The sequence below is a fragment of the Helobdella robusta genome (genome assembly GCF_000326865.2).
Source record: "Helobdella robusta unplaced genomic scaffold HELROscaffold_1, whole genome shotgun sequence".
NCBI classification, from domain to species: Eukaryota; Metazoa; Annelida; class Clitellata; order Rhynchobdellida; family Glossiphoniidae; genus Helobdella; species Helobdella robusta.
In genome coordinates this window covers 6,531,725-6,603,813 of record NW_008703570.1, presented here as the reverse complement: position 1 = coordinate 6,603,813, position 72,089 = coordinate 6,531,725, and the positions used below count along the sequence as shown (strand labels likewise).

At 32.2% G+C, this 72,089-nt stretch overlaps 6 protein-coding genes across 6 annotated transcripts; 3 read left to right on the top strand and 3 right to left on the bottom strand.

Moving 5' to 3' along the window:
- Window positions 1-15,935: 15,935 nt before the first annotated feature.
- Window positions 15,936-16,142, top strand: HELRODRAFT_62181 (hypothetical protein; the record flags this gene model as incomplete). Its single annotated transcript, XM_009011004.1, has 1 exon — window positions 15,936-16,142. A coding segment is annotated over one exon (207 nt), but the record flags the coding sequence as incomplete, so codon positions are not given.
- Window positions 16,143-27,020: 10,878 nt separating this feature from the next.
- Window positions 27,021-27,815, bottom strand: HELRODRAFT_159087 (hypothetical protein; the record flags this gene model as incomplete). The annotated part of the gene is made up of 1 exon (XM_009011003.1): window positions 27,021-27,815. One exon carries the CDS (start codon window positions 27,813-27,815, stop codon window positions 27,021-27,023), a length of 795 nt encoding a protein of 264 aa, XP_009009251.1.
- Window positions 27,816-31,828: 4,013 nt separating this feature from the next.
- HELRODRAFT_159086 (hypothetical protein) lies at window positions 31,829-33,102 on the top strand (the record flags this gene model as incomplete). Its single annotated transcript, XM_009011002.1, has 2 exons — window positions 31,829-32,070; window positions 33,018-33,102. The coding sequence occupies 2 exons, from the start codon at window positions 31,829-31,831 to the stop codon at window positions 33,100-33,102; spliced, it is 327 nt and encodes a 108-aa protein (XP_009009250.1).
- A 28,898-nt stretch (window positions 33,103-62,000) lies between these two features.
- On the top strand, window positions 62,001-66,088 carry HELRODRAFT_159085 (hypothetical protein; the record flags this gene model as incomplete). The annotated part of the gene is made up of 7 exons (XM_009011001.1): window positions 62,001-62,117; window positions 62,400-62,513; window positions 63,077-63,190; window positions 63,490-63,572; window positions 64,032-64,223; window positions 65,195-65,336; window positions 65,996-66,088. 7 exons carry the CDS (start codon window positions 62,001-62,003, stop codon window positions 66,086-66,088), a joined length of 855 nt encoding a protein of 284 aa, XP_009009249.1.
- A 693-nt stretch (window positions 66,089-66,781) lies between these two features.
- On the bottom strand, window positions 66,782-70,122 carry HELRODRAFT_159084 (hypothetical protein; the record flags this gene model as incomplete). Its single annotated transcript, XM_009011000.1, has 7 exons — window positions 66,782-66,862; window positions 67,074-67,156; window positions 67,597-67,776; window positions 67,828-68,016; window positions 68,423-68,574; window positions 68,785-68,832; window positions 69,638-70,122. The coding sequence occupies 7 exons, from the start codon at window positions 70,120-70,122 to the stop codon at window positions 66,782-66,784; spliced, it is 1,218 nt and encodes a 405-aa protein (XP_009009248.1).
- Window positions 70,123-71,535: 1,413 nt separating this feature from the next.
- HELRODRAFT_159083 (hypothetical protein) lies at window positions 71,536-71,967 on the bottom strand (the record flags this gene model as incomplete). Its single annotated transcript, XM_009010999.1, has 1 exon — window positions 71,536-71,967. The coding sequence occupies one exon, from the start codon at window positions 71,965-71,967 to the stop codon at window positions 71,536-71,538; it is 432 nt and encodes a 143-aa protein (XP_009009247.1).
- Window positions 71,968-72,089: the final 122 nt, after the last annotated feature.

Here is a 72,089-nt window from a genome sequence, read left to right as displayed (position 1 = left end):
TAACTCTAACGCTACATATATGTTGTTGGTGCATACGTAACTCTAACGCTACATACATATGTTGTTGGTGCATACGTAACTCTAACGCTACATACATATATGTTGTTGGTGCATACGTAACTCTAACGCTACATGCATATGTTGTCAGTGCATACGTAACTCTAACGCTACATATATGTTGTTGGTGCATACGTAACTCTAACGCTACATACATATGTTGTTGGTGCATACGTAACTCTAACGCTACATACATATGTTGTTGGTGCATACGTAACTCTAACGCTACATACATATGTTGTTGGTGCATACGTAACTCTAACGCTACATGCATATGTTGTCGGTGCATACGTTATTCTAACGCTACATACATATGTTGTTGGTACATACGCACGCACATGCCGGTACACGTGTATTGCTTGGAATTCATAGATTTGTGGTCCAGATACTTCGCATGCCTGTCATGCCAACGTTTTGGTTTTTATTCATCTGGAATATAATTTTAATTAAATTCTCCTTAACAAATTAACCTTGCAAGTTGTTTGTGTTTAATTTATAAAGCGCTAAGCTAACATTAATTGGAAATCATTCATCGCTTTCCCAAAGAAGTTAAGTGATCAGATCTCATTAGTTTTTCTTTCGCACAAAATAATCATGTCCTTTTTTTAATTTATAACATTTTCTAGTTGTTTTAATTTTATAACTTGAACATTGAAGTTACGAGCAATCAGTTTTGTATTCATATTTTTTAATTCATTTACTACATTGCGATTGCTATATTGATGCATTATGGCATAAGTATGATGTGAATTATATAGATTCATTTGTTTGATCGGTTGTTTGACTTAGCTTTTGATTTGAATGTTTTTTGTTTTTTGCTTTTTTTGTTGTTTTTGTTGTTTTTTGTTGTTATATTTTGTTTGAACATTTTTTTTGCTTATGTGACATTTTCATTTTCTTTTTTATTTCATGTGTTCATTTTTTCGTTATAACTTTTAACTTTGTTTCAATATTGTACTGATTTGTTTTGGGTGGTTGAATTAATTTTGAATATTTTGTCGAGACCGATTTAATTTGGAATGTATCTTTTTCTGTTTCTTTTTGATTTTTTCTCCTGTTTTCACTCTTCCTTTTACTCGCTTATTTTTTATTCGTAAACTGTCGGATTATTCAACAAAACGATAGCTCAGCTTTGTACATTAAACTAAATATATAGTCAAATATAAATGAGTCCCACTCAGATTTCCCGTTCTAGCATCTTCATTTGAAATAATTTTTAATCTTTTAAAATAAATTTAAATATTTTCCCAACAATACTAGTAACACTGTTAACAACAAATTTATTAAACCCGAACAGTGGCGCCTCAGACGCAATTGAAACAACGGATTATAAATCCACAGCAAACTCATTACAGACAAAAAAGAAGGATTGATGTCGCGTGGCAGATGATCTCTGACTGGCTACTTACACTTACACAGCCTTTCATAGTTGGCTCGCATAATAATACATGCACTGCTAATAAGAAGCTGGAAACATTAAAACTTACAATTCTTTGGATGATAAATTATCAACAAAAACTTCTCGTCAAACTGTAGTTACAAACTGTCCTTGCCGAAATCTCTTTGACTAAGCATGTTGATTGATTTCCTTTTCACATATATATAAAAATATATAATATATATAAAGTTAAAGATCCGAAAAATAATATAAAAAAAATTAATAAAAATAAAAAAGAAAGAAAGCAATTATCAGAAGAGGGTTCTGTATTGTAGGAGCGTCATCGTGCCACACATTTCAATTAGTAAGTGATAGCGACCTACCTGCTGGCACCCTATAAATCTGGAGACATCCTTTTGAACGCACACTCCTTTCAAACTCTAATGATAATATATTACAGAATCGTCGACATGCAAATTCCTGAATAAGCACGTAAATACTCTACTTCACTTGCCAGAGTAAACAAAGACATCCAGAATAATGAAATGGCGTAACAGAATAAATGGTTTATCATCGTAACTACTTAACTCAAATATCTTTTTTATCTTTAAAATATATTGATAGGAAAGAAATGGCAATTATGAAAAAAAAAGTTGATGTTTTGTTAGCACTAAAAATTATCGTGCTGGTAAAATGAAGTATGTTTTCAAAAGTTGTTGCTTAAACCTCATAAACCTCCTACATGAACATGAATGTCTCTAAGTTTCTTTTTCGTATGTCAATAATGATGAAAGACGAATTTTAATAATGAGTTATGTGCAAGTTAAAATTAAAATAATATATCTAAAAAATGTTTATAACGGTTGTAAACAAATTTTTTATTGACTCTACAGAACTGAATCAATTTACAAATTTTAATTATTAATTTTTTTACCAATATCTATTACAATTTTTAATTCAAGTGCATTAAAATAAAAGCCATTGAATTCATCCTATCTAAATGACATCAGTTATTCTGTTTGACTCAACGATATAACTTGTAAGAGTTTTTTAATTTACCGTGGGAACTAAAAAATTCTTACTAGATTCATATAAATTTGATTTTATAACTGTCAAAATTGTTTGCATTATTTTGATAAAAAAGATTTCTAAAAATTATTTCCAACTCAAAATAATTGCGCCTGGTTCGTTTAAATGGACAGCATTCATCACCACTCTGCACTTCCACTAGTGATCCATCAATTAAGCACACAATGGTGCACAATGTTACGTGTTGCCTCACCAAAATGTTTTTCATTTTAGAATTGGTGTTGTGTTTTAATTTAGTGATGTACAACTTTTTTCTAAAGAGCGATCAATTTATTCAAGCCACACAATTTCAAATAGATGCAGATTTGCATTTTTATGGAGCAGAAGATGGTTGAAAGTTATTGATGGTTGAAACAATTTTATTCGTTGAAGCATTTTTTTAAATGCTTTCGATAAGGACGAGCGGCTAACCAATGATGATGAAATTTTCTTCCTAGAACATTATTTGTAACGCACCATTATGCCCGGTTTGCCGCAACAACAACCTCAAAACGGTCGTTCGATTTTTGACTTTTATTGAAATTAAATAAGCAAATAAAAATAATTGATAATAATTTTTCTAAAATTATACTTCTCATTTATTATATTTGAAATTGTATTCCTAATCCTATTGACAAAATCACCTGCAATTCTACACATAGACTACTTCGTCACGCCGCTCCGTATGTCTGGAATGCGTTACCTCCTGAGTTAAGACAATGTTCCTCGTTGAGTCTTTTCAAAAAGGGATTAAAGACTCATCTTTTTAACACGGGCTCCGGGTGCCGCTGAAGCAGCTGTGCAAATGGGCGCTTCATAAATATTTATATTATTATTATTATAATTATTATAAAACCATCCATTTACAGAAAAAAATGTTATTAACAAACGACAAATTGACATTTTGAGAAACATGGTTTTAGAGAAAAACTCAGTTGTGGCGTGGGGTAACATTCATTTGCTCTCCATAATCATGCTCCGCTCATTTATTTTTCACTGGGGACTACATCTGCTTCATTCTTTTTTCCGCCTGAATTATTGGCTTCTTGATTGTATCGTTGCAGAAAAAAATACAACTTTTTGATTGTTATAGATACCATATTGAAAAAAGTTTTGTAGGATTTGTCTCTATCATTAACATAGTTCTTACAACATTTTTTTTCAACAATTGCTGTAATAATAGCAACCAATATATTGTTTCCGTAATATTTTAGACTGGCATAATTATCTTTGTTGTCGTCATCAACTCCGTTATATTATATTATAATACTGTCATACGATATTGCACTGTTATATCACATAGTATGCTATTCATATACCGATCAAAATCACAGCAACGTAATGCATGGCGTGACTTGCTGTTAAACCATCACCGAGATGTTATACATAAGTTATTATCATTCTCGTCAACATCATCGCTACAGTTATTATCGTCATCATCGTCATTCTCATCACCACCATCGTCGTCGTCGTCTTCCTCCTTCTTCTTACCATCACCATCATCATCAACATCGGCATCATAAACGCCATCACAATTTTTTGCATGGAAGACATAAGGACTCATTGTTGATCAGAAGTTCGTAAAGCATGCTATGCAGGCAATCAATTGGTGCAAGCAGGGAAAGTCATTATACGTTTTTAATGTTTTTGTCCTAGAAGAATTTCCCTGAAGAGTTTAAAATTCAGAAAAAAACAGAACAAAATGTGGGGTAAAAAAACGCATTTCGGCAAATTCTTTCAAACTTTTCCTACGTTGGAGTTACTTGAAATTTAATACACAATAACAATGCGGTACGTAATTATTTATTTTTTATTTGTAGAAGCTCGCCAGATAGTTTGCAGAAGCATCCATGTGAATTAGAATAAACCATCCGTATTGAAAGCATTATGCCGCTGGAAAATGTTTTTCATGTTCACGTTCGTCGACGTTATTTCCACTAATGCGTGTTTCCTCGTGAGTTAGCACACTCCATGTCTGCAAGCCATGTCGACTCCATATCATTTCCATGTGAAATTTTTTTAAATAATACGTTTTATTATATAGAGATTTTTCAAGGCATGAATGACATTTTTTAGAGCGATTGAAGGAAATAATTTTTAATTGCATTTTAAATTGTCACAAAGTATTTAGTTAACGATTTTAACGACACTTTTTTTATTAATAATAAGATCATTGTAATTTTAATTCTCTATTTATTAAAATTTAATTGAATAAAAGTTTTCTATGTTTATAAAATTGATAATTCAACATTATTTTAAAATACTTATTTCCATTTCACAAATCTAAATTAAAATGGTTATTAAACGATCAACTATTCAATCAAAGGATCATGCAAATGATTTATCTCGGATTGTAATTAATTGAATTTTGACAAATAATTTGTTTGATGGTTGACAGCGTTACCTATGTACAGTACAATTAACCATGAATGATTACGTAAAAGTCAAGAGCGTCTAATCTTGTGTTAAAGTGACCGAGTTTAAATGCAAAAAGATCCGTGTTTATTATTTGCAGTGCGTGTGATGAGTTGATTTACACGCGTGCGTGTGTGTGTGTAAGCTGCCGATACCTTTGAAAATCAAATAAGGATGAACTAGCATCCACATTCTGCAAGTGAGGCACATCCAATATTAATATTTTTTTTTCGTGATTAAAATTACGCCAAAAATGTTTTTGCTGTAGTAAAAAAGGATTATACGGAGAAAGGAGAGCGCGGACAGCTGCGTGCAAATAACAATGAATTTAATGTTTTCCAATGAGGCTGGCCAATTTACAGCCTCCCCCTATCTATTCGCCTTTCCATCATTCTAATGATATTCTGCTTCTTTAAATCAAACAATCAGATTACGTAATCTGCTGTTAGAAGTAGCCGATGACTTTTTTGAATATTATAATAATGCTATAAATTGTCTTTACTACACACACACACACTAACACAGACACACACACATAAACACACACACAAACACATACACAGACACACACACACAAACACACACACACAACACACACTTATGTGTAGCACTTTAAAGGAAGTAAATATTGTTATAAACAAGGGGATGGTAGAATTACGCTATATAATAAATTTTTGTTATTTTGTTATATTTGTTATCTTTGTTATTTGTCAATTGATTGTAAACCATAGAATCTTTTCACACATAGAGGGCAAGAGTAGCGAAGTCAAGCAGCGAGGTTTGAAGCGAAGTTGTAGTTGGGATTTATGTAGTTACTTGTTATCAAAATATCGGATTTGTTTTAGTGTTTCTATCAATGTTGGTATTCAAATAAACGTTTAACCAAGTTTGCGTTTGAAGCAGTTGTGTTCATCTATCAGAAAACTTGACGATCGTTGGAAGCTACAACACTGATGTTGGAAATATAGTGATCTTTGAAGTTATAACATTGGTGTTAGTAGTAACGAGCGTTAAATTTACAACAAGATGTATACAACAATAAAGAAGTGATGAGCGCCTAATATGAATGAATAATAATGCTTTTTTTACGAGGATTAACAACATTTAGTTCAAAAGTTGAAAAAATGGACCAAAAGTAGGAAACATATCTTTTAAAAACATAAGCAGCGGGCGACAGGTTTTCTGTAAAAGTAGAAATGCACCTAAACTATTCAAGAGATTTAATTAAATGATTGTGAGACAAGCCTTCGAAGATTCAATCTGGCCGTTTCTTTGCAATTTAAAAAAACAGAGAAGTGTTAATCTGTTCAAGGAACTCACTTGCTTATTAGCTGACTGTTTTTGTAGTTGGTGGAAATAACAAAACAATGTCCTGGTTATGACATTAAACTGACCCTCACTGCCTTGTGAGTGATGTTGGATCATCAAAGGCTAGGCCCATCGCTTATAACTGTGGTCGCGTAAGGAAAGGCGTCCCGCGTAAAAACTAGCCAAAAATAATACTTATGATGACGGAAATAACAATGGCCCTCAGTATCCGAAATGAAACTAGGTAAGGCGACAGGGGTTTCGGAAGTGGCGGCGAGTGGGGTGATAGGAATTGAAGTTATGATGAGAATTGAGGTAATGGTGAGCGGGGAAGGTGGGGAGCGAGTGATAAGTAAAATAGACCCCTGTGGGGTATGTGACAGGTGAGTGAAGGCTAACTCGGTATTGTGTATAGGATGTCAGAAATGGGTGCATAAGAGATGTAGTGGTGTGAGGGGGGCACTGAAAAAGGTGGAAGGCACATTCAAATGTAAGATGGAAAAGTGTTATTGAAAAGAACGGGTTAAAAGTTAATATTGGTAAGACGAAGGTAATGGTGAGCGGGGAAGGTGGGGAGCGAGTGATAAGTAAAATAGACCCCTGTGGGGTATGTGACAGGTGAGTGAAGGCTAACTCGGTATTGTGTATAGGATGTCAGAAATGGGTGCATAAGAGATGTAGTGGTGTGAGGGGGGCACTGAAAAAGGTGGAAGGCACATTCAAATGTAAGAAATGTGTTCATGGTGTGATTAATAGGACGGACGCAAGGACGGGGTTGAGTGGTGGTATTGAAAGAGTGGAATGCTTTGTTTACTTAGGGGATAAGCTGAACGCGGATGGAGGATGTTTGAGCGCAGTTACGGCTAGAGTTCGTGTAGGATGGATGAAATTTAGGGAACTGGGTGGGGTATTGTGTGGAAAGAAATGGTCAGTGAAGATGAAAGGGGGGGTATATAAAGCATGTGTGAGAGCAGCGATGGTATATGGTGGTGAAATTTGGGTGTTGAGGAGATAGGAGGAAAGTGTACTGCAGAGGGCTGAAAGAGCTATGGTGAGGATGATGTGTGGGGTTAAAGTGAAGGATAGGAGGAGTAGTACAGAGCTGATGTCAACGATTGGACTGAATTAGGACATTGTGACATTGATAAGGAGATCGAGATTGCGGTGGTATGGACATGTGTTGAGAAGGGTCGGGATTAGGCGAGCGTTGGAGTTCGAGGTTGAAGGAGTGGTAGGAAGGGGTCGTCCGCGGTTGGGATGGAGAGAGCAGGTGGAGAAGGACAGGGTGAAAGCGGGGTTGCGTGATACTGAGGCGAGTGACATATGTGGATGGCGTCGAGGGGTATTTCGGTTTCATCATAGGTAGCCAGACGGCAACCCCCGATCTCGGGGAAAATGTCGTCTAAACGTGTGTTGTGGAAATAACAAAACAAATTGAGATAAATAAAATCAACAAATAAACATTTAGCATTTTCAATGTATTTAAGTGTTCAGCGTTAACGAACAATTAATTATTAATACTTAGAACAAATTTAAACTACAAATTTTTTATTTAATGTCAACAGCATGGTTTGAAATGATTCATTCATAATCTTTTTAATTAAAAAACTATTACAATATTACAAACATACAAAAACATTGTTAAAAATAAACAAATAAACTCGATTTATTGTATATATGACACCACACACTCAAACCCCCAAACGTATACATACACACACACCACACACACACACACACCACACACACCCATATGCTGTTCAGATATGCAAACATTGTTTTGACTCAGCTAAAAGCATATTTTTCTAATTTGACTCATCGGAAGCAATCTAGGATGAAAACTAACATTGACCCGAAAGAGCAATAAAACTTGAAATAAGTCAACTTGTGAGATTGACTGCCAGCATAAAACATCGGCCATAACATGAACTTTGTACACAGAGAGTCTACATTATTTTTGCTCGTCCCAAGCTTTTCATTATTTTCTTGATGTATATCATTGATAATGATGGAAAAATAATCAATAGAGCTTAAAAATGAAGTTTCAAGTGAAAAATACAAAGTTGAAATGTACTGAAATATCAGTATTAAACTAGTGTTGGGTATTCAAACTTATATTTACAACTGTTTACTTAATTAAACGAAGCACAAACATCTGTAGGCACACGCCCCTACATTGAAATACACACAAAAGGACAAGAACACATATAATAATATAAATTGTATACTATCACAAATATAAACATTTATTTAGCCAAAGCAGGAGAACATATCGCAACAATTAAACGTGATCCGATTCGGTAACAAGTGTACTTAATTAATTTATTTCATTTTATGATGAGTGGCTAGTAGGAACATGTCACTCCAATACAGAGAGGCTTGCGACAGTTCAGCAGGGCGAACCATCATCCCATAAATGTCTAAACAGTTCTTTTCTCTGCTAACTTTCATTGTGGAAGTAGGTTTCTGGTAAATAATGACTAACCTCTTTATTCCTATTAAGCCGATTTTTGCTCAAATTTGCATACTTATATATATATATATATATATATATCAATCAATCAATCAATCAATCAATCAATAGGAAACTTATATAGCGCCAATTAAATGTTCTCAAAGGCGCTATCGTAATTATATAAACAAAGAAGTCTACAATCATTGAATTATATATGATTATATAATTCCATGTCTACAATACTAATAATAAGAAAAAAAAATTTCGAAAAAAAAAACTTAACTAAAATTATCAAAGTTTAACAGTGAACAAATATGTTTTTAGTTCTTTTTTAAATGTTCTAAAAGACAGTTATATATATATATATATATATATATATATGTATATATATATATATATATATATATATATATATATATATATATATATATATAATTATACAACATCATTTCTGTTCTGCCTGTGTAGTTTTATTGGCAAAAATATATATCAAATCTACAATGACAAAGATTTTGTAGAAGTCGCGATATCAATTTCTACGCTATCTACCAGCAACCTAACTTTTCAGAGTAGTTCAAAATTTTGTGTCGTTTGAGGGAATGTTTTAATGTTTACATTTATTTAACAAATATTACGTATAAGAATATTTGGCATTAATTTAACATTTGCTAGTGATTTATTAATATTACTCTTTGTTGAAAATCACAATGTTTGATGAATGTAGAAGTCTTGTCAGCAAGTATTTGATGTTAAAAAAGCGCTGATCTTTAAAGCAGTACGCATGTAAGAAAGAATAATAGAAAGAAGATGCCAAAAATAAATACAACGTCGAAGTATTGACTAAGGGCGCATCATAAATGATGACTGTTCGATGTGAAATGTGAAGGGCCAGCGATTTTAGATGTCTCCAAATGAAAGTTTGAATTTAACTGTTGGTGCGTGCTACATGGAGTGTGTAGTTTGTAGTGTTTATGGTTAGGCTGGTGGCTATGATGTGGGGCACTGTGCAGTAGATAGTAGATGGTGGTCGTTCGTAATATAAGGGCAAGAACGTGGTCAGAATTTTTTCTTTTTTTTCATGTTTGTTACAGAAACTTAAGCGTTAAAATGAAATCACACAACACGTGCGACAAACAAGTTCTTCAACGCAATACCCAAGCATGAGTATGATATCCCTGTACTCAAATATTCATAATATTCATCTGCTATGCTACAAGAAATCTTCAAACAGTAATTGATAAATGTAATGATTTTGCAATCTTAGAATAAATCATAATACAAAAATAGTAGCAAATATTTTTTGAAGTAAGAAAAATAAACATGGTTAACGTTTAAAATTCATCAATTATTTGTTGACCAAAGAGTTTAAGTAAAAGTTGAAAAAAGTAATTGTTTGATAGCCTTGTAAAACAAATTCGGCATTGCTTTCCCAATGGATTTACAGGTCGACAAATATTAATGCGTTGAAAACGCAAGGTCACCGGCAGGTTACACAACCTTTTGTATATGAGACCATTGCTTGTGTATCTGAAACGCGTAACTATATTGCTGTTACATCTGCACAGTAAATATTTACAAATAAAATTAACTTCACAACGACTTAAATTTTATCAGTTGTTTGCAATCTATAATGTTTTTTTTTGTTTCGTGAAGTCCGCTTACGTCAGCAGATTTCTTGAATCCACACCGAACGGCTGGCTTCAAATCCAACTTATCCGCCAAAAAAGATTTCTTTTTGCTTAATCTATTTATTTTTCATTTTGTACATAATTAATATGAATAAAAAAAACAACTGGCACATGATTCAAAAACAAACAGATGAAGAATCACACATACTAAATTACTTTGTTATACATGTTATTTAGGTGCAATTTTTTTATATAATTGTGAAGAAGTGAAGAATAAATTGCATTTTAACTATTCAACTCTAAAAAACCAACAATCAACATACTTCTAAATTATTTAAACAGAAAACATTGAACAATAATTAGAGATAACATTAAATTCTATTTAACCAATTATAGGTGAGTCCACAAAGTTTTGATCACGATCGTCAGTTTGAACTGGCTTTCTTTGGAGAAGTAAGGAAGTGGTGTGGATTGGTGTGGTGTGGAGGTGGAGAGGGGGTTGAATCTGAGTGCATCTCATGGAATGTTGGTAACGCATGATTCTTTTTTGTTTCCTTTTTCTTTTTACTGACCTCAGGCCTGCACTTATATTATTATGGTGATATTTTTTTTAAATTAAACTTTTCATACTGGTTTGGTATCATGATGGACTTGTTTTGCTTTTTATCTTTAAATGGCGTGTTTGTCTTTTGTTAACAGCACATAATTGAAACAGTAAAAAAGCATTTCATTTTTTGTGGAATCTTTTTCAAATGTTTTTTGAAAATATTAGTTTTAGTCAATTAACATTGAAACTGTTAAAAGTGGAACAGTTATAAAATTGATTAAGGCTATACAGTATTAATTTTAATAAATTTTTATTTTAATTAAATATTTTAAACAACCAAAGTTTAATGAAAAGTTGAAGATATTTTTTATTTGCAAATGCCAATGATAGACTTTATACAGCAGATAGTTTTGGTGTTTTCATTTACGAGACTACAGAAGGATGATCCGTGAATCTGCAAACGTCATTCCCATTCGGTACAACGAAAAGTTTGACGCAGGCATTAATGCGTTCGTGTTTTGACTGCTGCAAGGGCATGTTTTATTATTTATTAGAAAAATCAATCCACAATATGGCAGCCAAATTTGTTGTTAACGCGCTATGCATAATAAAATTTTATAAAATTGCATTGGCTGGTTGACCGTTGATAAGTGGCATATATTTGAAACGGCCGAAATAATGTTCACATGGGATCAAAATATGCACCTAATTTCTTCACAAAAATGTTTTTCAAAACCACGACGGATCAGTGAGTTAAAATCTGGTGTTTAAATCGTTATTTTAATTTTTATTTATCTCAAAATAAAAGCGGAAAAAACTCTAATAGATTAAACGTTTCATTGATCATGGAATCATATGGTTGGTTTAATTTTTGGGAGATATGGAAAATGGTGTCCTGTAGCTGTGAGGCGAAAATGAGTTCTGAGTTCAACTCGTGAGATGCTAATGTAAACATTTTTTTGATTAATTGAGCTGAAATTATGTTTGTTCTGTTATGTTGGCAACGTATGAACGCACATGTGTTCGTGTAATTATAACTTTTTAAAATCTATGTTAATGTTTTTAATCAAAATTTCAAACATGAAGAAAACAAATTTATGGGTTGTGGAATGAAAACAGCAGCAATAAAAATGATCTTTCAACCAAACACTTTATGTTTTAGGAATAACTTCACCAGACGACAACATTGTAAAAAATTGACGGAAATAATAAACATATGGTTATATAACGATAGTAATTAGAAGCAAATTTTAGTTTTAAAAAACAAACAAAAAACATCAAAAACAACAACAAAATCAACAAACACAACAACATAGGTCAAATGTTATTGATTGAAAATGTTACTTCAAATCAAAAAATTCCAAGATGATGTCGCGCTTATTTGAAGCAAGTTTTTCAGTGACAGAAGTACAATCCATCTAGCAAACTTTTCTTCTTCTTCTCTCACATCCCAAGGGCATCTGTGAGCATTTTGCGCAAAAATCTTACAAATCATGCACAAATTTCAAATCAGTTGTTGATTTCAACAATTAAAAAATTTTCATTGGCAAGAAAAAAAGTATTTATATTGATAGATCTTCCATATACACAAAACATCTAAATAAGTTTAGTACGTAATTTTGCTGCAATGTGTCGTGTCTTATACTGCAAATATATTTTAAAACTTGCTGATCCAGTATGATTTTGTAGATGTTCCTCTTCACAAGAGATTGCAAACTTGGAGCATGTTTGAAGATAATACAATATAATGGGTATGCAGTTTCAACCGGATTGAAAATGCACAACCAATATTTCAAATTTGTAGAACAAATTAAAGTTGTTTATGTATCAACATCGTGTTCACATAAAACAGCTGTTTTGATATATCATATCGTCAGCTCGTCAAAAACACAATAAAAAGAGAATCATATATTTTAGCTTGTATATGTAGATTAACAGCATGTTGAAAATTTAAAAGTTTCTCAAGTAACAAAATTTGTGATATACATTCCATGAAATTGAATTGCTTTTTACTACGATAATGCCAACAATTAATCTCACGTAAAGTTATTTCCATGACCGCCAAGCCAGTAAACACAGAAAGTGGAAATTATCTTGCAATTTAATCAACGCTAAAAGGAAATAAATGTTGAAAGCACATTCGTCCTCTTCATCTTACTCTTGTTTCTTTTCTTCTCTTCTTTCCTCTCTTCCTCAATTTTATCTCTTTTTAGTTCTTTCTTTGCACCGGCTTTTCTGAAAACTCAGTTACACAAAACTGCGGTTGGTTAAAATATTTGAACAGATATTGACAACATCTTTTAAGCCGGTAACTTGTAAGTGTCAGTTAATATTTTAAAATCTTTATTTTGTACATCTTAAGTTTTTATAGAATGTAGGAGAGAGTTAAATTTTGGAACGTAGTAGTAATAAAAATTAAGGAATCATATTGGTCGTAGGTGATTTCACACCAGACCGTGCAGTTATGTCTCATTTTTTGTTGTTCGTTATCGAGTTACGCAGAGAAATAACTCAACTGGAACTTATATATCTTTTTAAAAAACTCAATGATCGCCTTTCAATAAGTTAGAACATGATTTGGATGCAGATGCAATTTTTGGTACTAGATTTATATAAACATAGGTTACATGTCAAGATTTCCGAAAAGACAGTTTACAATTTCCAAAGCATCACATCAACTCGAGTTATTTTGTTAAAATATTAGAAATATTACATGTTCTGGGAATATTTTGAACCTAAAAACAAATATTAACAAACATTTTTTATTTATTACTACTGCATATGTTTATGTTTTTCAAAATATTCTCTTTTATTTCTACAGGACCTTATCATTAAAATCTTCAGTAATTTACACCGCATATGTTTATCCAGCGATGTAGCCAGAATATTGCTGTTGATTTTTTAACACTCAAATTTCAACAAATTTTACTATTAATTTTCCGGCCAAGTGTTTACAAATTTATATTAAGATTTTGTCAATTTTAACCTAAACTATCACGAAATTGCCCAAAAGCCCCTATCTTGCCTACAACCCTGTGTGTGCCGTATTCTTAGTTTACATGTAAATAGGCTTTCAAAAACTATAACTAAACATGATGACAGATGGTAAATAATTGCATTAAAAATTGAAAACTGTCTGCAGATTATTTTCTACGGTAAGTTTTTGGTAGCATTTCAAAGAATATGGCGAAACGATTTTTTTATTCCTACTGACGTCACTGGCAGACGAATAAGAAAGGGGCATACAATTGTATGCACGGAGAAGAAAAGAAAACATAAAGACTGTATGCACAGATACACATTCAACTGTCTGATCATAACATAATAGAACATGCATGCATTTTGCATATATGCGCGTATACCCATACATTAAAACATTATATGCAGGCGTACGAACTTGAGCGTAGAATATAGCGCGCGTAATAACCTGCCTCCGTAATGACTGGATATGTAGAAAAGCACATTTTGTATGGAGGGTTTTTGTCAATCAATGCTGGCTCAGTTTAACACATGCTTGTATACTATTCCTCTGTCGTCATTCATTCATTCATAATTAATTAATTAATTAATTAATTAATTAATTAATTAATTAATTAATTAATTAATTTAACTTTTCATGATTTGGTTCGAAAATGTTTCATTTTGGATATTTTACAACCGACACAATATTTATTTGTATGCAACATAAAAATGGATAAAAGCAAATAATAGATTAATATATATATAAAAAAAGAAATATATGAAGCAATAATTAAATAAATAAGCAAATAAAAAAATAAATTGATAATATATACAACACAAAATTTTAAATAAAGTTGTATTTAATCTAGTGATAAATTATTCATTATAATAATTTATACTCTAATTTTGATATAGTCAGTTAAAAAGATGAAAATTAGTTTTCATGATGACTAAAATTTATAAATATTAAAAAACATTTTCTAGCGGTAAAATACAAAAATGTTTACAATTGTTTTATTATGTTCTAACTCAACCGTTTCAACAGTTGGTTCATAATTTTTTCTATTTTAAAATGGTCAATATGATGTTGTCGTTATTGTATTGTCGTTTAAATAGCAGAAATTGAACATTAGCGTGCATTGCTAAGTTTAATTAGAGAAGCACAACATCATGCTTACTAAATTCTACTTTGAAGAAATAAACAAGCCAAACTGAAGAGCATGATATACCATGTCTTATTCCACATATATGCAAAAGTTTTCACTGGAAGAAACAGATTATTCTTGGCTGCTATCCAAGCATTTCAATGTCTGTGAATACACATCGATTTGCCATTCTGTGAATAAATCATACATTTTTTTCAAACTAATTAGCGTTTGCAAGTTAGATTTATCAAAGTTTAAACTGTTTTTCATAACGACCCATTGCAAGATTAGATTAAAAAATCTGTCCAAGTCAAAAAATAAAATGAAAATATTGAAAATATTGTTGATAAGTTTAAAAAATCTCTGCGAAGCTTCGGACTCAAGCTGGATGGCAGTTTATTTCACAGTCATGCTATCAGTCGTATATTTCATCATATCTAGTAAAGTTTCAGCACATCAGACGGCCACAGAACTCCATTTCCACAACAAGAAACATGTCATCAAAACATATCTCTATAAGCCGCACACTTTCAAGACTGACGTTTTAAATTTGACGTCTACGCATTATGCATATGCCAACGTCGATATTGCTAGTCTGCCGCACGACGAAATTGATTTTCTGAAAAACAAAAGTAAAAGACTAATCCCCGGTTTGCATAAAATGTCTCCCCAGTTTCAAGGAGTCAATCGAACCTTTAAAACTGTATTTGATCTCTTCAGAAATAACAACATATCTTATACAAAGAGACGTAAAAAAAGGTACATTTCAAACACTAAGAAAAATAAACATTCCGTCACTGAAACCAGCAAAAATATTTTCAACAGCGAGCATAATTTTAACGACAATAACGTTCATAACGATCAGCCTCATTTCGATTTCTTGGTATCACAGAATAGACACAACAGCGAATACGGCCAACCTTGTGTTTACGAAGGCAATTTAAAAGCTGAAAAAAACTGGTTTGGTTATTTAATGAACGTGAGCGTAAAATTAACTGGTCAATTAACTTTTGAACTCGTTTATCCAGCAAATAAATGTTGTCTAAATATTCTTTTCTACACTGATGAGCAGACAAATATGATGAATGAACGAATGGATTGTTGGCAGCGAGAAAACATTTTAAAACCGGAAGAAGATCAAATTTTAAGACTCACTCCAAGTTTTCCGTGGTCTGGTTGCCATCTCGTCTCACACATGCAGCACAATTACGACGTATTTTTTAGACGTAACGACCAAAGTAGTAAATTCAACAATGATAACAACAAGGACGTTTTCGTTTGTAAAGGAGGAAAAAGTTTTTCTTCAAATCAGTCGGGAAGTAAATTAACCACGTGGTTTGTAGCGGTGAGCAATTGCATTTCTTTAGAAGGGATAGATTTACTGTACAGATTTAAATTTTATGGAAATGCCGGACTTTGTCCGCCAAAAATTGCTAACGCGAACAAGAACAGAATGAGCGCGTCAACAGCACATTTATCGTCTTCGTTTTCATCGTCGTTTTCATCACTATCTACCTCTTCAGGTTCTATCTCTTCCAAAAGCCTGGAAGAAACTCAAAAGTTGCCTTATTTTGACCAAAATAATTCTCCGCTACTGTTTTCAAAAGCTTCCTTGACACCTCGCCAAGCTGATCTATCCCGTCCCGATGGTCGGAGTAACCAGGATGCATGCGTTTACATCGGAGACGTCAATTCGACTTATACCTGGTTTGGATTTTTAAAAAATTTGTCGATGAAAGCAGGCGGTAGCATTAAGTACACCTTCACCCAACCTTACTCTATGCAAATTCAAAGTGTGATATTGTATAGAGATGAAGATATCGGCAAATTGGACTGGGAGATGAGTTGTTGGGAGAAGGAAGGGATCATTCCCTCTTTGATGGTGCAGTATCAAATCATGGATATGACCTACAGATCGACGATGAACGGTTGCTACACAGTTTATCCTTACGACATGGAAGATAGCAAAGACAAATCTCACGCAGAATATGAACATGTTGCTGAAGATTTCGTGAAAAATGAAGGAAGACCAGTTTCGAAAACAAACAAAGATAGCGATCGAGGTTTTGACGGAAAGAAGAAACTTGCTTCAAAACAGACAAACAAACTCAAATCCAACAGCAATAAAAATCTGACATGTACGGGAATTAAAAAGTTTGAGTCGCCGCAAAAAATTTATATCTCACTTAGCAATTGTCGAAGTCCCAACGGATTGTTGTTGCACTACAAGTTAGAAGTTCAGGGAATCGAAGGGACATGCTCTATGGCGCCATCTACTACTAAATGGTTTTCATTTATGTTTATGAATTTTTTTGTAAATTTTCGATGGTTGGAAATTTTTTAGTTTGTATTTAGAATGTTGAAGTGTTTTACAATTATTATTTTTAGTTTTTAGTTTATTGACCGGTGTTTCAAAGTTGTATGTCATACTAAAAGTGAGCAGCTGAATTATTTTTTTTAAATTCTACATCTAGTTTAAACTTGCAACTATTCAGAATTATTTTAAATTTAAACAACAATTTATAGAATGTTTGTCGTAATTTGTTTGATTAAACTTTTAGACATTAATTTTTACATTCGCCAAAATTTATAACCAATTTTTGAACGTCATAATTGCTTTTCATTCTCCGGTTATGTGATGTTAATTAGTTAAGAAAAATGGCTGCAAACATTCAAATAACAATTTTTCATTTTTTCAAATCGCTGTTGTTAATACAATATTGGTCAAGAATTAATTAACGTTTTTCAACATCAGGCATACAATTGATTGCTAATAATTACATTTTTGTGTCGAGTAAAACTTTTATAAATCAATCTATTCGCATGGAACGGTTTCATTCGTTGCCACTCGTTGTCTACAGAATCCACATACTACAAACTTACACGATATCATTTTACTTTTATCATAATAGAAGTTGAACTAAATGATTTTAAAAATTATCTTTTATTTTTTAATTTTTTCTTATAGAGGTATATATTAAATAAAATTAATATTAACGGTGTTTGTATATATGTATAAATAAATATCTAAGCCACGTGCATGATAAAAATGAATGTGTGTGTGTTTGTGTGTGTGTGTGGTGTTTGTGTGTGTGTGTGGTGTTTGTGTGTTTGAGTGTGTGTGTGTGTGTGTGTGTGTGTGTGTGTGTGTGTGTGTGTGTGTGTGGGGAGGGTACGTAATTCATGAAAAAGGTTACACGGATGGCACTTGAATAAATGTATGCTAAAAATATTTTACAATTACGTTTAATTACAGTTGTAATATTATTAACAAATGAATAATAATCATTATATAACAACTAAATAAATACTTATAAAAATTGTAATGTTTTTGATTTATCTTTTTCAATAAAAATTGAAACGGGAACAAAAAATTCTTTCGTTTTGTGGTAGGAAATTTTTCATAAATAAAAGAAACAGTTATTTTTTTTATCGAAGACTACGTCATCATAAGCCCGGTCGAAATTGCAAATTATGAAATGTCAACGAGTGATATAACGCTTGCCCGCCTCCTTAGGTTTTCAAGTATTTTCATCGAAACTGCTCTGATTTATTATTTCAAGGTTGAAGATTATATTTCATCTGTTTCCAATTTTCAAGCAAATCATCATTTTTTTAATGAAAAAGAAATCGAGACTATCTATGTATACAAACTGTTCTTCCTAAGTGGCAAATATAATATTTCAATTCTTTTCCGGATTCGTTTACTACTTTAAAAAGTAACATTTACTAAAATAAAAAGTATTTAAATAAAATGGTTTTACTTATGCAAACCTACTTTAAATTTTGTTTAACTTTTACAGATTATTTTAGGTTACGGTTTAACTTAGCAGAGACATTTTCGATTTGTTAAAATTATTACCAAATTAAAATTTTAAGTTAAATTTGAAATGTTATCAGAAAACTATGAAAAATAAAATTCCCAGGTAGGTCGTAACTTGTTTTGCATTGCATGTTGTTACGTAAGAGTTGTCGCGCTTGAAAAATGTATATCTTTTTTTATCCAAAAATTTTTGACTAATATTTCTTATATGGATCCTTGTGTGAAAAGTTTTCAAAATAATTTTCCATTGATATTTTTCCATTGATTTGATATTCGGCATTCATTTCATGCATAATGCAAATCTTCCAACTCGGTTGTTTGGGTTGCTCGCATTCGCACTCCTCGTGCTCCAATGATTTCATTGATTTAATTTTTATGCCGATTTGATGTATGAATATAATGATCATCAAACACAACATTCGCACACTGCCTCATAGTAGGTGTGGTGTTTATTGAATCAGTAATAACGGTCACTGCCGCCACCTACAACCGACTACTTCTTATTTAAATACAACAATTTTGTTCATTCCACTACGATTTCTAATGAGGTTTGTTTCTATTAACTATTACCATCTACTTATAATTTATATTTACAATTTCGTTAATGTGCTGCTGCTATTTTCACCTCTGTTGCTGGTACTTCTTCTTCTGAAATACTACCAAATCATTCCTGTCACTGCATCCACCGTTATTACTACTATCGCTGGGAATGCCGTTGCTTCTTATGTAACTGCTGCTACTACCAATACTCGCATTATTGTACGAGGTTTATCACAAATATTGTTATAAATGGCCTATTTTAATTTTACTACTAGTATTACCACAATCTCTACTGTTGCCAGTTTTGATAAAAACACTGACACTACAAATACCACAGTTTGTTGCTCGTACAATTATTAGTGCACTTAAACAGAAAAAATTTCTTTTCGAATGGATTTTTCAATAAAAAGTTCCTCGCTGAGGACAAACACAAAAATAATTAAATTTAGATAAAAATAGCAGACTGACAGAACAAAATTTAGTTTGATAGAAAGTGTTTTATTGAAATTTTATTCCATTACCATAAAATTATTTCCCTGACTGACATCAACACAACCACAATACAATCACCACATAGTTTGCGGGGATTCAGTAAAACCAGGACCTACCTATCCTGTCATGCCATGCATTTGTTTGTTGCAGAAGATTGTTTGATTGTTTTTAATTTTTTTCCAAATTTAGGATCATGAATACTGTGTAAAAATTTAATACTTCAAAATCCCTTATGGAATGAAATTTTATTATTAAGGAGTATACTGGAATGCTCTATAGCGAAAATGATATCTTCTACATCGAGTAGGAGCATTAATAACGATGTTTTTCCCTTCGGCGCCTTCTCTCATCAATTTTAATAAAATGGACAAAAAGATGAATTGTTTGCAGCCATAATAATGTAAGACACTGTCTACGTGTCCGTACATCAAGACTGATGTCGTTAAGTTACATTAAGGATTGCTTGCTAGCTTCCACGCTTGCGTCTTATTTTTCTTTCATTACTCGACTGACAACAATCACTTTTTAATGTTATTAGTGTAGTGTTTCTTAACAAGACTTTATTAAATTTTTTTCCAATTGTTATTTTCATTATTACAACGTTGCATTAAGCAATGTTTGAGACATTAAGTGAATTAAAATTGGCTTTTAACGTAATTAGATTGGAGTAGTTGTTGCATTCACCTGTTACTATTGTCCAGAAAACATGGTCTGCGTTACTGAGCCAGTTTCTAGAAAACTGCCCACCTACTACTAAGATAAAAAGTTGTTACCTCACGCAGACAGCATTTATGTACGTAGATGTTAAAATTTTGTTCTTCAAAATTTAAATTTTTAAATTTTAAATGAAGAACGAAGTTTAGTTTACAACGTTTCAAGGGATTACATTAATTTCTTCAAGTGCTTATTATTACAAATGTGATCTTTAAACTGAAAAATTTGTGTTTATTTGGTTAAAAGTTCAGCAAATTTTACGGGGCAAACAACGATAGAGTAGCGAACAGCATTTGATCTTATATTTTAATATTTTTAAAGACGATTTTACAGAGATCAGAAGACGCATAGAATATTAGTTACAGCAAAATTTGTGAAATATTATTTACTGATTTTTGAGAATTTTATAAACTTTATTATATAAGTCATCACATAAATTTTCTTCTCATTTAAAAACAGTATAACGACGGCAAATTTAATTAATCACGGAATTGGAAAACTAATGAAGCATACAACTTGGTGCATATGTGATGCTTGCGACATCTTTCATTCCATGGTTTTTTTTCCACTACAAATCATTTTTTTACGATATTAAAAATCAAATAATACAATTATACGCACTCTTCAACCATTGAAACAACATTTCAGTCATAACTACCCATCTTCACCACTCCAAATTTTGACAAAGATTTGCTTTGATTTCATCTAAATCTTAGCTAAATTTTTCATTGGTACTTCAGCTCCGAAGCAATTCCTTTGACTAAACCCATGCCAATTATATTTATGCACCATTTTGTTCATCTATTTGATAGCTAACAATGAATAAATTTAAAAAAAATAAAAATTTGTCTCTAAATATTATTTTTAATAGTACAATTTTTGCTATAAGGAGCTTTGCGTTAGAAACACTGTTATTGTGTTTTTTTTTTTTTTTTTTTTTTTTTTTAAGAAACGAATAGGAATAAGAAGGCGTTTGTTCTCATTAGGTCAGCCGATGTGGCCTTCCAACGTTTTTATGGTCAGTTGGAACGATATGACAAATATTTTCCGATTAAATATGCATAAAAGCATACATAGATCACGTAATACAATTATGCAGCTTGCTATTGTGAGAAGCAGCACGACTCTAACAGTTTCATCCTATTGCAACCCTTCCTCATATGCAACTCTGTTTTGAAGATGCTTCAAGCGACCATCGCTGCAACAGAAGATACCATATCGTTTGTGTTGCGTTTGTTTACGTTAGGCGCACAACGATTTGTACCAATATTTATGTACAAAAACTGTCTTGCAGAGGTGTATTTCTTCTTAATTTTATCACTATATATATATATATGTCAATTTTATTTTTGCATATTAATTTCAAGTAGATCAATTTTACTGGATTAACGAAAGCAACAAGTTTGAAATTTTTAAAAACATCATGAAAGTTGTCCATGATATATGCCCTCAACCAATCTCCATTCCTCATATGTCTGCGTGGCCTAGTGAATTAAAACTGATGAATGCGCTCAGTCATTCTGTAGCGAAGACAATTGTTATAAGACTTTGTTACTGATAGATGAAAAATGCAAAGCATGCATAGAGATGTGGCATGCAAGTTTAATTATAAGCATACATCAAGCTTACAGGGGCATCCATCATTGGTCATTTGCAGTTGATGCAAGTAAACAAATCACTGGCCATAATACGTTTGTTCTTTCTGGGTGTGAGCGCTGTGCGGACAGACATGATAATACATGCAATGTTCCGAAGAACATTGCATGTATGTATGTATTCTTGAATACGCAACATTCATTACAATCGTTATAACAACCTATATTTTAACTTTTGTGTTCAGTTCATTTTCAGCTCGGTTCTTTACCTAACGCAAAAATAACTTGAAACGTTTTTTATGGCAATGTTCATTATTAAAAACAGTTATTAAAAAAACAATTTTGTACTTATGTATTTTTTTAGCTCACACAAACACACGAAGTTCAGATAGATCAGATGACTATTTATAGATGGAGTTCAGTTGCACCTGTACCTGTACACATGTTTCTTCCAACGTTTGCACGCCTACGTTTGTTATTCGAACTGGAAGATAGATATTCCACGTACGTGCAAAAGATATACAACATACACACAGAAGATATGCAAAATACATACAAATGATATAAAACACACAAACAGAAGATATACAACATACATACAGATGATACACAACACACATACAGAAGATATACAACATACATACAGATGATACACAACATACATACAGATGTTATACAAACAAACATGCAGGACGCATACAACACATAAAAATGAAAATCAATCATTCTTCTAATGTCTTCAAGCATGATATTTTAAAATTTCATCTCCATAATGTTATGCGTGATCGCAAAGTAGATGTGTGTGTGTGTGTATTTGAGACAAGAAAGCAATTTATTCTACGTTATTTATACAAATTTCAAAACATTGATATAAAAACCCATATAAAAACATTAATGAAAAAACTTTCAAAATGCTTTTAATTTTTTAGAATCAACGCCAAAAATAAAAGTTTATTATTATAAATAATTTTAAAGTAGATGAAAAATGATTTTTAATGTAAATCTTTTTATTGTTGAGTAAAGCGTTAAGTAAGCCATTGATTTTAATTTTAAGTTTGGGACTGAGATAACAAACCACAACATTGCATGCTGATGTTCCACGATAGGAATAGGTTAAAACTAGTAAAAAGTTTAATGTTTAAATATGTGTTAAAATGAATGCTGGAAAATTATATATGGTCAGCGTTCAAAGTTTACACTTTTAAATGTAAAAAATGAAAGCCAGATAGAAATGAACCTTCAGACAAGAATAAAATCCCCATAACTTAAAAAAAACATTGTCAAACAATCAAATTAGTTAATTTGTGTTATAAAATTTCTAAATTAATTAAATTCAGTATATAAATTTTAATTTTTCACCAAAATGAATGTGTGTCAGTAAGATTGGATGTTACGGTCCGCGTAACTTTGAAAGCAGAAGGCGGCAGCTAAGGAAGTAGCGGGTAGGAAAATGATGATGTGCGTGTTGCTTGATGAAGCCCTTAACAATTTCAATTTAATAGAATATTTTATTTCAATTTCGATATGTTAATAAATAATTATTTTTTTGAAAAAGATATCATACACTCGTTTGAACATGGACGGAAGTTATTTACGTATTCCAAAATTGTGTATACAAATCTGATAATTTGAAAAGTAAATCTACAATAACTTTGATAAAAAGTTTTAATCATAAAAATATTACCTATAATAATAATTTTGATGATATCATTAATTTTACCATTATCTTACAACGTAATCAGTGTAGTGTAACTGCCATATAAAGCGCTATATAAATATTATGACGTAAACAACCCATTACGACATTGAGGTAATGTAAATGATGTGGGCAGTGGGAACTGGTCCGGTTCCAAGTCACCCTCTTCAACAAAGTCATCCTGCTGGTAACTCGTTGAATGTAAAATGCCGCCTAACGTTCATACCTACGCCGCACACACATCTACACGTACATACTAACTACCAAAACGCGCAGACATTTACATACACACACACACACCACACACACACATACACTCACACACACACACACACACACACACACACACTGTACGTATAACACATGTGTAGGTCGAGGTGAAGACGAACATATGCATGCAACAAACCGATAGACATTTACATTAGAACTTTCGCACGAAGCGTGCAGAGGTTGCAATACCGTAACGTTAGCGCGAACGTACAAGTGGGTACGTGGGTACGAGAAAGAAAAACATCACGAGGCACCACCATCACCCCTTTCTTATTTGTTGCACTCGATGAAATCTTATTTGTCTTGTAAATCGTTCTACTCTATCGTATTGATTCGTTAAAAGCGCCATCAATGTTTATTTTTTAATTTTTTTTTATCACACCATATTTATCAGCATTCATCTTATTTCGTAATTTTATATTCACCAATATTCACGATACTTTTAATTTAATACATATTCATCAAAATTTATAAACATCCTTAAATTTTTTTTAGATTCATTGATTTTTGTTTTCGAACTCAAGACTAGGTTCCTTTCAGCAAGTAAATGTAATCTGGTAAATGTACATTGATAAAGTTCAGCCACACACGAAAGTTGGAATGAAAGAACGCAGGAGAATGACTTGAAGAAGGAGGAGAGCATCATCTTCGGCTCTCCATGCCTGCCTGCCTGCCTGCTTGCTTGCATTATAAATGAATACAAATAGACCAATCTAGCAGGACCACATTACGCAAACAAATCATCCGTGAAACAGAAATGCAAAATTCGTAACCTTACAAGGCGTGATGTAATGCAAACATCTCGCAACATCCTAAACTTAAAAAAAAGCAATCAATAGTCAACCCAGGAAAAAAAATGTCAACAACCTACATACAGAGTCCAATAAATTTATTTCTTATTTGGCATAAACTGACCATGGAAAAATAATTATGATTTAATTTTTTACTTTTGCAACATCATCATGAACTTTGAACCATAAACAAACAAGAAACGATGTGCAACAAGCTACATTTATGCATGCGTATGTATGTATGTATGTGTGTGTGTGTGTGTGTGTGTGTGTGTGTGTGTGTGTGTGTGTGTATGTATGTATGTATGTATGTATGTATGTATGTATGTATGTATGTATGTATGTATATATGTATGTATGTATGTATGTATGTATGTATGTATGTATGTATGTATGTATGTATGTATGTATGTATGTATGTTAAAACCAAAACATGATGAGTGACACTGAACCGTCAAACATCAAGTAACAAATAGATTAACACTTTGATTTGTCGTTAATTGCACATGTCGGCATTCAGTTGGATATTTTCAAGCACACAGACACGCAGGAACCGCTGCAACAAGCACGAAATGTGGTTAGTTGCGAAAAACAGTTCCCTGCTGTCGCCTGATCTGACGCTGATCATTTTGCATATTTCCTTAAGAAATTTAAGGGTGTTGAGGTCCATCGGGCCAAGAACCTCGATGCATATTGGTGCCCAAACTCGTCCGCCCCAGCGCCACATCAGCACGTGTATTTATTCTGAATGACCAGGCCAAGTCTGAAGCCAATGGCAAATCTCACAGACTCATCGTCAAGCCTGGTGCCCACAGAGGTGTTAGGCCACGATCTCAACCACCCACAGCTGGCAACGCTGGACATGGCCAACAAACGAGCGGTGGAAAAGTTGTCGCCGCTTGAAGACAACAAATTTTGAAAGATTTTTTTATATTCTTCGTTCAAAATTTGGACGTGCGTATGGTCCCCCGGGGCGGACACTGGGGGAAGAATATCGCGGCAACAAAAAAACCGGTGGAGCAGGGAAGACTGCAGGTCAAGAGTGGCAGCGGCAGAAGAATTATAAACAACGGGAGCCAGCTGAACCACGCTAAGCAACCCCAGCCCACCAAATCGCACCGGCAGCTGAGCCTGGGACCAACCACTGTCAGTCACTTGAACATTGCAAATCGACGACAGGGCGGTGCGCAGGGCTCCGTCAAATTCGCCCAATTTAGAAGGGTCAATGTGTTTAGATGTACGCAGGAAGTACATCAATTTGGGCAAACTGAGGGCATTGCGGATAAGAGTCAAGGCATCATGGGCCAAAAGACAGGAAACACGACCCAGGGCAAATTTAAGCTCAGAGAGCTTTTGGTCAAAAAACTTCGCCCTCGACCAAGGGTGTGCCTAAAAAACTCAGTTCTGATGCACCAACTCTGGGTATTTCAGCCAGCGCATGTGGCACCTGAAATAAACTTTGGCAGTGAAGTTCGCATTTTTTAATGTTTAACATTTTTTAATGCCAATTGCAGCGGAGTTATGCTTCAAATATTAGTAGCTATCGGCCAGAGTTGGACCGTCCGAAGCTATGCAGATATCATCCAGATAAGCGCAAACGAAAGTGGACGAAGCTTTTTCTAAGAGTGGATGAAGAGTTAGTGCGAACAACAAAGGACCAAAGGGATCACGCTGCTGTACCCCCTCGGACGATTCTACAACCCAAGAGTGGTAGCCAAGGGAAGAGACTCCGCCATAGGCAGAATGGCAAAAATTATAGATATTGGGGCAAAAAAGTTTGACAGCCTCCAACATCGAGTCTCTTCTCAAGGCATTGAAGGCATTTTTAAAGTCCAGTTTCAGAAACCCCCATTGATCGGGGAGGTCGGTGACCAATCTTTGAACCGCATGAACAGCGGCCTCAGCGCCACCCTTAATCCCGACACCCAACTGAGTCGGATAGAACTTGGTCTTAAGTTCGACCACGACCAGGGCCAAGGCACATTTGCCGGCCAACCTCCTCCAAACGTTTCCGACCGCAATCGGTCTGACCCCTCTTTCTTATTTAAAGCTATTAGCCGGCCTCCAAAAAAGAACCGGCGGACGGAGAGTGGGCAAGCTCCAGATAAGATCAAATTAATGAATTGGGTTAAGGAGTTCAGTGTGTCGTCGATTGGCAAGGGGCCTGAAAAAACATCCTTAAGGTGCTGGGGTCGTAGGCCATCCAGGCTTCCAGAAGAACCGGAATTTTTGGGTGGATGGAACATAATTTATCGAAGGTGGCCGGCGAGCTCTCCGCCAGGCCCTCCGGCGAACAGACAAGTCTGACAGCCGAGGACAGGTTTCCCTGTTCAATACAAGATGACACAGCGTTGATCCACCGATCGGGGTTGTGCTTTTGTGATTTGGCATTATTGAACCCATCAAAGCACAGTACCAGGGTTTCAAGACCAATAGTTGAATATTCGCTTAGACGCTTGTTGACCAGATTGCCCTGGTTGACCCGGCGACCCCCTCTGGAAGTCTTCTGTAAGACGTATAGGACAAAACAGTGGAGTCTAACCCAGTGAGCCGGGTCACCAGGGTCATTACAAACAGCCGTCAGCAAGGCGTTCGGTTCATGTGCGAACTTCTCCCTGCATGGCTTAGGGATATGGTCGTACACCGGTACACATTTCAGCACGGCCGTCAGCTTGTCAAAAACACCAGAGTAATCCAGGCCGAGAGGATCACCGGAGACCGATGCGGCCGACGACCGTGTGGGCAACCCAGGCTTGGGGTCGGGTGCGGCACCGTGAGGTGAAGCAGCCCTCGCGCCCGATGGATCAACTTTTTTCCGGGACCCCGAGCATTCCTGTCCTTTCACTTTACTTCCGTGCCGACATAACTTCCCGTCTGGAGTGCTTCTATAGTGGTTAAAGCAGATGGGGCACTGTTGTAACGTTGAAGCCATATGTGATTAAAAACAACCAAGAAACGAGGGAAAGGAAACAAACCAAGTGGGGTGGATGGATGAATGAATGGATGAACAAGCGAATGACCAAAGGAACGGGCCAGCGAACAGTGAATGAGCTAATTACTGAACGGACGAGTGAGGGAAAAAAAAGAATGAATGAGTGAGTGAACAAATAAATGAATGAATAAACAACCGAACGAATGGATGAATGAATGAATACATGAATGAGTGACGGAATGAATGAACGAGCGAACGGATGAATGACTGAATTATCTTTAAATATTTAACCAGTGTTTCAACTTTTATTTATTTTTTTTTCTTTTTTTTTTTTTTTTTTTATTGACGAATGAATGAGTGAGTGAGCAAATGAGTGAATGAGTGAATACAAAAACCTAGGTAACAGTGTGGGAGGAGACACTATTGCAGCAAACTTTTTTTTTTACACAGATTTTAAAAATTGGTTTAGGAAATTTCTTTTTTTATAAATAAATTTTAATTTAAACTTTAAATTTTAATTTCAAAAATAAATTAAAAATAAATGTCGGTAGAAGGTAAATAAGTTAAAATGTAGTGAACTTTCCAATAATAATAAAAACAGCTCACACCTGGCGCAGGCCGGTGACATGTAGCAGCTATGAGCTGTGAATAAATTATAATATTGATAAAAAAAAACAAAAAACGAGAAAATTGGCCGAGACAGGGCAGAAAAACGATAAAAAATGACGGAAAAACAAACCCGGGACAAAATTACAGCCGATGACCCCAAAAATCATCTATAAAAACAATTTAAAATCTATGAATTTAGCAAAAATAATCAGGAAATTAAAACAATCCAGCCGGCTTTGAATGTGAACAAACGATGTATGTATGTATGTATGCATGTATGCATGCGTATGTATGTCTGTATGTATGTATGTATGTATGTATGTATGTATGTATGTATGTTGGTATGTATGTGCCAAGCAGTACAGTGTATAAGAGGCGAACCTCTACTGTAATATTTGCATGCGTTCACTATAACGTTCAAGTGGTATGTGCGTACGTGCATGTGTGTGCGTGTGTGTGTGTTTGATATAAGTCTTTGTAGAAGAGGAATTTAGTTGAATTGTAGATGAATTAAGCTGGCTTCATAATTGATAGTCCTTGACATTTAACTTGGTTTGATGGTTTGATGTAACAATCGATGCAAATTACATAAAAATCTCTTCTTTGTGAAAAATAGAAATTCTCAAATACTTGTGTCGTCAAGATAATTTATAGAAGTTCCTTCGCACACGATGTGATGTGATTTGATGGGATGTGATGGGATGTGATGGGATGTGATGTGATTTGATGGGATGTGATGGGATGTGATGGGATGTGATGTGGGGCTGGTTTGTAGATGCTTGAGAGGAGAGGCACATGCGTGGCCCGCTCATGTTTTTGCGGTGTACGCTCAATAAATCATCAAACTCTGCCATGCACACAACAGAACAGAGTTTGATTTTTCCATTGTAGAATGTTATTTAAAGTCAACGTTTTTTGAAAAATTGTTAATAAGGAGAAGCCATTTAAGCAATGTTTATTACAATAACAAACGCACAAACATTGTATCGTGAATATATTTTATGGTTCATATATGTCCCAGGTATTTCACCGAAACTTTGAAAATGTTAAACAGTTAAGCATGTTTTATTATTTATGCCTTAAACGTTACATTTATTTTTAATTTGATTTACAATTTCAACACGTTGAAACAATTTTGTAAAAATTAAAAAAGTCAAAATAAAATTATCCAACCAATAATTTCAATTGAAATATTTTGTCTATTCCGCTTTTAGGATAGTGAACTAGTTGTAAATTTTGAGACCCAATTTTTCTTCAACCAACCAACCACAGTCAAATATTTATTTAAAACCAAAAAATAAATCCACTTTAATTTAAGTCAAAAGTTATTCACTTTTATTCACTTAAGGCCATAGCGTTAAACAGTTACTGCAGCGCACATTTCGAGGTTTTTGAAAGAATATCATTAACACCTGAAACACTTCAGTGTCTTACAAACAATACAATTGTTGAATGTTTGTTTGTTGGTGGAAGCAGTTAGTGATTTCAAGGCAAGATATTTCATTGGTAGGCGTACATACAAGTCCACCATCGCAGATTATTTTACATTTGTGGATTTCATTTGCCATTTAAACTTCCATCTACTTTATTTTTATTTCACTACCCAACCAAAAAATCATATAATATTACTTAACATCATCTGATAATATAATATATAGCTGCAAAATTTTTCAAAAACGCTAATCAATGGTATCCTGGCTGGGTGATTTCAAAACATTAAAAAAATTTTCAAAATTTTTTATGCGTTTGCAACAAGAACAACAACCATGTTTCGAAATATTAGCCAAATAACTTTTTAACAAAATTCATATATCGTCAAATAATAAAATCCGAAGAAATGTCTCTCAAACGATCACAAATGTTGCATTAGTGGCTTCATTTTAATTTTGCACTCATGAAAAAAATAGAAATTGTTTCTAAAAACCGGTTACAACAAATAATTTGAAATATAATAATTAAATAATACGTTGAAAACAAAAGTTCTCCAACGTTAAGTTACAAAATATGAATAAGAATTTTGTATTGTGTTGACGTTCTCTCGATGCTAAATAAATTCTGCCTACAATTATGGAAAGTGTTTTAATAATTCTTAAAAATTAAGAATGAATAGGCAAGAATAAAAAACGGCCAATGTTACTCCGGAGAGTTTCATAAATTTTCATAAATAAGTACAGATATCTCAAATGTTGTTTATTTCATTGAGCGTATATCAACCAAAGACAGCAAATGGTCTTACGTATCTATTCTGTTTTATGATTATTAAAAAATATCCCAGCCAAACAATCATGCAAATGTGCTTTAATGGAATGAATGCGGTTGAGGGCCAATAAATTAAATCAGCTGCGTAACATGCTAGTAGCTGTACGGACGTGTAACGTGATGGACGATGAATGGCTAGATGCAAGGATGAATGGATGTACAATGAATTGCTGGATGGATACATATCATAATTGACAATTAATGGATAGATAGATGCATGGATAAATTTCATGATAAATAATGAATGGTTTTATGGATGGTTACATATAACGATAAACAATAAAGGATGATTAGATGGATGGATGGATACATATGAAAGATTGATAGATTAAAGGTTTAGATGTTTGAATGTAGGCTTGAATGGATGATACATATCACAAAAAACTGTTAATCATTAGATGGATGGATAGATACATATCATGATAGACGATAACATAGGTACACGAAGAATGCACAAACACAAAACTTGATAGCATAACCTGATAGGTAATAAATTAATATATGGATGAAGGATTGATGGATAGACGGTGTAGATGTTCGGATGTATGCTTGAATGGATGAATACGTGCCTACAAAAATTTATGGAACGCCGAGCCCATTTTTCGATAAACTAATTATAAACACAATGGAATGAATATTTACGTTTTTGACAATAAATTAATAAAATTATTACATTAAGATGTATGACTAGAAATGAATTATCCAATTTTAACTTTTTAACGCACCGTAAATAAAAAGAAACGTACTCACGTACGCACAAATACAAACGTGTAAAGTACAAACACAAGCTGTCGCGTACAAACACATTCACACACAAACATACACACATGTACAAACACACACACATGTACACACACACACACACATGTACTAACACAGCCGCACATACGCATACATGCAATCAAACACAAGCACACACATGCAAGCACACACAACACATACAAAAATCACGCGCACGGACACAATCAATTCGAGCGGCTCTACGTAATTACAGTAGTTGGAGAGAACATGAGACGTCCAATTTCAAAGAACCTCACAAAAAACCGCATTAAAACCCAGCAAACAATTCACATTACAGTATAAAAAACGAAAAGCTTGCATTCAAACCCAGCAAAAACGACCAAGTAAAGTTATCAGGCAGTACTATGCAATGGAGGTACATGATTTATGACCTAGCTGACGTGTTATTTCTAAATCAAAAATGTTCATTGGCCGTGTTGTCCCGTGATCGACAAGGAAGATTGCGTGGAGGGAAAGAGGGTATTGAAATGACGCAGTGCAGCGCAGTGCAGTGGACACTCATGAGAATTCTGCTTTCGTTGGATAATCGAGAAGAGAGGTGTCGTGTCGTGTCGTGTCGCGTCGTGTTGTGTCGCGCGGCTGACTGGTTGGCTAACTGACTGGCTTGCGTGCGTTCTTTATGAAGGCAAATACTAAACGCTCAAGATGTATGACTGTGTCTGTCGTAATTGGATACCAGGCCCCTCTCATGATATGGAGATGATGACGACCTGAAGATGATGTGGAGATGATTACAGCCTGAATGTGATACAAAAATGATGATGACGACCTGAATGTGATACGGAGATGATGATGACGACCTGAAGATGATGGCGACGACGATGTAAAGATGATGACGATGTTAAAATGTGGTGTGAAGGTGATAAACATATGGACGATGAAATGATGTAAAGAAGATGATGAAGATGATCAGGACGGTTACAATGTGGCATGTGAAACAATCTAATGATATGAAGATTATAACGTTGACAGAAATGATGCCAAGATGACGACGACGATGACCTAAAGACAAAGTAAGCGATGCGAAGTAGGCAGGCAGCCGCGAGAATAATAATGACGACAATGACTACATTGATGATGCAAAATATATCATCAGGATCTTGATAAAAATGTTTATGATGATAGTATGGGGAGAGAAGATAGGTTATCTACACGGATAGGGAATGAACTAGTGATACAACGACTTGATTGGATTATAGGGATATGTGTTAGGACAAAAATGATGTGAAGAAAATAAACGAGGAAATAAATTGAATCTATCGGTTTCAATGAAAAGTACAATTTGTACGGAGATGATGTGATAATAATGAAGTAAGTAAATAAGTAAGCAAGTATGTGTGTGAGTGAGTGAGTGAATGAGTGAATGAATAAATGAATGAGTGAGTGAGTGAGTGAATGAGTGAGTGAATGAGTGAATGAGTGAGTGAATGAGTGAGTGAATGAGTGAATGAGTGTGTGAGTGAATGAGTGAATGAGTGAGTGAGTAAGTTATTGTATAAGTGACTATTGATATGATCACGTAATGACAAACAGTAACGATGGTGTTGGATTTATATGTGACGATGGTGATGCCAGGATGACTCTGTTGAAATTTGAAATACTATTGGGGAAATTTTAAAAAGTCGCTTAGTTAAATTGCGTTTAATGGTAATTAATTTATTTTATTTAATAATTAATTGTTATTATTTTCATTAATGTTGAATATACTTTTAAAAAATTCATCCAACTGATGTAATAAATAACAAGGAGTGCTTGTAATAAAGAACTGAACGCTTCAAACAAAGGAACGAGATGTTTTAGCTGGCAGGGCAGTGCATGAGTTATGGGATGGAATGGTATGAAGGATGATGTGGACAGTTGGCGGAATGGTGAATGAAAAAAATCCAGATGAGTATTTGAAGATATTCTAAGAGTATTTAAAAAAATTCTATTATAAACTTTAGGTCTAAACTTTAATATTTTAGAAACAATTTTTTAATAGCTTTATAAGTAAATAGCTTTTCGTAGTTTTATTAAAATTCTGTTTAGCATTCAAAAATAAAAATTTATATACAACAAAAATTTGAAATTTTTCCAGCGGCTTAAATAATTCATATAAAAAAAATTAGTTTAGACATAATTTAAAAATCACGAGCTTCTGGCTCTGCAACAATCGGATGATTGTTATGGGACCTATACGTGCATCTAACATTCCGCATTCGACCAGGATCGATACCAGAATGCGAAATTCCCATTCACGATGGTAACACGTGACGATGAACAACAAATTGTCTGGATTAACTGAGATGAGAGTCAGATAACATTTCTATTCTGGAAAAATACGATGTTACGTGTGATGTGGGGATGATGAGGTGGGTGATGTTGGGAGGATGTGAAGATGATGCAATGGATGATGTGAGGATGATTTGGTGCGTGATGTAGTGATGAATGCCATCAATTCGGTAGAATTCATACAATTCTGTATAAAATATGATTTCTTTCCATTATATATATATATATTATATATATATATTATATATATGTATATATATATATTTATTTATGATTTCTACATAATTGTTGGCATTAATCAATTTAAAGTTTGTTTTTTCAATTTTCCTTACTAGAACTTTCTAGAAAGTGTTTAATTTGTTGAAAATCGAGTTATGCAAGTATCTCATGAAAATTTCATAAAACTGTTGTTATCAAAATTCATCATGCAGATAAGGCCTTACTTCAATTTTTCATAAATCATCTTCAGTGCAGTTTTGGTTTATATAGTTTCTTTAAACAATGCAAAGTTCTTCAGCAAAGTTTATTAGCTGGTATCATATTTTTCATCTTTGTTGTTGTCATTTCTTTGTCCTTCATTGTTATTGAAGTTAGAATTAAGGTGTTATCACTTACATCATTTTCATTTCATCTCAATCACACCATCATCATCATCACCATCATCATTATCTCAATCACATCATCACCATCATCATCATGAACTCAATGCCACCAGCCAGTCGATAAATAAATCAATGTTTCGTCATATGAGCTCTCCTCAACTGGCTCTTTTGATTGCAGGCTGGTTGGATGGGCATCCATTTTGATTGGATCACTCGACATTCTTGTGACGTCAAAACATCAATGTTGATCAATTCATTCATTATTGAACGGAAGAAAGATAAAGAAGAAGAACCTGTAACAAATTTTTTTAGATATTTTCAAGTGTCATAATGGTAACAAATACTAAAACGGATCCAATCACATCAACAACAACACCAACAACAGCGTCAGAAACAACATCAACAATAGTATCATCTGCAACAACAAGATAAGATAGACACAACAACAAGATAAAATAGACACAACAACATCCAAAACCACCCCACAACTGCAATGCCAACAACAATAACAACAATAACAACAACAATAGATATCAACAATTTGAAAACAACAATCAAAATAATAATGCTGTGAGTAGCATAAAAAATCCTTCAAGTTATAAGGAAATCTCACATCAACTAGCCAATTCATTGGTAGTAACAACATTAAAGGCGGTCATGTACAGAGATGACATAGTTAAAAACTAGAAAATATTTTTAAACACACGCATGCAGTACTATGAATGAAGTGAAAAAATTCGCTTGTCTACAGCAGAACAGTTTTGCTGCCTCTTTCCATTAAAATTTTCCATGAACCAACTCAAAAAGGAACCGCGAATGTTATATTTTTATATTTTGGACTGAATGACAAAGTTTTGACACGTTTGAAAGTTTGAAGGCCTGTTGGCCAACATCTGCTGAGAAAATTATTTTTCTGTTTTTTTTTGTCCTTTGTTTTTAAATATATTTCAAAATAATATTCTCAACTTGAATGAATCAAAATTATTTGTAATAGCTTGTTATCAGAACCAATGAAATTAAGTCTGCAGCTCATCGTTATAGAGATGGAGCGCTGGGAAAAAAATAATTGAGAAGACGAACGAAGGACGATGAGCATTATTCCGCATGTAAGTTTCTCCACGTAGAAAATGAAAAAAATTCTTCGCGCGTTGAAACTGGAAACAAAATACTAACAATTATAGTGCTGATGACGAAGATAACACTAATAATAATAACAACAACAACAATAACAACAATAATAATAATAATAATTTGTAGACCTACATAATTCCATGCTTATTATGCTTAAACATTCTTACTCCGTTATTAATTTTCCGTTATCAATTTATGCCAATGTCTTGCATATTGCAACAACTTTTGCCTCTGCCAGATTCTGATTATTTTAAGAATAAAAAAAACACATTGGAACAACAGAACATGTTATCAATGTCAACATCACATCATTTCACTTTGACAACGAAATAATCTTATATTACAGAAATCATCGAAGTTTTCCTCAAACAAATTATAAAATGAAATGTTACCCCAATCAATGATACCAATAAAATAAAACTCAAAATATACTACAACAATTGTATGACATCACAATTGGTCCTAAAGAACAACTGCACTTCTAAAGACGATTCTACTTTGGGGCGTAACCAAGAAATATATGAATTTATATGTTCTATTGACGACTGTGCGTGTCAACAAAATTTTTATATTGGTGTTACGACCACTTCACTATCAAGACGTCTCACAATTATTAAAACTTATTAAAACACCAACACAGTACGTTTAAAAATTGTAGAAGCTGTCCTAATAGATATCAATTAACCCCAAATAAACATCCAACAAAGAATGATAACATCATTACCAACTTGACGCCTTAATATAAACTTCAACAACAATGAAGAACAAAGAAAGGACAACGACAAGGATGAAGAATACGACACCAACTAAGTAACTCACTTTACTGAAGAACTAACTTTGCTTTGTATGAAGAAACTATATGAAACCTACACTGGAGATGATTTGTGAAAAATCAAAATAAGATCTTATCTGCATAACTAAATTTTCATGATGAACTTGGATAATAAATAATTCTATTTTCAATAAATTGAATAATTTTCAGAAAATTCTAGTTAGGAAATTTGAAAAGACAAACTTTGAATTGATTAATGCCAACACTTTGATAGAATTCATACATTACATTATATATTATATATACATTTATATTATATGCATTTGCAACGAACATCACTTAGATAACGTTTAGTATAAATTGTTCTAAATTTTCAAACACACTCCTAACTCGTTTTAATGCTTTGAAATTCGAAAAACAAGGATTCACAATACACTGATGAACGTCAAAGATAAATGTTCAATAACGCTCTGAAAAGGAAACAACGCTTTGATGTATCAATACCACGACTTATCTTATGTTAAAATGACAGAATCAAGATGAGACAGAAACAACCAACATACGTTATTAACGTTATTATTGATTCTTTTGATTATACGAAGCTTATTCAAAAATGTTTATTCACAGTTTTACAGATAAAAATTAAAAGTAATTACTTTTCTGTCACATCTGCAACCAGATAACACATGCATATGCACACTTTCTGACGCCGCACCATCTTTAAATATAAAATTTTGATGAGAACGAAACGCTGTGCTTTATGATTATTGAGGAGTCCCATTCAACACAACTGTCTTGGGAGCTTCTTTCAAATTTTTAAACTTTGGACTGCACTTCTTTTATTCATGTAGAGGCCTTCCATAAATTTTACTACAAGAACCAAAATCTTGTTTTATTACTCTTCCACGTTGAATTTTCATTTATAGCATTCGTCTTTGCGTCAGTTTAAAAATGCATCGCGCATGTTTCGAACGTTCATGAAGCGTTTTGAAACGTTTAGTCCTCCCGAAATCAAATTTCCATTCATTATATCATTTTTTTTTTTTAGTTTTCACCACAAATAAAAAGAATGAAAACCGAAGGAAGACCGAATGGAAATGTTGTTGCAATGATTGCCACATTGTTTTTTCTATTGATGCTGTACGTAACGATTGCTATATTTTTGGTTGATAAGTTGCTTGGGGATTTTGCAAACGATGTTTTTATAGCCGTTTCATTGTTGTTGCTTATCTATTTGTTGGCTTCTGTCAGCTGCATGTACATCGTTAATGATGCCATTTACATCCATGGTTGCCGCCTAATTAACTAATTAGCTGATTAATTACTTTCTGGATTTTTTTTATAGATATTTTAAGTCGTTTTTAAGCACCTAACCAATGCACTGTGCATTGATGAATATTGCAGTTTGGTGTAGGTATCAAATCTATTGATGGCTATGCGTTATTTGATGATAGAGTTTCCAGATTGAATGCCGGCCGTTCCTAATATGCAATTAGTGTTTCAACATTTGCAGTTGAGGTGTATCAGCAATGAACCTGATTCACCGAACGTTGAGAGCCACAATCATTTCTGTTGGTTTGATCATTTCCATTGAAAGGTCGTTCAGCTCATTCAAATTGTTTCCATATCTACGTGGTAAGAATGCACCAGCTTTGTTATCCAAGCTGACGTCATAATTATGACGACAGGATCACTATCATTACCATCACCATTATTAATATTGGTGTTATCAAAAACATCGTTATTATTTTTATTGTCAACCTTCTCGTTCAGTTCTATCATACATCAAGATCGTTACTTCGTAACGTTTCATATGTGCATCGTTCGTTCGTTTATTGCTTTGTTCATTCATTCTTTCATAATCTCTTTCGATCTTTCATTCAGTAGTCTGTCACTCTTTCTTTAAAAACATTATTTAATTCATTATTCCTTCGTTTAGTTATTCATTGACATACTTGTTCACTCACTCATTCAATTTTTTAAATATTCATTCATCTATTCATCCATCTCGTGAATGTTGATATTAATAATTGTTTCGACACCCAGGACTGACATGCAGCAGTAGCTAGCCTCTACACATTCAACACATTTATCATAATCGTCCAAATTGAAAACGGCGAAGGTTTCAATGAAAATTTCATTTGCACTTTGTACGCACGTTCGCCGACTGCCTGCCTGCCTTCCTGTCTGCTTGCCTATCTGCCTGCCTGCCTGTCTGTCTGTCTGCCTGGCTGGCTGGCTCGTATAGATCCACGTTCATCTCGCTTCTTTTATTACTTCCCTGGTAACGTTAGGGGTTTTTTATCATAAATATTTATAAATATATATATATATATATATGCATGTATTTATTTATTTGTGTGTATGTGTGTGTGTATGTAAGATTTCAGTATCAGTTTTCCATAAGCTGCGGTTCAGCTTGTTTTGAAGACTTTTGCAATGTTTTGCTGTTGAAAAGAGTTTTTAATTTGGATGCTAAACTCCTTTTCCTAATTAGCTTAAGCAGCTGTTTGTTATCACGCCCAGCCATTGAATTCAATATATTGTTAAATTCGTTTTAAATTAAGATTCAGCTTTAAATTCATGAACGTGCGAGAAAAAAGAATGTTTTGAGGAATTAGCAAGATGAATTATCATCGTTAATTCTCTCTTAATTAACTCTCCGAGGCATCAACAGCATACAAACCCATCTTATGTGCATGCGTGTAAACCCAGCATTGCACACATTAAATAAAATTAGCAGGGTTATTTTTCAATTCGAACCCACGAACCCAAGCAATGCAACAGCAGAACCAGGCTTCTTAACCATTACACTATTTTGTCGCCAAAAGCGAAAAGCATCCCGCGTAAAAAAATACTCCAAAAATGCATAACAACCTCAAAGCAACGCAGGTTGAAAAAATTTTCCAAAAAACATCTCACAAGCTGAATGATGAAATCTCACTAAGCAAGCATTGCTAGATTGCACACTTTATCATTAATGGCGTTAATTTGTTCTTACATTGTTTGCCCGACAGAGATGAATTTGTTGTTGTGACTGTCTCCTACAAAATTGCAGATGCTGAAGTATTCTGTGCTTCTCTTTATGCTACTTTTATCTCTTTTGTGTGTTTCTGCGGTTGAGTGTTCCTTCTTCGTTGAAAATTTGTGCCTATGTGTGTTTTTGCGGCCAATATGTTATTCCATGTAAATGTATCTATTTCATGGATGTTAGGGTAATGTATCTATTTCATTGGTGCTATGGAAATGAAGCTATTTTATTGATGTTATGTCATGTTAACGCATTTATTCCATTGATGCTACGCTATGATAATGTATCTTTTTGTTGATGTTATGTTATGATAATTTATCCATTCCATTATTATTCGGGTGTTATGTTTAAGCTCCATTTCACTCAAAGCAGCCGAACGCTTCGTTTTTCATATTTTGCGCAGCGACTACAAAATTGACGTAGACATTCATTCAAAATGTTCATGTTCTTGCGTTTCCATCACATTGCACCTGACATTACTTCAAGTTTTATACAAAAATGAAATGAATGTATTTATATATATATATATATATATATACCAAAAAAATTTGTTTCTTCTGGTAATAGGGAAAAATAATTAATGGCACATTCGTCCAATTCATATGATGTTGCTTCTTTTCTCTGACGGTTAACATCTTTATTTAAAAAAATATTCATTTGCCTGTGTAAACATAAGAGTCACTGTAAACAAATTGTTCAGTCTTTCGACCATTATTAGACCACTTTTTTTATTAACATTAATTTATTTATTTATTAATTTAATGATTTTACCTAATTCAATAAAATAAGTTAGTCACGTAGAAATATTTCCATGCACGCATTTAGAATTTATAATTCTAATAATAAGTTACTAAATTGTGAATATGGCCATTCATTCTCTTTAAACTTGATCATTAGTAAAAAAATTCACGCTTGACAATTTCAGATTTTTTTAAATTTCAGATTTTATCGGTAAAATAAATTTAAAAAAAAAATTTCTAAATAATTTTCCAAGTTAAGAACATTTTTGCAAAACTACCGATTCATTTTCAAAACTCGAACCTATGCAAAACGCATTTTATCTTAAATTAGCCAATTACTAACTATTTGAGTTAGTAAAAAACAAAGTAAAAGCAAAACCACCCAGATCTGCTCCGTAATCATTTATGGTAAACAGGTGAAACAAGTCAACAGCTTCAATTATCTCGGAAGTCTAATTACCTCAGGTTGTGAATGTGATATAGAAATCAAACGATAAATATTTATGGTAATGGTAAAAACATCCTCACCAACAGTAAAATCTGAATATTAACAAATTTAAAACTGTTAGAGTGTCACATTTTTTCTGTGCAAACTAACTTACGGTTCATATTTCGAATGAGGATGTATTAAAACAGCCCGGTTATGAAAAGAGAAAACTACTATAGATAACCCGACGGTGGCAGTTAAAGTTTTTTGGTCACATCATGCGGAAGGAAAGAATGGAAAATTTAACAACTACTGAAAAAATTGCGGAGAAAAGACATCGCGGTCGACAACGAATAACATTCGTGAAGTCCTTGTGTCACTTGTTGAATATCACCACATTTCAACTACTACAAAGTGTTAAAGATCGGTTTTTTTTGAGGTCAATGGTTGCCAGTGTCCTGAAAGGATAAGGCACGAGAAAGAAAAACTTTTCAAGCATGAAAATTAAATAAATAAAAACTAATGGCCTAAAATACGATGTTTTTTTAATTTTGAAAAAAACTAATTATTTTAAAAATTTGGACTTTTCAAATAGCAATAACTCAGAACCCATTATAAATATTTAAAACTAATGTAAAATCACGTTTAATTTTAAAATGTTTTCTGAGTTACGCAGCTTATATAAATTATATTTAAACGTTTATATATTTTTTGATAATTTAGTTATTATAATTACAAAGTTATAAATAAATACTTAGTCAAGATGTAGGAATTGTTTTAAAATTAAAATAAACGAATGATAATTTACTTTTATAAGTTTCACTTATCAATATAACAATCATTATCTTTTCCTCATTATCTTAATATCATTAATAACATTAAAATCATTAGCACCATCGTCATCATTAATCATTAGCCTGCAGCATTCAAATCATCATCGTCATCGTCAACATCATCATCATCATCATCATCATCATTAACAACATTACCATCATTAACAACATCATCATCATCAACAACAACAACATCATCATCATCATCAACAACAACAACATCATCATCATCAACAACAACATCATCATCATCAACATCATCGTCATGATGGAAAACGTTGTGTCATAAACGACGCAAATAATTATTTACAAAACAAATGATGATGATGATGATGATGATATGACGATGACGACGACGATGATGATGATAACAACTCGCTGCCACTGAAAGCCCTAATTACTCATTATCATTATTAGTATGAATTCGGGGTCGCTATTATCGTTAACACGGATGGACACGCCATTGTTTGAGGCTAATTGGAGAAGGAAATAGAAACCACATTGTTTAAGTACGAGTGTTTCAATTTTGATTGTGCCTGGTGAAAGTATAGCGCAGAATCAAATGAGACAATTATAATGGAATTTGAAAGTTAATATGTTAATAAGCCGTTCGGTTTTTTAAAATTGACACATTTTTTAGAGTTAAATTTTTACACATTATATAACTTAAATATTGCATTGCATTAATTTTTTTTATCATTTTTGAATATTAAAAAAATAATTAAGAAACGTAGTTGCATCAAGTTTTTGGTTAAAAAAATGATCCTATCATTGCCACAGAGCAAAAGACAACACAAATCTCACTACAACACCACAAAAAAACACACCACAAATCACCACACATCGCCACAACAAACCACCTCAGACCATTTTGCAGCAGCTTCCAACATGGCTCGTTTATTTATTTCCTTACTGACAATGACTGCCAATCCTGGCGTCAACAGAGGGACTACTATGAACTTATCAGCACCTCAACAAGCTGCTTACAAGCACTTTTTCTTATCATAAATTATTTCTTTTTTATTTCATTGTAAATATAATTATTGAAAATTTGTTAAAATCAATATTTCTTTCATCAAAATTATCACATTTAATAAGTGATTTCTTCATAACTGTTTCCTTTATAAGATATCAACCGAAATGTATTTTTTAATCTCAATGCAACGACATGTGCAAGTGGGAATTTCATCATCAACAATTCATTTGCAGCATCAACTATTTATTCGCAACATCAACAATTCATTCGCAGCATCAACATTTCATTTGCAACATTCGCAACATCAGTAATATATTTGCAACATAAACAATTCATTTGCGACATCAACAATTCCCTCGCAACCTCAACAATTCCTTCGCAACATCAACAATTCCTTCGCAACATTAACTATTCATTCTAAACATCAAAAATTCATTCTCAACATCAACAATTTATTCGCAACATCAAAAATTCATTCGCAACATCGACAAAGAAGAACATCAAAGTCTACGATTAAAAGAATATTTCTGAATAAAAAGTTAAGAAGACGACGGCAAGGGAAGAATGTGTGGTCTCATTCTCAGAAAGCGCTAAATGAAGCACGTAACCGTATTATGTTTGTAAGCCGCTCGAAGAATTTATAATAATAATAATATTTATGATTATAATAATAATAATAATAATAATAACAATAATTATTATTATTATTTAAAATGATAATAATACTAATTAATAATAGACAACAACAAGAACGACAAAGTTACATAATGAAAGACATAAATATTGAAACGATTTTTATTTTCTAAAATGCATCCTTCTTCCATAGCAGAAAAATTCAAGCCGTTTCTTGGATGACCAACACAGCAGCAACAACAACAACAACAATACGGAAATGGGAATGGGATGGGATTGTGAATGGGAATGATGGGACTGCGAATGGGAATGGCAAATGAAGATGCGTCGCTTCAATTATATCTCTGCATAGCGCGCTTCCTTCTTTGTAGAAATAAAATTAAACAGAATATTTTTTTATGTCGCGAAAATAGGAAATAAAGCAGTGATGGTGACGATGATTATTAGCATAATGATAATGACAACGACGATGATGATGATGATAAAGATGATGATGATAGAGATGATGATGATGTTAATTATGGTGATGACAAAGACGATAATAGTAATGATGATGGCGATGATGATGGTGGTTAGAATGATGAATATAGTGAATGTTTATTACGACAATGGAAAAAACGATGATGAAGAAGAAGATGAAGATGAAGAAGAAGATATTGATGATGAAGATGAAAAAGATGATGATGATAATGAGAAAGATATTTGGGAGGAAAATAACTTGGATGATGCTGAAACTGGGACTCATAAAAAAGTGTGATGAAAGCGAGTTGATCGGACAGTGTGTAATTATAAAAGTAGCAACGAATGATGATGAGGAAAATGATTACAATTTATAATTTTTATAACGATGACGATGGTGATGGTTATGTTGTTTTTGATGATGATGATGATGCTGTTGTTGTTGATAAAGATGATGATGGTGATGATGATAATGACACTTATAAGAATGATGACGATGGTGGTGAGATTGATGATGATGTTAATAAGGATGATTTAGTAGATGTTATAGTAGTTATTGTTGATAATGATGTTGATGATGATGATGATGTCAATGTCGTTGTTGTTGATGATGTGCTGCCACTGCCAGAATATATTATACTTAAAAAAATACATTTAAAAAACATTTAAAAGACTTTCGCAAAAAAAATTGTTTTTTTTTTATAAAAACGTGAAAACTAAAAAACTTGGAAAAAACGAAAAGTGCATACGGGATTTATTTTGCAGCATCTGCATAGTAATACCGTTCTCATTTCAATTCCTAAGTGTCAACTGGAGCCTGGCAGAGGCAGACAATTTTAATAAATTTATTTAAGTAATGAATTTATTGAATAAAATTTTAAAAATGGTTAAATCGTTGTTCATTTTTTTAATAATTTAAATAAATAATCTTTATTTATTAGTTGAAACTGCTATGTAGCGTAAAACATATTTCCCTAGTGCTTGATCATATAAAATAATTACAACTTCAAGAAACTAAATGCTTCACACAATTGCAAACATTTAGTTAGTCCATGTTCTATTGGCTACATAAGCGTACTATCTACCACATTCACGTTGGTGTACATTATTGGTGTACACTATTTTACCACACCACGCGCACACAAAACGCAACGTGATGTGATGATCGCTTTTTGTTTCTACAACGTTATAAACATATCACAACCAGTCGGCCAATGGAGAGTTTCGTAAAATAAAATCTCCTCGAATAGGATGAGTTGAATGGGATGATGACAGGACCTGCCGACTAATGCATCATCTTGTGGTTACAAATCATCATTTTCAGTTGAATTTGTTTTAGTTGGAAGTGAAGACTAGTTGTTTAATGATAATCATCGAGACAAACTGACTCCACTATCTTATTATTTACGACAGCATTTATTTATCAATAGAAGATATGTTTTATATATCATTATTCAGTAGATGGTGTTTTGCGTATATCATTATCCGGCTAGAGATATGTGGATATGTATGTTGGATATATCATTCATTATTCCGTTGAAGATATGTTGGGTATATTATTATCCAGTAAAAAATGTGTTGTATGTATCATTATTCAGTAAAAGATATGTTGCGTACATCATTGTGTATATCATTATTTAGTAGAAGATATGTTGTGTATCATTATTCAGTAAAAGAAAAGTTGGGTATCATTATACAGTAAAAGATATGTTGGGTACATCATTGTGTATATCATTATTCAGTGAAAGATATGTTGTGTATATCATTGTGTATATCATTATTCAGTAGAAGATATGTTGTGTATCATTATTCGGTGAAAATATGTTGAGTGTATCAGAATATCAAATGCTTCCAAGTATCAGGCACACTGCTTTGCACAATTTGCTTTGTAGATTACATGCTAACTAATGATGTTATTGTTATTATTATTAGTAGTAATAGTAGTTGTAATAGTAGTAGTAGTAGTTGTTGTTGTTGTAGTATTAGTATAAATAGTAGTACTAGCAGTAGTAGTAGTAGTGGTGGTGGTAGTAGTAATAGTAGATAGTAGTAGTAGTTGTTGTTGTAGTAGTATTAGTATTAGTAGTAGTAATAGTAGTGATAGTAGTAGTAGTAGTAGTGGCAGTAGTTAGTGGTAGTAGTGGTAGCAGCATTTAATCATGTTGTTATTAACATTTAAACTGTAATTATTATTATTATTATTATTATTACTACTACTACTACTACAATAAGTGTCGGATTGTCATTTTAACACAATAACAATAATTACAATAATAATAATTATTATTATTTTGATTTGAATCCCAAAATTTTTAGTCTAATTTTTCACTTCCATCGCCAGTCAGAGGAACTTCTGCGTTTATAAAAGACGTCTAAGAAAATAATTGAAGAAAAAAATGAATGCATTATGTTGATGACGTCATTAAGTAGATACTGATCTGCATCGTCATAATCATTATCAACAGCAACATCATCTTCGTCGTCGTTTACATCATCGTCAGCATCATCATCCGCGTGCTAAAGTCACAAACGCTATCATCGCCACATTGTTTCATTGTACACTTCTCAGACAATTTCAATTATTTTTAGCAGTAAAGTTTTTGTTGTTGTTGTTGTTGTGGAGTGGTTGTTGTGGTTAATGGTGTGGCTGTTGTTGTTTTCTTAATACTAATGTTGATACTGTTGGTTTATGATGATTTTGATAGACTGTGCAACAACTTCAGACACGAAGCTCTCCTCAAGTTGTTGTTCTTTCCTTTTTTCTGTTTTGACAGTTTACGTTTGTTAATAGCTCTGTTGGAATTAAAAACACACTGTATACAAATAAAACAAATGAACGTGTATATATGATTAAACAAATGGATATATAAACGAATAATTAAGTAAAGATATATATATATATATATATATATATATATATATATATATATATATATATGTATATGTATATGTATATGTATATATATATATATATATATATGTGTGTGTGTGTGTGTGTGTGTGTGTGTGTGTGTGTGTGTGTGTGTGTGTGTGTGTGTGTGTGTGTGTGTGTGTGTGCATTTATTCGCTGTATTTAAAATTTGAGTAAATATTTTATACAATGGAATGTGTTAGCATGCGAAGTCGTGTGCTGATTGTTTGTTGATAAAAAAGAAGTGAAATTCTCAGAAGATGGCTGAAAGGAAGAGCACTAAAATATCGCATGGACGCTGCTGCTGATTATTCTGTTGAATATTTTTATTCTGCGTGGAAAATAATTCTCAAGTGTTTATAAGATCTTCGTAAATCACCTTCCAATGTTGTTTCCACACGCGATCGTAAGGGGGAAAGAGGTGAGATGTACGTTGCCACAAAATACTCCTCTCTTTTCTACGCTTGTCTGTCTCTCTGTGCCTCTATGTTCGTGTCTGTATTCATTGTGTGTGTTTGTTTGTGTATCTTCATATAATTCATTGTATCCACAACATGTGTTTCTATGTATCCCTCTATGCGATTGTGTGAGCAACACGTGTAGAAAATATACATGTATGTTTATGTCTGTGTTTGTTTGCTCACTTGTGTGTGTGTATGTGTGTGTGTAAAAGCTTGTGATTTTGTTGTCTAATAATAAGTTATAATGAAGTATGCGCGTGGTTAGTAAGCAACTTATTCTTTTCTGAACTTGTTTTTGAAGTATTTTACAAACATTTGAACGTTTTGGAAGTTTAAAAAATTTCATAAAGTTTATGAATTTTTTTCTAATTTTTTCATATTTCTCACGTTTTGAAAATTTGAAAAATTATCTTACGTCTTTTAATATAGTAAAAGTTTTTCAAGACTCTTTCCCTAATTGAGAAATACTAAACGTAAGTGAACTAAATCTTTCGTATCACGTGAAAAAATGTTTTGCTTCACGTAAGAATTAAAAGTCAAAAATTTGGCTGTCAAGAAAATTTTAAATAATGCTGACCAAATAAGCTTAAAAATGATTACGTGAAAAAGTGTTGTTAATAGTTTACAAAATAAAGAAATATTTGAAAATAAATTCAATCTAAATTTTTTTCCTAAAATCAACAGGACAAAACGCAAAGAAGACATCAGTATGTTATCGCATGCTGGCCAGGGTGTTGAAATCCGAGTCGTTCTGTGTCAAATTTTTAGGAGTCCTAATTTTTCATTGAATTGCAGGATGATGAAAATCTGCTTTGCTACTTTCACAAACATGGTTTTCTACGCATTTTCACCACGTATTCAATGATATTTTATTGTATTGTGCTATATTATTTACGTTGCATTGTATTGTGTTGTATTGTATGTATCATATACATTATATCTTCATAATCAATAAAGTGAAAAATATTAGTTAAACCGAAAAAATGAGATACGGTTTATAACAGGGGTGGGCAAACTTTTTGCTGTGAGGACCGCATTGAAAACTATTTTAACTTTGGCGAGCCGCATGCGTACATATTTCGACCGCTGACCGAGGGGAGGGGGAATTTTTCAACATCATGATCATTTGTGGCTGGCTGGCATTTCTTTTGGTCATAATATCTGGCTCTAACGACCTATTGCTGGTGTTTTCATTTTTAATATTTTTTTTTCAAAATGTGTAAAAAGCCGTAGCTTGCCCACCCCTGGATTATAAAATACATTTACCAATCCAGCAATTGTTGACTTGAAAGTTGAGTAGACTACTGAAGGTTGGAGGCTAGATTCGGGGCTGGTTTTCTTAGCACAGAAAGTCAAACTATAAAACCTCTGCTTGAACAACAATCATCTTTGTTCTTAGTTTGCATTAATTGGTACGCTCTCCCCGACTCACTGAATAACCTACAAACAAATATACACTATATTTGCAAGCATGATATTTTCAAAGTAGGTTTTGATTAGGCTGTAACAAAAAATTTAAAAATTTATTTGGAATGGAAAACTTCTCAACGAAGGAGTTGGTGAGCAGTGGACGGAACAAGTGACGATCCAACTCGGATACACGGATGACAAGTGCATGCACGTGTTTAAACAGAAAGAAAATTTTAGGTTGAGAAGACGGACTTGTTTATTTTAATAATAAAATAAAATATACAATAAGGAAATGTGAACGTTTGTTTCATTTCCATATAAATAAAATATTTGTGTGCACAGGATATACAACTATCAATGTAATAAAATGACTTCTAGATCATTAATATGCGCACACACAAAATCATATGAACCTGCTTCTAACACACGCACAGACACACGCACACATGTATGCGTTTAAATGTATGTAAGTGTGCGTGTGTATAATAAAATATTTCCCTCAATAGAAAGCATTAGTTGCATGTTATTGCATCAATAAGAGACAAAGTGATGTTGAGATTGGCATTGAAAATCTGAGAAGCAAGATCACATGGTGTGACTCATTGTAGGCTGATATCAAAATGGATTAGTAGATGATGAAGTAATCGCACGATCGTGGAATGGCACGAGCACAAAATCACTCATCACGCAAGCAGGGAAAAATCCCAGCCATATTTTTGAGCTAACACCCGACCGGACAACAGAACCAGACAATCAAATTGAGAGATGATTCTCGTTTCGTTTTTGTTTCATGAAGCTCTCCCTTGTGCACTCACACGGCAGACTCCGTCGCAATGTTTCATACAATGAAGATCTTAATATCTTAATATTCATTGTCAGACACTCAAAACTCAGCGTACAAATATATTCAGTATATAATACAAAACATGTGCGTGTGTGCATAAAACCTAAAAGTTTATAATAATTTTGTTTACTCACCTCAAATCGAAACAGCCACTGAAGAGAAACGAAACTAAATTTTTGTGTTTTTTGAAAAAATAATAAATGTTAAAACAAAAAAACTTAAGATATATATATATATATATATATATATGTGTGTGTGTGTGTGTGTGTTTGTGTTTGCTTATGTATGTTGATACAATCTTATCTACATACATATTTCTTTTGCATGTGTAGATACTATCTACATGTTAGTTTCTTTAATGTGCAGACGATAGAAGCCTGTGAATTCAAAAAACATGTCAGTTGCATGCCGTGTTGGTCAGTGGATAGGTGGATGGAAAGACGTGTGCATACATGAACGAGTGAAGGAATGAACAAATGAATGAATAAAGGAAAGAAATGATGATGATGGCGATGATTATGATGAGAAACCTTATGATGAAAACAAAGTGACGATAGCGGCAAAGATTGCGAAACCAACGGTTGTAACAAAGAGCGATAAAGATGATGATTACAGTTTTGACGTCTGCACAGTGCAATGAACGGAATGAATAGATGGATAGCATAGCAGCATTAAGATGGATAGCACCAATAATGACAATAATTTGCATGTTCCTTCTCTTCATGCCAATATATTCATAGCAAACTCACCTACCAATAAAATAACATTGTGATTTATTAACGAACAATAAGTAATTCGTTTATTAGGTCTCTTAACAAAGAAGAAATGACGAAAGGAAAAATTGCTAGCAAGGTAAACATGTACCTAGAGCAAAACTCTTTGATGTTATCTAGTCAGACATTGTTACATTATTAAGTTTCAAGTTAATGTGATTGATAATTGATGATATAATGTGATTGAACATTAGGATAATGGATCTTTTTTCCCAATATTATAAAATTTAATTACATTTTCGTCCTCAGTTTAAAAACTTCACTAGGTCTTAAAAATTGAAGTTGATTTCTAGTTCGCAAAACTGAAGCGATATAATAAAGTAGCTCAGATTAGATTGGTTGAAAATATAAAAACGCACACAACTGACAGAACGTAAAAAATAGTCTACGATGAAAAATAATTTGCATGAACTAATGCAATGTGATTGACCGCGGTCCTATCACGCATCATCAACAATCTAAATGATGGCTTAGAGTGGAGTAAAACTAAATTATAAAATTTAAAATAAAGTCTTCAAACACGTGGACAAAATGAGAAATAAATTGTAAAATACAAACGAATCATCAGTCAGATGCATTCATGCTATAAAATGTCTGCCAACATTTTTCATTTCATAAGAAAAAATATTTAAGATCATAAATTGATTTTTCACCATTTTCATTTTTTGTCATTTTTGACAAATTAAATTTGTAAATAAAATAAAAAATAATCTATCCGCAACAACATGAATGTTCACATAGAATGGAAAAGGAGAGAAGCAGATCAATAGGATGACGTCAACTGATGCACGCGAAGATGTAGGCAGGCACCTACTTTTTTTCCGGAATTTTTCCATCATCCGTCCTGTCAGAACTTCAACGAGAAACAACAAAACTGCGAATCTCAAAAATGAGCTGAAAACGGATTTCTATGAAAGAGTTCAACCAAAAAAAATTTTTCTGCAACATAAAACTCAAAATAGTTTTAATTTATATACATCTAATTAATTAATTATCTATATATAATAAATGACAAGTATTTCATTTTTTTTATTATACTTTAAAAAAATCAGAACCTGGCAGACGTAGAAACTGTTGCAACATGCAAGGCAATAGTATAAAATGGTAATGAAAAATAAATAACGGAGTAAGAATGTTCAAGCATAAGAAGATGGAAAATAAAATAATTATTTAAAAAACGAGTAAATAAAATAATTAACTATGTGCCTATTTAAGGATTAGTAAGCGAGCTGTGTTATCAATAAGGGAAAAAACGTTGGAATGTTTAAGGATGGAAAATAAAACAATAATTTGAAAAAAGGAATAAATAGAATTTAATTGATGGTGTTCTGTTATTCAACATTTAAGCAATAAAACGTCATACAAAATTAAGACTCATGCAACAAATTGATATTTAATAATAATAATATTCAATAGCAACAAAATTACTTGACGAGCGTTACAAACTTGAATATGACAAAACAGCGCGTTTGTCAATGGTAGAAACTTGCCGCTTGCACTTAGCCCTTTTTGCAGCGATAGCACAACTTTTCAATTTGCGCATTTGGTTTCTTTTAATTTTTTAAATAATTTAAAAGAGCTTTAATGCTTTTATCAAATTAATTTTTTGTTGAATATAAATAATGATTATAGCGCCGATTGTATTATTTCAAATATTTTACACCATCTTTTTAGAAAAATCGTAAAATGAAATAAAATATCAAAAAACAAAAGAGTAGTACTGAAGAAAGTATGTACTGTACTGTACGAGTCTCTGAAGCCGAGCAGCACAAACAGCAGCTAACTTTCATCCCGACAGAAGATTAAGTGGGTGGACGGCAAAGGCAATAAATAAACTAATGCAAATGATTTCGAGAAAGAATAGTTTTGCATAAACAAAACCAACAATGTGAGTAAATTATTTCTGAAAAATTAATTTCTAAGTTTTCAAACTTTTTTGAAAAATTCCCTGAACGTCTGCTCTGTAAATCATTTTTTTCCTCCTAGCCCTTTTTCCTCCGAAGAAAAAAATCGTCTGGTTAGCCCATCGAACAACCTGGGTCCCCAAAACTGTCTACCATGCCATTGAAACTATTTGAAAAACATAGAGTGTTTTAATAATTAATAATAATCTTATTTATAATAATAACAATTGTTATTATTATTGTTATTATTATTATTATTGTTGTTATTATTATTATTATTAAATTAGTTAGACAGGGTTTAGATCACATTTATTCAAATTGATTTCCCCGATTGTTTGTGGGGGTTAGATTATTTTGCTGGTGTAGCGGGGTGGGCACAATGACTCGTATGACTGTGACTGTAACTAGTTGTTTGATTCTGCCCACTAGACAGAATCCCAGTTTTAAAAATTGTTCGGTTACTTTTTACTGGTTTGAACGTCTCCCACCTAGACTGACTAGGCCGCGATTATTATTATTATTAAATTAGTTAGACAGGGTTTAGATCACATTTATTCAAATTGATTTACCCGATTGTTTGTGGGGGTTAGATTATTTTGCTGGTGTAGCGGGGTGGGCACAATGACTCGTATGACTGTGACTGTAACTAGTTGTTTGATTCTGCCCACTAGACAGAATCCCAGTTTTAAAAATTGCTCGGTTACTTTTTACTGGTTTGAACGTCTCCCACCTAGACTGACTAGGCCGCGATTATTCGATAGGCCGTGCTTTTGTTATTTGATTCAAAGTACTATATAAAATAAATATCGCAATAATAAAAACAATAAAAATAGAAATAACAATAATCAACATGAAAAGAATTATCCAAACTTGTTTCAGTTGAGTCTCTCCTATCGATCTTTTGCCGCTATAATGAAAAGAATGTCAATATTCATCTTCGCTATGTGATCCAATTTCGTTCGTTTAATTTTTTTATTGGGAGGGTTTCGGTGTTGCTGTGACGATGCGGAGTAACTAAATAGCGATGATGTGTGTGATCCAGGCTGACAGTGATGACATCGGTAGGTGTGGAACGTTGTTTTGCTTGGATGAGTGCATTATATTATTCAACATTGTAGATGAATTTTGGTCGCTTGGCCTTACAATTGTCACAAAAATATTCATCAATTACAAGTTTATGCAAGTTCTTTTTATTTGAATTATTACCAGCAATGAAATTTATTAAGACAAGAATAGCAAACGTCGATTTTATAACTGATGATAGAGTTAGTTGGTCGTGATAGTATTACATGAAAAGTTAAAAAGATGTCAACACGAAATTATATTTTTAAAAACAGAAAAATATAAGCAAAGTAAATCCTTAAAAATATTAAACAGAAATAACGCAAACATTTGAGAAAAATATGGACAATTGGAAAAGATTAAATTATTCAAGACGATCTCATAAAAATTGTATGAAAATTAATTTCTTTCATTATTTTTGTTTTGTTACTTTTTGAGCAGTCACAAGATGATTGCATGGGGTGACTGGCGGAGACATCACGTATTTGGTCTTTGCACGAATTTCCTGTGTTAAAGACCTTTCCAATTTACTTGCAGAGATAGGAGTTTGTCATGGTCTGATTGAATCATTGAATGCATACAAGTCAAGTTGCTATACAAATTTCCAACATGTTCATTAATAAATTAGCATAATTAAAAAATAACAAATATCATATATTCAATAACAGCCATTGTTTCTAATCATTAATTTTTTGGTCGCAAAGATTAATGTAAAATTTTCGGCTTAATTGCACATTGTATCAATTTAAAAACCCTTTGGAAATATATTGCGAACGATTTCTTCTTGCAGCAATCGTTATTTTTAATTACAACTTTCCGACTTGAGTTTAATCAAACTCGACAAAATAAATTAGAATAAACTCGTGCGCTTCAATTTAAGAGTGACTAAACGTGTTATAGTCAGTTTGTAACCATATATAGAATTGAAAATTTTTATATAATGTTTAATTATATAAATTATAAAAAAATAAATTCTTTGCTATAAATCTACATTTGGTATTGTGGGAAGTTTTGGAAGAAAATGTGGTCTGTTAAAAAGAATAAAAACTGTATCCAGATAATTAAATGTAAAGCTTAGCAACAAGAAAAGTGCAAGAATGGAGAGAGCAACGTTGGAAGACCATGGAGATGGATGCGTGAGTCAGAATGTGTCGGCCTGATGAAGTCCGCGGAGCCTGGTTGGAATAAATAATTCAAACTTTGCACTCAATGTAAGCTTGACGAATTGCAAATATTCAATAATGTTAAATGTATCAACAAGCCTTCAATGCACATGTCAGTATTCAAATTTTTGTTATTCATCATCATTTCTTTTTATATTATTTTTATTATTATTCTAGTTTGTGACTGAATTGTAAGCATTATCGTTATCAGCAATTTTATTAAATTTAGATGTTACAGTTTTAATCATTAAACAAACTCCTCCATAGTCAATATGAAAGATGCCACAACCAATCGCAAAACATTTTCTCAGAATAATTACAGAACGCATTAACAGACAGGCAAACATTACATCAGTGAACGGCAACTGGAATGCAATCATCGTGCATGCACACAGCAGCTCCACTCCAATAACATCATTCTTCCCAACTATCTGGGAATGACCTGAAAAACAAACAGCAGAAAGACATTAGAGCAGGCATGCAAATCCCAACACGACAAATGCATCAACTGACTGTATTCAACATCATCGCATCACGTCCTGTCATGTGAGCAGATGTGTCACAATGAGTTTCATTGCTTTCAAAGTTTTTTGTTTTAGTCTTGTTTTGCTAGTAAATAGCTAATTTAATTTTTTAATACATACTTTCAAAATTTATCATTTCGTAGTAATTTCAAAACGTTTTACTGTTGTGATTCTTGTATATAAGTAATTATTTAATTTGGTTTTTAAATTCATACTTTCAACAATTTTATCATTATATATCAATTTCAAAAAATTAAAAAGCTCTGATTTCAGCTTCTGAGATATTACATGTACATTTGTCTTACGCCTGCAATTTTCAAAAATTTTGGATAGGATAATTTGGTCATTTATAGATCAATATTTGTTAATAGCTGTTGAATAACAGGATGACAAGTCATCCTATCCAATACAAAGTTTAATTCTAAAAAACTTCTTTGAAATCTTTGATTACATACAATTGTTTTAAAGGGACAAAACTTACGTCGGCAGTTAAACATGCGTGAACGATGAGAAACAGTTTTGGCTCGTTGCTGGTTCTTACGACAACAACCTACAACAGTCAGTTGTTTGTTAAAGCTGGAAAAATTCAGACAGAGCTGCACGGAAAACGAAATCCTGTTTGGAAGCATTTCCTTACAATTGCAACTTTTTTTTATATACAAACTTTCAAATTGAAAATTGAAAAAAATAAAAATTTCAAGCTGCACGATATCTGTTTTCAAAAAATTCAAGCTTTATCGTTACTTTGTAGTTATTTTTTTATATTATAAACTTAAATTTTTAAAAATAATGACCTATTTTTTACTTGTAGCTAATTTAACATCATAACATGATTATAGGTATAAAACATTTTTTGTGTTCATTTAAAATTAAATTGAAAGCGTTTATGATTGCACAGACGTCTCTAAAATAGCAACCACAAAAAATTTTTAACACAGCGCTAATGAGGGTAGGGTAGCTTTATAATATCCCAAGTGTTGAGGATAAACTTTCTGTCAAGATTGTCATTTATTGAGATGAGAAAAATAGTTTTAAAACTAATTTTTCTACGTGCTAAGAATTTTAGAAACAGATGCTTTTTTAAATTTATTGTTCGGCTGTTCTTGCAGGGGCAGCGACAAACATTCGTACACACGCAGATTTCATTCTTTAAACAAATTAAAAAACTGATTTGATAATATAATAAGAAAAAATTTAAAAATGTGGAAAATAAAATAAAGTATCTTTACATTCAATATTCCTCGTACCGCCACACATAGTCTATTCAGCGAGCTCGTCCGTTTGAAAACTGAGCCATGTAGCGAGGATGAAATATCTTTAACCCTTATTATTGATAATGATGACGTTCAAAGTGGCTAAGCAGAACAAAAAAATTGAAAACAAAATGGAGGTTTAAAAATGAAAAAAAGCAAAGAAACACAAAGTTGATGTGTTGGCAGCTCTTGACCAAGGAAAATAATTCACGAAGTTGTTTCTACGTGTTTAGAATGGCGTCATCATCATCAGTAACAGCATCGTTATCATCATATATCTTAATTATCCTACTCTATATACATACATACGGTCGTCATCATTATCATCATAAAACGTTGCCATCCTCATTATCATCCTCTTCTTTCAAATCGTCATTCTCAATTATAATCACTTTCCCGGCACTAAACAGCATCATTAAATTTTAATTACCGAGAGCGTGCTTGAAATGATTTCTTGATTAATTCTTGATTAATGTTGAAGTGATGATTGTCCTACCACGTCGTCATCTTCCTCTCTCATTCATTACGCTCCTCTATCTCCATGTTCCCCCACTTCGATCATTAACTTTCCAAGGCAACACACTACATCAAAGTCGTCCCCATAACCAAACAGCTCTTCTTCACAATCATCTCATTATCCAGGCTTTCTTATTCATACGTGTACAGTATAGAGTATGTGTTTATTTATATTTCCGTGCACATTTGTACGCACGTGCATCCGTTTATCATGAGCAGCAATGCTTAGAGGCATCTCTTCGAAGATAGTTTCAATTAGTCATTTTTTAGTTGTTCAATATATTTCAGCAATGATTGAACAAGATTTGTTGAGGTTCATTTCAAGTCTTGACAGACTATTCAATTCTTCAAAAAACACAAATTGGAAAGATTTCAGTTTGGCACAAGTTTTTCAATAAAATGACATATCTGGTTAATTAAAGAATTGGCCTAGAAATAAAATACACAGTTAATTTAAGAAAATTCAATAACAAATTTTTATTTGATAACCATCAAGTTAATTATTGATCTGGTTAATAGTGACGATGATTTTTATTGATATTATGATAGTAATGATAATAAATAACAATACAAATAAAAGTAGGACCAATGATAATACTAATACTACTACTACTACTAATAATAATAATAATAATAATAAAATATAGTCATAAAAATTATTGTTATTACTATTATTTTTTACTATAGTTATTATATTATTCGAACACCTCCCAGAGAAGATTGGAAAATGTTTACATCAACAAAGAGACAGACATGCAGGCAAGCACGCAGGCAGAAGAGGAAGGGGAATCCCTGGGAGAGAAAGATAGAGAGAGAGAGAGAGAGAGAGAGAGAGAGAGAGAGAGAGAGAGAGAGAGAGGAGAGAGAGAGAAAGAGAGGGAGAGAAGAACATGAAAGCTGAGAATGCTTCGAGGCAGATGTGAACGTGACAATTTTTGTACCATCAACTTCTCTCTGTTTCACGCACATACTTTCTTCAATGACGGTGATGCCTTCTTATGATGTGTCAAATAAAACTATTTATTTATTTGTTCATTCATTTATTTATTCCTGATAACTTAAAGACGGCAAATCAAAAACTTAGCAATAACCTGTTTGAAAAAATCACTTTTCGTTAAATTTACTGCTGTCTGTACGTTCGCTAGCAAACTGACTATTTTAAAACATTTCTGAATAAAAATGTAAAGTTTCCAAAGAATAAAGACCAAAAATTTATATAATTTTTTTTATTTAAATATGATTGATAAGAATTTCCTTTCTTATTCAAAGTGATTTATTAAATTCGTCTTCTTAACAAAAATTTCTTCTAACTATTATAAAAATAATTGAAATTTTTGAAATGTAACTAAAACCGACAGAAATTATCAACTAAAGAAAACGACTTTTTTAAATAGGCAAGGAAGTTCTTCTAAAAAATTATTTTGCATGCATCAAGACAAGTGTCATACATCACCATTAACAACGATTCATCATTTCCTCAAAATGTTATCCTTTAAACGCCAACGACTATTTTAACTGGAAAAATAATTAAAATTCCCGCTATACAGTTTATTGCATGTTGAAAAGCTAAAATAAAAGTTACCAAACCGACTAATTATATATAGAAATAATGGTAACTAAAACAAAAGTAAAAATTAAGTGTACCTAATATTCCACATTTTCGGTTTATAAAACAAGTAGGTACTTGAGCTACGTAGATACTCATTCATTGAAAGTAAAATCAATTATTAAATATTAAATATGTTTTGCAGATTGAGTTATATGAAATTCAATTAGCTTTATTTGTTAAAAAGAGTATAAATTTATAGATATTTGTATGAAATAAAATCTATAAGAACGATATGATCATGTTACAAGTTCTGTACGTTTGTTATTAAAAGTGATCTAAATAAGCGCGCTACAATCGATTGAATCATCCTAGCCTAGCTAAGGATTAATTATTATTAAGAGAGGGTGTACCATGTCTGATGGCAAATCCCAACTATTATAACTAACGATCCTCAAAATAAATAAAAACACCACAAACTAACGAAGTAATTCTTGCAGCTATATAAGGAGAAACTGCGATATGATTCCTATAGGTACTCGGGCTGCTGATGAGTCCTCCCCGGTGGAGACTGTCCAAACAAATCTTTTCTTCTTTTCACTCCTGCGCCCTATTCTTCCTGGTTTGTTGTTCTCTTACAGCAGCATCATACATTAGCGCAACCGCAACACCCATATATTTTAATTAATAGCTATATGTGGATGTGTTTACTAAAGATTTAATTTCTTTAATAATAATGACTATGCATAATGGTGTACAGACGGACTTACCCCCTTGGGGACTACCGTGGCCGCTAGACTCACATGATCCTTGGAGCAGTGCCGATCCTAGGCCTTTGGTCGCCCACATGCAAACTAAAATTGGCTGTCCTGTTTCACAAATTTCATCTCTAAATTTTCAAATAAATTGCCACCATTTTTAAAGGATATTGAAGACACAATTTTGTTAATTATTATCTTAGGGCTCAAAGCAATTCACCGCACCGCCAGCCGTCTATTCACTTTTTATGCAAACAAACTAAATCATGTAAAAAATGTACAAAATTTTGCTTTAAAAATTGGCTTGAAAAGTTTTGGTTGTAACAACATAATGTTTCTTTATTTGGTTTGAATTTAAACATATTTTTTAACACATTTCAAAACATTTTTATTCAAGAACTAATAAAATATTTGTAGAAAATTTTTAATAGAAATTCAAATAATTGCAGGAAATGGTCACAGTAATTTTATGACTAGAAGCTTAAGGGTTGCTAAATGATTTATCAACCTAAAAAAATATCGTGTATTAATAGTAATATCGAGTGAACTTTCATCAATTCCTATGTAGCAAATTAAAATGAATACGAGAAGTTTAATGGGATGTAACTAATTTCAATTCATTATAGTATTATTGTATAAATTTTAGTTATTTCATATTTTGTTGAGCCTAGAACCCTGATAAGAAGTGATAATCCAATTTTGTTACCGTCAGTCACTCGGTTACCGTCACTAAACTTAAACCATCACTGAAATGATTTACTAAGCGGGAGTTTTGTTTTTGTTGTGTGGATTTTTCAAGTCTCTCTTGCGTATGTGATTCATTAAACATTAAAGATTGTAAAAGTGAAAGTAAAGTTTTTGTTTGTAATGTTCATTTTTAAAAATATTGATTATGACCAACCAATAAGTTAATTAATTAATTTAGCATTAATTGGCAATCGCGTATATTTTGTGGTGTGTTGCAGTTGCACTCATATTTTTTACTTCTCTATTCTATATTATATTGAAATTTAAATTTTAAAATTTAAATGATTAACATTAAAATAACATAAAAGGTGAGAAACCAAAAAAATAAAAAAAAATATTAAAAATGATACTTAATTTGTTTATGTACTCTTTTATAGTTTTATAAAACTTGAAAAACTCAACTTTTGACAAAATTGCATATTTTGGCTTTGGTTGATTGGTTGAGTAATGATATTTGAAATGCAACATTTAATAAATTTTAAAGAAAGCTCAATCTAACATTCATTTTCAATGCAACTTATATTATAGATTTGACTTGAGAACTGTTTTAAAATTATTTGTAAATTGTCACTATTGAATATTAATATTTTTTGCCAGATATAAAAATGACAACATTTCCTACCTTTCCACTCCAAGATTTGATCAGTACATATTTAGATGATTACAATTTGAGATTGCTTCCAGAGTATTTTAAAAATCCGAAGGTATTTGATCATCTCTATCCAAGGTTATTTTAGATTTAAAAATAAAATTTGTTTCATATTCACACAGCCAGATTTATGGTCCAATATTCTTGCTGAGCTTGCTTCCAAATATTTTTACCAGACTTTTGATGTTTTGGAGAAGAAATTGGTATGAATTTAATTTTTTATAGAGTGATAAAATGAATTTATTTACTTTTTTAATTTTAGCGATGTGTACATGATCCATCTAATTATCCCATATTGTATGAAGCTGGAGAATATCAATTGAAATTGGTATTGTTGTTGTAAGTTTTTACAATTATAAGAATGTCTTTCATTTTTACATTAGTTTTTTTCCATTTTTTTAATTTAAATTAGTTTTAGCTAACAGTATTTACTTTCTTTATCCTCCCTGCCACCAATGCCTTTTGCTTGCCAATGCCATTTTTGATTGTTTCTTCTCACGTTATCTGATGTGCTCTGCTCATGTTCCAACATCTGCTCTGCGTCATTCTGTTGTGTCACCTGGTGACTTCTCATCAGTTCTGCCAGTCATTTGTTTTGACAAGTTTTTCATGATAAAATAATCATTTAGCATTTGGTTTATTTGGTCAAATATTTCCAACTTCATAATGTTTACTGCAGAAATATCATGCTAGTTGTTTTAATTGACAATTTTATTTTTGCACATTCAATTTATCTTTTATTTCAATACTTTAAAAATGAGGTTTGTGAATTTTGATAAAAAATATAGTGCTTTTTAAACACTTTAATGACTAGTCTGTTGAAGATTTGTCCAATATTTGCAAATGAGAAAAAGACCTGTTTTTAAAATATTTCTAAAATTTTTATTTTTATAAAATTGCATTTATATGAGAAAATCTTATTTTTGCCAATTCCCTTGTCCTGCATTAATTGTCCTTTCCTGCCTGACTAACTCTATTTCAGAAATGACATAGCTTATTAAAGCAAATAGTTCTTGTCTAAAATATTTTATTTTTCTAAATCATCCTGAAACTTTTAAAAGTTTCGTAACCATATTTTTTTAAGATTAATGTTAATTGATATTTTTGTTATTATAGTAAGTCGATGCTATCAAACAGTGGACTAGATGATTTAACATATTTGGATCTTGCCAGGCCTAGTAAATGAATTTATAATTTGTCTTTGTTTTTCACTTAAAAATTTAATCAAATACGTTTTACATTGTACAATAGCATTTTAAAAATTTGTATCATATAATTTCAATATAAACAAGTGATTAATGTTTTTGCTACGCATTGTTTTGTGGGTTACTTTGGATAAAAGGAGAATTCAATATACAGAGGCTTCACCGGGTTCATTTTAAAATACTTTTCCTGTGTACACTACGTTTCCTTATTGTACATTAATCTTTAATTTTGTTTCATGTGTCATCCGAGTTTTTTATTGATGGTTAATTTAGTGTAATTGTTCTAAACCAGAAACCGATGATCCTTTATCATTATGTTAATTGTAACTGGTTATGTAATTATTTGAAAAGATTTAAAGTTCTGTTATTTCTCATGGCATAAATATCTAAAAAATAAAATGTGTGATGTTTTAATGCTGTATTGACATGCCAAACAGTTCTAAATTTTGTTTATAACAAAAATGTTTCAGCCAGAGGCAAGCTTTGTATAGTATTGTCAGCTCTGTTGAACAGATTTCGTTTCAATTTTACTCATCGTCAGAAAATTGAGGACAGGCAAATTGAAGAGGTTATTTTGATTATGCAAAAGAGAATGGATCTTATGATAATAAATTTTATTTTTTCAATATTTAATGCTTTTCAATCCTGTTTTGTTTGCTACGTTTGGAGTTTAGCCACCTTTACAAATGCAACAAACCTTTGTTTTAATCTTTTGTGTTAACTTTGAGTAAAAATAAGCACTTTAAATCTGATGCTGTCTTTCTGGATACAAAATTTTAAAAGTATATTTTAAATAAAATGTAAAACACTTGCCAATGCAATGTCTAACTCAATGTCTAGATTAATCTCTCATTGTGTAAAATGTATTTGAAATATTTTTTTTCCATCTCCATATAATTTTAATTTCTGTCAAAAATGAAGAGACGTGATATGGATATCCACAAAACCATCAGCAATGCCATCAGCAGCCATCAAACTGTGCTGGACTCCATCAACCAAGAGTTGAAAGATTTGGATGAGCAAGAGAAAAATGTTAGTGTTTTTGTTGTTTAGCAATATTATTTAAAAATTATTTATTTTACGTGGTTGTATTTGGGTTTCATATTATTCATTCCATTTAAAGACTCTTAAATTAAACATTTATGGTATTTGTCATTGTATAACACCTCTGCTCTGTTTGTCACATATGGTTGGCGAACATTGAGTGACAGATTCTGTGTCTTGAACTTACAACAATATAATTGTGAATAAATTATATTTTGGTTGGGAGAAAAATAATCAAGTATAGTTATTTTTAATTTATGTTTTTCACAGAGAAAAAGAAAATTTCAAGAAATCTCATTGCATTTCAGTGAAGAAATCGTTGTCCAGGAAAATCTTGGAATCTCTAAATTAGAAGCAACAATTTCAGCCAATCAAGAAACTTCGGTTAATTCTTTGGCATTTTGGCATGAGAGTTATTTTTTCTGTTGATCAAAAAAATTTTAAGTTTAATTTTTAAATTATCATTAATCGGTCATTTTGAAATATGTTTCATTATTTTTGACTAAACTTTTTCACATTTAGAAATTTACTACTAAATTATATTGTAATTAATATTTGTTATCATAGCGTGTTTTCCCATTTTCAGAAAGAATGAATGAAATAAATTTATAATGCTCTTAAATGGTTTCTCTTTAGCTAGAAGCACCTCTGGAAGGATTTATGCACTACAAATATAGCTCTTATAGATTTAGACTACATTAATTTATTTTTGTACATATTTTTGATGTAAACTAACTTTTCTATTGGTAAAAAAAATTGTTCATGTTAAACTGCAACAAATTTCAGTTTGCAAGTTTGTTTATAAATGCAAGGGCTAAATAAAATACTTTTTGAGTGGCTTTTGATAATATTGAACAACATTATTTTTCTGAGAGATGTTTTTTTATTTCATTTTAATTTTGATTTTATTAATTATTATCAAGAAACTAAATGTTGTTTTTGTACAGCTGAGAAAAGAGGAGATAATAAAAGATCTGCAGAACCGACTGAAGCAGGCTGATTCAAGGATCGTCAAATCTCCATTCAGGCTTCAGCAAACAATTGAACATTATAAGAAAAAGGTTGGACGTTGCATCCTACATATTAAATCATCTATTTATTATCGCTGTCCTACCTTACATCATCTATTTATTGTCGTTGTGTCTAGTTGCTTGGATGAATTAAATGAGAAGTTTGTGCATAATTTTGTATTGTATAGTATTCATCAGAAATTCAACTTGTGCTTTCAAATCTAGTTTTCAAAAAACAGCCTTGTTTTTTAACCTTATGTTAGTCGATTTGTTTTCATTTTTTATTAAAATTTTGATGGGTTGTAAATGTAAAAATTGAAACTAATTTTATTTGTATGATTTTTTATCAGCTTCCAGACCAAATACACGGAGTGGAAGAAGCTGTTGCAAAGTACAGAGAAGAAAGAGAAGGTCTGAGACACGATTGTGAAAGGTCGAAGGACCACCAAGCTTTTGACGATGTAGTTTATCACTTGAGGGATCTTTCCAATAAAAATATGTAATATTTTCTTTTTTTTTTCCTTCTTTATGAATTTGAACTTAGAATCACTTGTTTAAATTATGTATTCTTTGACCCTAACCAAACATGAAATGTGTAACAGATAAACGATTTGTTTAAAAAATTTACCATAGTTTTTTTGTAAGAAAAGAAAAAATTTACCACAAACCTTATCCACTTTTATTCCAGGTTTCAGGCTCAGTACAACAAATATTTTTATATCAATTTAATATCAATGTAACATGTAATTCATGTAATAATATTTTTTTTACAAAAAACAAATCATTTGTCTTTAATGTAATATACAGCAACTGCATTTTTTTTTTAAATTGTAAGATACAAATATTTTCTTATATTGATTTTTTACTAATTTTTAAAATTAATTTATAAAAGGAAAAGCAAGGAAGCGGTGAAGAACTTCTCAAATGTGATGGACAATGCTGTAACTGAGTGGAAGGATTCGGTGGTTACTGTGAAGAACAAGACTTCAAAGAACAAAAAAACTATGGAAGCTTATCACAGTTTAATTAACAAGATGCAAGCCAGTCACCGAGATTTGGAAGATCAATGCTCTGGCAAAGAACAGTCAGTCACTTCTTACAAACCTAATGTCCATATTAACTAATTAATAATAATTACAATACGATTCCAAATAAATGTATCTTTTTACCCTATCAAGTATACCCAGCACTAATACTAATTCCCCCTTACAATTCTTGGAGATGCTTTTTATAACGCTAAAGCCTATATATATTATACATAACAATATTAATAAATGTCACTTATAGAGCACCAATACAAGCGACCGAGGCACCCTCAAAACCAAGAAATTAATAATTGATAACCTAGATTTGATAAGAAAGGTAAAGTTTTGTTATTTTGACAACTTCCAGCTCTTTCCCTTCATATGTTTTCAAATTGTAGTCTAATCAGCACTAACCGGAGACAAGATTAATGTTGGTCGTTCATGAAGTTCTTTAGTAAACTTCTGACTCCATAGAAACAGTAACATGGTCGAACATTGAGACTATTGATAATATTCTTTGGCATGAGGACCTTGATAATATTCATTACATCAATGTCCTCAAAGAATATTATCAATAGTAATATTATCAATTGTAAATTGTAATGTGACGTGAGATAGTTTTTTATTTGAAGTAAAGCCGGCAAGAAACGGAGGTGGTGATTTAAAAAAATGATAATTGTTAGTGATTGATTGGGGTTACACAAAAACATTTTCACCCTTCATTTCATTTCTGTCAAAAGTCTTTAGTAGATTTTTTATTCAGTTTACTGCTGCATCACTCTTTATAGTTCGCTTACGTTGATATTGGTAATAATTGCCTGTTACTAATACAGCTCAAAAGTAAATTAATGACTTCAGTTTTATACAGTACTTCTACTTGCTAAGCTGTGTGCGTAACTGCACTTAACCACGATTATAAAGACAATGATTCTAATTTTAAGTTTTTTGATGTTTCAACTTTGTTGTTTAAATGAAAGAAATTTATTGATTAATTATAGAAATTGATTGGTTATTTATTAATTTTCTTTAGGTTATTGAAAAATTTTCAAGCAAGTTTGTCAAAATATGATGAACATCTGTCCGTTTTGTTAATGAAATCAAATAAGGCTGTAAAAGAACACCAAGAAGATTATGCTTCCTATTGTGATTCCATCAAACGATTTGAACTGCTGGTAATTTCCTTCTTTTATGATTATTGTAATTTTAATGCAAGCTTGAGAACAAACGCATTTTTATCAAATTATATATATCCTAAACTTTATACGCATTATATGGGTTTTATCTACTGCTGCAAAATTTCTTTTCAACATCTGATTAAACGTTTTGGTAGAAAATAACTGTCTAGCTAACTTAAAACTTATTTTTTTGGCTTAATAATGCATTGGATTTTTTTCTTCTAATGCACATTAGACATACAAATTTTCTCAACTACGATTTCCATTTGTTAAACATCACTAAAAAAAATGTTCGTTCTAGGTTGGGTAAGACTTAAATAAGACTGCTCAAAGTTTTTATCTACTTTTTGCTTTCAGTTCATCCGAATATATTTAAATTATCATGGCGTGCTCTTGTTTTATTTCAATTTACTAAATTATAAAAACAAAGTAAATTGAAGAAGACTAATGTATGAATTATTCTCAATTTTGCCTGCCGGAAATGTTAGTTATTTATGATTTCTGGTTGTGAAACTTTTTTTATTCCATTTGCTTTGTTATTTTTAATATGTTTTAAATTCACTCTAAAATTTGAGATTTTAAACGCTTTTAACAATAGTATGGATGGACATTATATAACAATAGTGTGAATACATTTACATTGGTATGAAAATCAGGTGAAAGAGCAAGAAAGAAAGATTTTCAATAAGTTCATGGACCATTTGAAGTTCATTCAAAAGAATTCCATTTACAAAACTGATGATGTTTAAACATTACGAATGAAACTCAATGGTAGTTATGTATATCCTAAGTAAACAGTGCTTGCTGATTTTTTAAATTGTGAATTTTTTGCAATTGCTTTTTCATTATTAAAAAATAAAGATTATTAAAATGACTTTTATTCATTGCACACACAGGTTGTGTTTTTCAAAATAGCAAATTTTATGTGTTACGATTTTCTTACATGTAACAGTAACATTAAACCTCTCTTGGTAAAGTTGAAATAATCTTTGAGGATCCTCTCAGCTGGTTTTCATATTGTTCCTTTTCGATTTTTCTTCTACGTTCAAATTGAGAAAGTTGTGTATTTTCTAGTATTCTTGAAATAATTGCATTGTTCCGTCAATTTTTTTCCTTCAATGTTGCTTTACTGTTGCTAGAAAAAGGTTTCTAGCTAGAGGGTAACATTAAAACGGATATTTGGCTAACGCGTGTGTTCGCACGGACCATTAATTTAATGAAAACGGTCGTTTATAGGCATTTAGATTTAATTTTTTTCTAATCACAATAATTTTAAATATTTTGCCAAACTAGCGCAGAAACATTGAGAATTTTTAAAAATCAGCGTGATTAAATGTGACAGGTCTTTTTTATTACGTCTGCATCATACTATTCTAAGATAGACCCCTTACTCGATTTATGTTGATGCAAGGATTCGATCAATTTCATCCTTTTGGAAGCTTTTAACTCTGCTGCTCGTCTAGTTGCTCGTGCCCATTTCTTGTCTCATATATCTCATTATCTTGTTCTCTTGCACTGGCTACCTATAAAATATAGAATAATTTTTAAAATTTGCACATTAATGTATAAGTCTCAATCTAAATTATTTCAGATATCTTGTTACATTAATTGAACCTAAACGCCCCAGTTTACGATCGTCTTGTTCTCACTTTTTAACTTGTGTTAAACACTTGCTAAATCTGCATTTGCTTTTTCTGGCCCTTTTCTCTGGAACTCTCTACCTCCTTCTCTGACTACTTCTCCATCACTTACAAAGTTTAGAGCAGATCTCAAGATCCATCTGTTTGCAAAATTCCTTGGGAAGCGCGGAAATGGCGCTTTATAAACAAATTGATTGATAGAATGAGTTTCGTTAGCAGATTAGAAACTGTTTTATAAAATACGCACTTTATTCAGAATATTATTTTGTGGCCACATAAATCATTGTAAATTTCGTTGGTGTAAATTCATATTACAGTTTTCATGCGAGTAAACAAACGGGTGAAAATATTTGATTTTTTCCATTTCTTGGCTATTTTTATCTTGCAGTAACTGAATTTTCCTGTTTTCCTTTTCCAGAAAAGCATCATATAAAAACGAACTTACAATGGTTTTTGTTTGTGAAATTTTATTCAGTTTATTTTTGAGATATATGCTGCACAAAAAGCAAATAATTAAAAATGTATATTTTAGGGAATAACTTTATAACTTCATTGAGTTCAATCGTCAAAAAAATGAACTAGTCGAGTTTTTTTTCATCCAGAATTAGATTGCTGACCTGTCCACATTCTGAATTTGGGATCAAACGCGCTCAAAGCTTTGGCTCTCAGTTGGTTTTCATATTGTTCCTTTTCGATTTTTTGTTTTTCCTCTACGTTCAAATTGAAAAAATTGTGTATTTTCCAGTAATTTAAAAATTTAATCATTGGCTTATCTGGTAAGAACGTAAATTTTAAATCTACAAAATATGAAAAGGATAAAAATTATAGTATGTTATTTATCAACAAACCAGCGAGTAAAATGATATATATTCCCCAAACAAGACTCCAGATCCATCCAACAAAAAAGAAAGGGACAGTGAGGAGCTGCATGGATCCTACTGCAACGTTCACACACAGCGTGGAAGCGTATATGCCGTCCTTCGAACCCATACGAGGCTGTCCACAAATAAGAACCAGCAAGCCGCTGAATATGGTTCCTGGAGATAATTAAAATGCATTTCAACATTTTTTTTAAAATGTTTACATTAATTGTTCGCTCCTTAAATGTGTATCATCTTATGTTGACCAAAGCATCTTGCACTTGTACGTGGGATATTGAAGCACGATCTTCTGACATTCGTATCATGTAACAACGCGATTGTTTGTCAAAGATGTCACTAACTATAACAACCAATAAAAAGAAACAAAGAAGGCATAAGTTTCGTATGAAAGTGTGCCAGAGAATTTTATTTAATGTTTATTATATAAAAATTATTTATTCAAAAATTTGGTATCATGATATATGATCGTTTTTTTTTTCTGAACACCGATATGGGTAACAAAACGAAAAAATTTAGCTCAAACATTTTTATAAAATATATCTCTCTAGTATGAAAACTTAACCTGAGCCAGGTATGATGAGGTTGAGAATAAGACATATGACAGCTACTTTTTTTGGCAGGTAGGGAATGGCCGATCTGATGTATGTATCCCCTGACCTAGAAAAGTCAGCATCCAACATTACGCGGCGATCTTTGTCATTCTTCTTTCCATGTCTTTGGTATTTAAAAAAAATGTTGTTGAAAATGTTTAATATGAAATTTTATCATTTGGTTATTGCTCACGTAATCACCGAACGAATATGACCAGATTAACTGATGTAAATTAAGCGATTACGTTGTTTTATATTTCTCGATTACAAGTAGTAAGTACCACGATTTTGCGAGAATTTTGTTAAACAGTTTTATGAAAATGTCCTCACTAACTTGAAATCCTCATAGCTCTCTTCTCTGTGGCGATCACTGCCTTCTTCTCTGAAAGTTTTAACATTATATAGAATAAACTTAAAAAACCTTTAAATCAAAAACTATATACATTTATTACAATATTTATTTAATTGATTGTAATTGATGACATAATTATCACTCTTACATTAACTATTATGATGAAATCACAGTTGTGATCATATTTATAATTAGTATTAAATTAAGAAATCTGACATATATCTACATATTTACATCTGCTAATGTTAGTAAAATTAATTTCATCTTTCAATTGATTTTTTGATATGGTCGTGGTCGTTCACCGTTGACACGACATTAATATTTTAGTCGCATAATTGATTTTTTATGGAATGAACTATCGTTATTAAATTTGATCAAGTTATTTTTATTTAAATATTCTGAAAGTTATAAATAAAGGATATTTGTTATTATGACAAAATATTTTATCATTTAATAAGTGGACAGTGGCGGAATTTGCGGCGGGGAGATCATTTTTAAAGTTCTAAAGCTGATGACCTTTACGCTACACCCCGTTATTCCCATTTATTCGCGCTTCGGTTGGAGATGGTTTTCAAAATTCATCTGTTAATGACTTTTTTCGCCCTTATTTATTGAATGAGCAAACAGCGCGAATGGGCAATTATCTAATTTCTTTTTACGAGCGTTGGCAAAATGCATGAAATCTTTGAACTCTAAACAAATATATGTAAATATAAAGTTTAGTTAAAAAACGCACATCAAAATTTTGAGAAATTTAAAACCAACAAAAAATTTCAATTTACCAGTCAATTTATTTCATTTGACTATTTGCAATTTAAAAAAAAGGGAAACTGACCCTGATTTGTATTCTGAACGTTTCGCATATTGATCAGTGCTATCCATAGATAAGATGAGATCTTGTTCTCTCAGTTTGCCCAGTATTGTCTTCTTGTGCTTCTTCACTAAACTTTTCCAAAACAACCTCTGTAAAGTTGGACGCTTGTTAGTTGCTTCTATCGTGGACACCGTGTTGGTGGACATCGTTTCAATGTAATTTACTGCGCTGCCATCAATTTGTTCATTTGGATTAACTGATTTCAAGTCGCTCTCAATGCTTGATGCAGCGGTCAGCGTTGTACTTTTTGAACTTTTGCTCGCTTTCGAATCGCTGTCACTTTCCTTTTTGAATTCTTTTCGAGAAGTTTCATCTTTCAGATAAATGCTGCTTTCATTTTGAAATGATTCCTCTGATATATCAGACACTTTGGTTGACTTGAACTTACTGAAAAATTTTGGTCTTTGTTTAAATTGGAACAATTTTCTTGTGCTTTCAGTTGACATTATTTCAAATTTTATTAAAAAATAAATGATAAATTATATTAGATTCTGATAACATTCATATTAATGTAGTCAACCAACTTCTGGAAAATTTAAACTAAGCAGAAATATAACACGAGGTGAACAAGTGGATCACTGCAAGCGTCAACCACATTGGTTGCCAAGTGTAAGCGCGAACGTAAACAGAAATCATTTGCCATACACTTATTCGTTTGATGTTTCTTCGATATAATCAAACAAATCAATAATCGACGTCACCAGACATAATTTATGCGCTTCTCTATACATACATGCCTTCGAAGGGGCTCTTCTGCTCTGTCCTTTTACACACAAACACACACAAATACACACACATTCAAAAACGCCCACACACACACATTTATATTTATATACATACATATTATTTATTTATTTACATAAACTTATGAATTAATAATATATATTAGTTGATAATTAAATAATATATATGACGTAAAATTTTTGTTGACCCATCTGCAGCCGCGTGCTTGCAAAATGACTTTCAGTATTCAGTCAAACAAATAATGATGATTTAATGTTAGATAAATTGATAATAATTTTGCCTGACTTCTAGGAATGAACTTGATTTTGAAGATTAACATTGATATTTGAAATAATTGTACGACTTTCATTTGTGAAGTTTTGAGTTAAAATAAATCATGACATGATCTTATTAGTACCATATTTAATTTGTTGTCTGTCTATATCCATTATTTGTGTAATTTGGATCATCACGAGATGCCAAGCTATATGGGCAAATTGTGGTTTTTTTATAAGTTAATGCCTAAAAAGCCATTTAAAGATTCGCCTGAATTTTGCATCAAATCATTTTTAGCTGTCTGATACTTTAAAGAACGCAAACGATATTATTGATCATCTAATAAATATTAATAAGTTGAATGTATAAAAAGCTGTTTTTTTTTCAAAAAATAATTAATTAGTTAAATTTGTAAAATTAAATAATTCTTATCCAATTTCAATATTTTATATAGAAGTTGACATTAAATTGGAAAAAATCGATATAAATATGTATATAATTTATATATATTTGTGATATGTGAGTTAAGTCGTGTGAGGCATTTACAAATATCGTTTCAGCGGGTGAGTTTTATAATTTCTGCACAATCTGTCCTCAATGAAATCCATTTCATTTCCATCTTTGGTTGGCTCCGATTGGTTAGCTGGTCTGTCGTTGTACCAGTGTTTGCCATTATGCTGCTTTAAAAAATAAACATCTTGAAAATATCTTCACGATTTATGGTATAAGACAACAAAATAAACAACCTTTCTATTGTTTTCCTTTTGAGGAGTTGAGCGTGAAACTTTATTATGCCTAAATTATTTCAACAGTTTATTTATAGAGTCATTCTTTAAAATATGTAAGTATTACACAAAATATCACAACCTTAAAAGAATGACCGCCAGAATAAAAATGGCGGTAGCAAGAACAGATAGTATGATTACGGCCAGCATTATTTCATTTCTCAGCGGCACGTTTGCAGCCGACGTGTTTTTCCATTTTTCAACTCGCTCCTCGTTGGATGCGTTCACATCTGATAATGATATTCTGCCGTGATTTGTTATAATGTTATTTATAACGAGGTCATTTTCGTTTTCAAGTGGATCATTCACATCGTCAAAATCACCAATCTGGAAGATGTTCTTATTATTATCTGAAGATAGTTCATAACTGTTGCTCAATTTTTGTTTGATCCCGACATAAAAGTTTTCATGTTCTTTTTTAGTTTTTCGTTTGGTTGAAATCTGTTTGGCGGCATCATCGATTTTTGGAGCGTGCCGTTCACCGTTTCTGCCCCTTTGAAGCGCCATCGTTGAAAAATTCTCGTCATTTTCTCTGAAAACTTTTTAAAAATTTCTGGTCATGAACAGTAAAATAAACATTTATGAAACAACGTTACCTTACACAATTTATAAATTATAAATTTTTAAAT